General features: G+C 38.4%; 1 long non-coding RNA gene across 1 annotated transcript; it reads right to left on the bottom strand.

Moving 5' to 3' along the window:
* Positions 1 to 6,621: 6,621 nt before the first annotated feature.
* LOC125689103 (uncharacterized) lies at positions 6,622 to 43,606 on the bottom strand. Its single transcript, XR_007375043.1, has 3 exons — positions 43,527 to 43,606; positions 13,137 to 13,207; positions 6,622 to 6,728 (listed from the first exon to the last, which is right to left on the bottom strand). It is a non-coding gene; the product is annotated as an uncharacterized LOC125689103 (long non-coding RNA).
* Between the last annotated feature and the right edge of the window lie 28,483 nt (positions 43,607 to 72,089).

Consider the following 72,089-nt stretch of genomic DNA (forward strand, 5'->3'; position numbering starts at 1 on the left):
ACTGGAGCCAAAGGATGGCAAAAGTTGAGAAATTGAAAAGTATATTCAGAATTTATTTTAAGCATAACATTAAATTAGTCAAACTAATGAACAGTATTTGCTATTTGAAAGTATTAAGCTGCTTATGTTGTCCAGATGGTGTTTGCTATGTAAATTGTTTGTAGACAGCCAATATTTGCTTTTCAAACTATCACTGGTTGGACTGACTGCCTGGCACTATTCCTTTTTCTTGATCAGATGTGTGAGTAATAGTTCCAGTGAATATTTTTGCAGTTTAGGGTTCCACAAATACTTACATATGTGTTCTTCAAATCCGATGTCTCTGAATATTTGTTCCAGCAAAATTGATGGAAATATTGGCTAAAAGATATTAATTAATGAAAAAATCAAAAGGATATTTCTATTCAAAACAAACTGCACAGTTTTCCCCAGAGTACCACAGATACCCACTTTCTGGTGACAGACAATGCAGATACTTGAAATAAATATACATAAATGAAACAATTGGATTTTATTTCCTGCTTTCAAACTGTGTGGGTGGCAGTTTATTCTCTTCTCGTATTCCAACTGAGTCAGATTCAAGTTGGACTTGAACATATTTGCATCATGCCCTTATTCTTGTGAAACTGGGGAATTACAGAAAGGGGTCTTTTGGCAGGAGGAGGTACAGCTTTTAGAATAAGAGTCTGCAGCAGTGGAAGAGCTTGGATTACTGCACTCACATGTTAGTTAGGTGGTGTTTGGTTGCTCATCTCATGGCAGCAAATTAGAAGAGAAATGTCTTACTTTGTTTTATTTCCAGACACAGATCAATGAATGCCTTGCAAGGGTCAAATAAATAGCTAACAGCACCTGTTAGCAAAAATCGTGATCATGCTGAAGGGTTTAAAGTCAAATCTGAATATTTCAGAATTTCTTTAGTCAATATCCACATCCAGGACTTCGTTCCAAAACACAGTTTGAAAATAAGAGATAAAATACTTTAATATCAATGGAATTTTCACTACAAGCTTTTATATTTATTGATATACACACACATATATATTCATATATTCTATATCCATATATTCATATGCTCATCTATATTATATGTAAATAAGAAACATTCTACTTTAATTTTTATTTGTATTCTGTAGCCACAATGTCTGTGAAGGCTGGCTGGAATATGAGTTACATTTTGCATATGTGCATTTATTGCTTTACCCTACTGTAAATAACAGACTAGAGGTTTGAGTTCCAGAGAATCTAGCATTAATGTCTTGGATAGATCAGAACAGCAACATATATAATTTGAAGGTTACATCTGAACTGTTTGTAGCTGATAGAGCAAGTAGGTCTTTAGATAACATGATTCTGAAGCTACATCTGAGCCAGCATTTAAAGAGGATCAGGGATTGCTCTATTACTGTGAAGCCAACTGGAACTTACGAATATATGGTTAAAACAAACCATTAAAACTTCTACTGTGACAACGTCTTAACTCATATGTTATTAAAGAAATTGCAGTGTTAGGGATGCAATTGTTTCAACTGTTTGTGATGTTTGAATGGACGGTATACCTCAGAAAGTTAATCATCCTGACTTTCACAGCCTTGTGCAAAAAATAAGCCTAGAGGAAGCTTCTTTTTGAGTCTCATCTCTAGCAATATGGCAAGGTTGTGGGAATAGGCCAATGAAGTACCATGGAGTAGAGGCTTCCAAAGTTGATGGGATACAAGAAAAAAGGGAACGTCTTCTTAGAATATAAAACATAGAACAAGAAATGTATGCCATTGTCTCAAAGAACAAGTTACTCACAAGACAATATCTGGAAAAGTCTTTGTCTCACTCTATTAAGCAGAGGCTCCTTCTACTGCTCCTAATTGCTAGAAGAACTGGTTTAGAAGAAACTTAGCTTTCTTCTTTCCAGGCAGATTTGCTGTCTTGCATTCAACAGTTTTCTTTTATATAGACTTGGACTCTAATGTTACTTATCCAGTTATTCTTTTTTTTTCTTTCTTTTTTTTCCCCCTCTACCAAGGAGCTAGATGCCATAAATCTGTCCATCTGAATACTTGTTTGAAAGCCTGTTTTGGGATTTCCCAGTTTCCTCAGAAGTATGGTTAAAGGGGTTGAACAAATGAAGTCTGAAGCTTTTGAGGAACTGTGATGTGTTACATCACCACTGAAGTCTGTCCGAAACCTGGAACTTTGCTCTACGCCCTGAGTCTGAATGCATTATTGCTAAGTGAATAGCTGAGAAGCAGGAGAGGAATCTCTTGTTTCTATATAGTAAGAAATAATTGAAACATGGTTCCCTCCTCTTTCAGGCTGTTAAGACATGGCTGAGCCCAGATTTAATAACTTTTGCAGAATTTATCCTTAGTGTGTTTTACCCAGTGTGGGAGAGAGAGACCTCCTTCCTAGAAAGACATCACACACCACTGTAATTGGCAACATGTGCATTACACGCACAACTTAAAATTAAATTGACATGCCTGAGGGATTCCATTTGTGTCATATCTAACCTACCACAAAGTGAGCAGCAGAGCTAGGCCATGCAGTGCTTCACTCACTCCCATAAAGCTGCAATATGGGAAAGTGGGAGTCGGTGCACAGGATTTGTTCCCATAATTCTGTTAACTATACTGAAGAAATTTATGGTCATCAAGATGAGTAATAATGGCCAAAAACTAGAAGTGTAATGATTTCTTTCCATTCTTTACATCTTCTGATGTATCCAGTGCTACTTGTTGCTGAAGGAGGTTACTGGGCAACCGATTCAGCAGCTGACCTGGCTCACCATCCAAATTGCTTCTAAGAAAGGGCTTGACAACAAAATTAAATAAATGGATTATTAATGAGAATTGAAAAGACAACTGGCGTCTAAAGAAATGTACAAACCCATAAGCTAACACAGTGATTTCTAAAGCAACTATGACATAGAGTCTGATCTTGTAGATGTTTTTATGCACAGGGATTACAAACCAAAAGAATCTTGTTGGCCTCAGTCATTGCTCCTTTATGGTCACAATGACGTGTAGCAGTGGGCATCATGTTGCACAGCTTGATCTTCATATTGCCATGCACTGCCAAAAAGAAAAAATCTGCATGCATACACACTGCAATAATTATTTTAAAGGGAACAGGAGTGGGCATTTGCAGTTCGTCTGTCAGTAACTGACAGAAAACATTTTCTTGCCTTAGAAGATACTTATATTTAAAATATTTTTAGCTGGAATAGTAATCCCCAACTATTTTAGAAAAAACAAACTAATTGGAAAGAACTGTTTATCACAGCCCAGCATTCCCAGAAGGGGAATCAATTTATATAAACATGTTAAAACTGACCTTTTTATGAAATGTTATGGAGAACTGAGAAGAGAACCACAACAGATCTTTATCTTATGTTCACTATTTTAAAAGATCAATGGTAGGGTGAAGACTGAGGCTAGTTATTGCATATGTTTTAGATGTGAATGCTAAGGTCATCTAAAATCCACTGCCAAAGCTGCTGTTACTGCTAGCAAAATATAAACTGATGTTCCATGGCCCTCATTATATGCTCAGTATGAATATGCTTCCCTTTCCACATAAATCACTATGAATGCATCTATCAATTTATCCACTGAAAGTCATTGATCACAAATGTAGATGAAATGATGAAAACTGTAAAGAAACCATTGCAAATTGGTGATGTAGCCCCTAAGGGGGAAAAGCAAACAAACAAACATCAAAATAAAGATATATTTTGAATTTACTATATGGAAATTCTCTGTTGAAAAGTAACATTAATATGCATGTGCGCAGATTTGTATTTAATGCAGTTTAATCTAGTAAATGAACATGCAGAAAAATAAGTTAAAAGACAAATTATTATCTGCAACCTCTATTTTGCTGTTAAAAAAAACTTGTCACTTTTAAAGAACCTTCCTCTGCATTCATCTTAACCAAAGAGGACAATCTTGGCAATGTTGAGGTCAGTGGCAAAATTGCCATTGAAATCAGCAAAGGTGCAATCTCACTCAGCCTTACTGTTCTCAGGCAGAGATTCCCTTGAGTAAGTACTACAGTATTTTTTTTCCCTCACTAAATGAAAGGCTATTATGCATGGCCATACACACATAAGAAAGATTGAAACTTCCTCCATCTGTCATGACCTTTGTGTACAAAGTTGCAAATTCTGTTTATATTGTTTTTTCATCTCCTTTATGTCCGCACTCTCAAAGATCCAAGAGCTGTATTCAACAGTGTATTCCACAGCCTTCCAGTATCATTCAGGAGCTCAAGGTCTGTCTGACCTGATGTTCTTGATATTGATACAGATGTTTCTTCAGAGCACCCAGTTTCTGCAGAAAGGTTTCAGTTTTTCTAAAGCACTTTCTGTCTGCTAGAGATCTCAGCTTTCAGGCTGAAGTTCTAAAGTTTCCCTATAGCCAATGTAAAAGCAAGGCAAATCTTTAAGCAGCATCATTATTACTAACACACATAAATTGGAATAGATGGGATGTAGCAAAAGAATTTTCCAAAAGAGTGAAGCACGTGAAAATTTTGGAAAGCGCAAGATAGAGATTATCTAACCATGTCCTAGAAAGTGTTTTATTTATAAGGTTGCCCAGTAGCATTGCTCTAAACTAAGATAATCACTGTATAAACAAGATTTTTGTAAAGAGTGAGCTTTCTTTACTGAGGAATTGAGTGAGAGAGGAAAGGTAGAACTAGCAAGGAAGAAGGGATAGGAAAAGGCTGACAGAAAAAAATAAGGAGAGTGCCAAAGCAAGGGAGATAGTGTTTGTGTTTAAAAGAACTTGAGGCTATGCCAAATCAGAATTTTCTTTTGCAACTTGAGAAATGAAATAACTCTTCATGAGCACATATCATGGACAGAGGGAGACACTGCAAGTTCACCATAACAGTGCTATTACAAGGTTGGAAAAAGAAGGCAGAGAAAAGAAATAAATGGCTATTGGCTGTAATGAACGGAGAAAGGTTCACTGAAGAGACTGTGAACCTTAGCAATTCCTCTAGTGAGACTGGATCAGGCAGATGGTTATTAACAAAACCTAGTAGCAGGAAAAGGATTTCATAACGCTTCTATTCTAGCACAAGTAAATAAATCAATGAAACATACATAAATAAATACATAAACATGATATCCAGCTGGTGTGTTTTATTAAGCTCTGAGTTTGTAGTAGGAGGTTTCTGGAAGTCAAAATTCTTTGAAGCTTAGACATGTAAATGGCTGAACTAAAGGGGTGTACTGAGACTGAACAAGTTCATAAGTTCTTAGAATGGCACAAATGCAGTTTGCATGGATTTACATGGGAGTTGAGTTCAGCCCAAGTTGTTCAGAGCTTTTAGTTTCAGCGTGCTGAAGTCAGGTCTGCAGGAGAAAATTGCTGTGGAAATACAGTAAATGTGGGAGAATATTTTTCAAACTTTTATCTCCAGTGAGATTAAATCTGGATACTGCATGTGTAGACTGTAATTACATTAGTCAAATCACAAAAATCTATTTGATTTGGTGCCATAAACTACTAGAAATTTAATAAATTACTTATGTAGGTCTTAAATATGGTATCTGTTTGTGGGCTTCATATGTTAAGGAATAGCCCTCCTCCAGTGCTTATTCCAATTTCTAACCTAAGACTACCCTCCCCCTGTTAGAAAAAAAGAGATCCATAGCCTCAGAGCCTTCATCCATCAATAAATATCAATGGAATCATTTCTTTTCCACATGGAGGAATTCAGTGACACACCTTTTCTCCGTACGCACTTCCATGTCAGATGCCATTCTGTCAGACTGCCCCTCTGCTGCCATCTGTTGCATAGCAGCAAAATATAATGAAACGTTGCCAGGAAGGTTCAACCACTACTGCCATACTATTAACATCTGCCTCTGACATCATGGGCCAACATAATAAAATAGGAGTCACTACTTTTGGAGCAGTCCTCATAATTTGTGTATTGTGATTTCCTGAGGTCTGATGTGACTCCTTCTTCCTTCAGTGTCACCAAGGTATTCTTTTTGTCTGTCTTAGAAAGGAAGAGTGTATTATTCCTATTTCCCTTGCAGCAATCTTTTATATGCTATGTATTTCATCCTTCTTCCAAATCTTTTATTTTGTGATTACTAACTAGTTCCTCCATTCCATTTTTAGTAAAAGAAAATGTCTTGTGAAAGTGATGGAAAAAATCTATATTAAAAGTGATAACACCAGTGGGGACTTATGGGTGTGCAGTACTTTGTTAGCAGTGCAACAGGAATAACCTTTATTATTCTACAGTTCTCTTAAACACTTCACCAATTATTTGGCAGATGTCATGGTCACTTGGAAGCGACTAACTACCACCCATTCATGTTGCCTCAAAATAACAAAGAGTTCTTACTAACAAACTCTACAACCACTATTTTTTTTCTGTAGAGACATTGATCTCCACGAGAGTATGTGTATCTAAAATTCAGGACACTCAGACCCAGTTAAATAAATGAAGAATTTATATTAAATGAGCAGCTTCTTCTTCTTCTTCTTCTTCTTCTTCTTCTTTTTTTTTTTTTTCTTTGAAGTATAGAAAGTCTAATATAATTACAAATACTTACATCTTGATCTGTGAAAGTGACTTTCAAAATAATTCACAGAGGCCTCCATAAGTTGCTTCACTGGATATTTGTTTACTCTTAGGAATACTGAAGATTTAAAACAGTATGACTCTGTCCCATGTCCCTGATTACTGATTCAGCAGAAGCACTGTAAAAAAAAAATAATAAAAGAAATGAAAACAAGTGGTATGACACAGTAGACTAGCAATGTTGCAGCTCATGCTGGAAAAGAAGTCTCCAGTTTCATTTGTTTTGATGTACTGTATAAATATTTAAAGAATGCGTGCTGCAATTTTATCCAGCCTTTACTGAATTTCAGAGTGTAATGTCTTGGTGGGGCTCTTAATGCTGATACTAATTAGTGTTAAAATTGCTGGTTCAGCAGACCACTGAGGGATGTGCATGAATCCATTTCTTCTCAGAAAAACACACAGCTATAAATTTCACTTGAAGCAATGGTCTGAATATCATTGAAATGCCAAGGAAGTTGGTGAGCCTTATATGTTATGAAGTTCAGTGCCTTCATGATGTACTTCATATAATCTTATTTTGCATGAGCATTTATTGCACTTGAGGGCATTTTGTTGTAGAAAGTGAACAGTGGGCCCCTCACTGCAAGAAAGACATTGAGGCCCTGGAACGTGTTCAAAGGAGGGCAACAAAGCTGGTGAGGGGTCTGGAACACAGGCCATATGAGGAGAGGCTGAAGGAGCTGGGAATGTTCAGCCTGGAAAAGAGGAGACTCAGGGGAGACGTCATTGCTCTCTATAACTTCCTGAAGGGAGGTTGCAGTGAGCTGGGGGTCGGCCTCTTCCCTTGTGTCATTAGTGATAGGACCAGAGGGAATGGCTTCAAGCTACGGCAGGGGAGATTCAGACTGGACATTAGGAAGTATTACTTTTCAGAAAGGGTGGTCAGGCACTGGAATGGACTGCCCAGGGAGGTGGTGGAATCACTGACCCTGGGGGTGTTCAAGGAAAGGCTGGATGTTGTGTTGAGGGACATGGTTTAGTGGGAGCTACTGGGAATAGGTGAACGGTTGGACTGGATGATCTTTTAGGTCATTTCCAACCTTGGTGATTCTATGATTCTATGATTCTAACTTTCATATGCTATAAAGTTATTAATAACTGAGTAATTTTAAATTGCATAATAATTTCAGGCAAGGGACACTATAATGAAATTAAGTTTTATTATCATTATATGTGCACATGAATATGAATATCTCACAACCTGTTTGTCGAGAAATTGGAACCTTAAAAGACTAAAGAACTGAGTAACTCAATCTCATCAATTAACAGCGGTATAAGATCAGCAATTGAAGATTAAGATATTAATGTGGCAGCTGCCATGTTGCTTGACACGCTGGATTACAATGAGAAACTCCAGAACTGAAAATATGAATAGAAGAGCCGAGAATTTCTAGCATGGGTTAATAATAGACTCACATCCACAAATAAAATATGTACCACAGAGACATGTAGTCTATCTTGGAGAATAAAAGACTGCCACCTGAAAATCTATCAAAATCTCACAGGCAAATTCTTTGTAGTTGCGACTGGAAAACTGGGGGGAAACCATAAGATACAATTTGTCATTTGGCTGTCAATTCAGCACACTTCTAAAGTATGTGCTTCCTGAGGAATCTGTTCAAAGTCTGAACAGAAGGCTGTACGAAGTGGGAGGATATTCCTCTGAGGTCAATCATTTAACCGCTATGACTACATCCATACTCTTCAAGAAAACAAGCCAGGGCTGCTTTTCTGGCCCTGAGGCTAAGAGGCAGAGCACAGTTCCCATCTACGTGGCCATATTGGTTTCTCCCCCAAAATAGTGCCTGTGTCTGGACTGATTGGTTAGGAGTGCTGTCTTCTGTGTGCTGCTTCCAAGTTGACACTGTGGGTCATCACACACAAGGCTGTGCACTGGAGAATCCTAGCAATTCCATGACAGAAGCAATTGCAGGGCAGCAAAAGGCTACTGTACCTGACCCTGTTTTATTAGTGACACAGATAAAGCAGATGGACAAGGGCTTCAGTCTATCTAGCCCACATACTTGTAGAGGAGAGGGGAGGTTGAGCATGCAACTTGTTTCTAGCTGACTCGGAAATCAACTAACCTAGCTCACAAAACAAGGTCCAGGAATAAGGAAGGAAAGACTCAGTTCTGATGAATTTCATCACCCTGCATGATTCATCTAGAATCTCCCAGACTGATATGTGCAAATCTCTAATCTCTCAATGAAGTCTTGTGAGAAAAGTGGTCCTTTTAAAAGACTATTTCATTAAATAGACTAAAATACCATTAAATGTTGCTGAGGTATTTTGAGGAGGTTAGGAGTCTCATGTCTTTATTTTCCTCCAGCTGCCAGATTATTCATGAAGACATTATTATTTAAAAACACAGCAGCAAGAGATTTCTGTACAGCATCACCACACCACAATGAGAAAGGAAATAACGAAATAATGAAAAATGGAACCTAGTTCTAGAGCCTGAGGAAGAGGAAATCATCAGAACTGTGGGTTTTTGAGTACCTCAAAATCATTACAGAGGCACTTTCCCTTCTGGAATTTTATTTTCTTTCTGACTAATTGATTTCCATTGAAAAATCTTTTTTTTTTTTTTTTTTGAATTACCATTCTCCAAGATAAATCCTTCCCACAAATATTTTCCTGTTCATATCAGAGAGAGCATACTTTACATGATCTCCTTCCTCAAAAAACCAAACATTGTGCTATGTTTGAACAGAAATACAGAAATACTGGGAATGTGCCTATCTCTATTTCTTCATATCAAGACAAATGTAGAACTGAACTGAATTGCTAATCTGATTTCTAAGCAAAGTTATCTTTTCTCCACATCACAGAATGGTCTTTTCTGTAACTGGCAAAAATACATTGTTTTATGCTCTGTGTCTAACTGCCTTTAAAGTTAGGGAACACTTTACGGAGAATCCTCATTCTACTTCATAGAACTTGAAATTTGGCTCATGAGAGATATGTAGCTCTAAAACTCTTCTGTCTTTGTTATCTCTGAACTGCTTTTAACTGAATTACTCTGTTAGAGGAGACTTCTGTTTTCAAACTCAGGCCTCCATTTTGTCTTTGGTATAATGAAGTCTTGCAAAGAAAACATACAATGTTCTTGCTTCAGTGTTCATTTTCATATTTTCATACTTTGCAATTTCTTGCTAAATTTTTCCATACCTTAAAATCTTGAATCCAGAAATTTCAGATTAACAAAGAGAAATTTCAGAGTGGAGAAGAGTAGAAGAAAGTTCCTGATGAGCAAGATAAATAAGGTTCCAATGGCCAATATTACAAAAGATCTGCAACACACATCCAGTCACAAAAGAACAGTTGGAAATATGTTTAAAAACTGTGAAAGATCCATAGTAACATTTGCATTAAATCATTGCTTAGAAGCTTATTCACAGAAGATAGTTTATGAATTTGCTCTGGGATTCTTCTGGTTGAAAGGCAGTCTATAAGTATATAAATATAACATCATTCCCATGCAACACTGTGCACTGCAGATTAAATGACTTCAGAAATTAAAAATATCATTAAGATAGACCACAGAGCATGCTGTTAAATAGATATTAATGAATAATTGATACATTTAGCACATGGTGATGTAGAATTTGCATTATAAAACAAATGACTGCTTGGAGGCAACCTAGGTTTGTGACTTTAAAAGCAGAATCTTAAAGCAAGTACTGATTCACTCATTTTCTTGTACCCAAGTCCATTAATTTCTGCTTTCCACAGCAGTAAGGGAGGAACCTAAGATTAGTTTTCAGAGTGTTACATAAATGAGTAAAATTAATGTGATATCTCTATCTAGAAAGTGCATTTTTATATGTGAGGATAAATTATTTTTGTGCCACTTTCAAATCTTAAATAACCTCTGTCAAGAGAACAAAATATCCATTAAAAAGATATTTTTAATGCTTATCAGAGGGTTTGTGTGCCAAATACACACAATTCTGTGAAGTGCAGTGGTGTGCTGGTACTCCTTTGATCTCAATATCCTTCTTCCTGGTCTGCTGCCAAGGATCGTTCACTCTCTGCACACATCAGTTGGGACAGGAAAAAAATGAATGAAACAACTCTTCAGCTGAATTCATTTCTCACTTCCCCTGTTTCTCCATCTGTCTGACTCAGACGTCTTCAGGGAAAATATTCCTCATTTTTTCTGCTATGGGCAAGACCATCTACAGCTGTGCCCTCAGCACAAAGAGATGGCACCTTTCTTGCTAAGTTGAATAAAAGATGAAGTATCCTGCTTTAAGTTTGTAGCTGGCAATGTTATGATGACTTTTCTCAGGAAGGGCATACTACAAAGCGTAATACAGTTACTGAACTAACTCTGCCCGCTTCAGTATGTGATCACCTCAGCATGGCACTGTTAGTTCAGGTGCCAACATTATTAGTTCAGGTGCAGCAAAGTGCTAACATGGCTCTGCCGCTTCCAACATCCACATAGATTTTCCTGCCATGCCTTTCTTGGCTCTGCTTTGTGTGATAGTACATAGACCTATAGAGGTGTCCTGTCTACATCATGCCTTCTCAAGATACCCATATTCATATTACATCAAAATCTTTATTGGATTTAGCCTTCACACTCCTGAAGGGTGAGGAAAGCACCGGAACAGGTTGCCCAGAGATGTCACAGAATCACAGAATGGCCAGGGTTGGAAGGGACCTCAAGGATCATGAATCCCCAACCTCCCTGCCACATGCAGGGCCACCAACCTCCCCATTTAATACCAGACCAGGCTGCCCAGGGCCCCATCCAGTCTGGCCTTGAACACCTCCAGGCACAGGGCATCCACAACCTCTCTGGGCAGCCTGTTCCAGTACCTCACCACTCTCTCTGTAAAGAATTTTCCCCTGACATCCAACCTAAATCTTCCCTCCCTCAACTTAAAACCATTTCCCCTTGTCCTGCCGTTATCAACCCTTTCAAAGAGTTGATTCCCCTCCTGTTTATAGGCTCCCTTTAGGTATTCAAATGCTGCAGTGCGGTCAGCCCGCAGCCTTCTTTTCTCCAGGCTGAACAAGCTTAGCTCCCTCAGCCTGTCTTCGTAGGGGAGGTGCTCCAGTCCCCTGATCATCTTTGTGGCTCTCCTCTGGACTCTCTCCAACAGCTCCATGTCTTTTTTGTGCTGGGGGCTCCACACTTGGACGCAGTACTCCAGATGGGACCTCACAAGAGCAGAGTAGAGGGGGACAATCACCTCCCTGTCCCTGCTGGCCACTCGTCTTCTGATGGAGCCCAGAATACCATTTGCCTTCCAAGCCGCAAGGGCACAACTGCTGGCTCATGTTAAGTTTTTCATCCATCAGGACCCCCAGGTCCTTCTCTGCAGGGCTGCTCTCAAGGACCGCTCCTTCCAGTCTGTATGGATGCCTGGGATTCTTCCAGCCCAAGTGCAAAATTCTGCACTTTGCCATGTTGAACCTCATCAGGTTCACCTGGGCCCACCTTTCTAGCCTGTTAAGGTCCCTCTGAATGGCATCCCTTCCTTCTACTGTGTCAACTGCATCACTCAGCTTGGTGTCATCAGCAAACTTGCTGAGGGTGCACACAATTTTGTCATAGATGTCTTTGATAAAGAAGTCAGAGAGCACTGGTCCCAAGACAGACCCCTGGGGGGCGTCGCTCGTTACCGGCCTCCACCTGGATGCAGAGCCATTGATCACCACCCTCTGACTGCGGCCTTTCAATCAGTTTCTTATTGAGTGGTCCACCCATCAAATCCACATCCCTCCAATTTGGAGATGAGGATGTGGTGGGGGGCCATGTCAGAGGCCTTGCTCAAGTCAAGGTAAATGACATCGGTCGCCTTTCCCTTGTCCACCAATGTTGACACTCCATCACAGAAGGCCACCAGATTGGTCAAACATGACCTTCCCCTGGTGAAGCTGTGCTGGCTGTCTTGGATCACACACCCATTCCTCATGTGATCAAGCATGTCATCCAGGAGGATCTGTTCCATGATCTTCCCAGGCACAGAGGTGAGACTCACCAGCCTGTAGTTCCCGGGGTCCTCCTTGCTCACTTTCTTGTAAATGTCACTCCCATGACCCTTCCTCCAGTCATCTGGGACCTCACCTGACAGCCACGACTTTTCAAATATGATGGAGAGTGGCTCAGTATCCACCTCAGCTAGCTCCTTCAGAACCCTGGGATGCATGCCATCTGGTCCCATAGACTTACACACATTCAGTCCCATGAGGCGGTCTCAGATCTGCTCTGTTCTCACAGATGTGTTGGGTGCTCTGTCCCTGGAATCATTCAAGGTCAGATTGGTTGGGACTCTGAGCACCTGATGGAGCTGTAGGACCTGTTCATTGCAGGGGGGTTGGACTAGATGATCTTTAAAGGTCTAACTCAAGAGAATCAATGATTCAATAATTATATGAAATATTCGTATCTACATTATTATGAGACAAAGCAATGTGTCACATCCAGAGACTGTAGGAAGTAAAGGCTTGCTTGCTCTCAGGCATGCCTAGAACAGGGACTACTAACCTGATCACTGACCCACCTTCATTCCTTAGCTCAGTGTTTGGGCACTTGTTTCCTTCTTGTGAGTTGGTGAATGCGGCAGGAATTTCACTGTGAATGGAAACACAAATTTGGTCTTATGCTCTGCCTACTGATACTGGGTTTCAAACACTCAAACTAGTTAGCCAGTGAATGAGCATCTAGTAAAAACCTCTGTCTTGAAGAGTTCATTATCCTAAGAGACTCAGAAAAATAGAAGTTTGTCTAAAGCAACAGATTAACATGTTATAACCTGGGCTTTGATCCTGTACTGCATTACCCTGGGTAGCCCATTCCAGCACATGACAACTGCCTCAGAGAAGAGAGAACATCCAACCTTCATTTCCCCTGACATAACTTGAGGCCATTCCCTCTAGTCCTATTGCTAGTTAAATGGGAGAAGAAGCCAACTCCCACTTCACCACAATCTCCTTTCAGGTAATTGTAGAGAGCAATAAGGTCACCCTGGAGCTTCCTCTTCTCCAGACTGAACAATCCCAGCTCCTTCAGCCTCTCCTCATAAGGCCAGTGCTCCATACCCCTCACAGCTTCATTACTCTTCTCTGAACATACTCCAGGGCCTCGATGCCTTTCATAAAGTGAGGGGCCCAAAACTGAACACAATACTCAAGATGCATCCTCACCAGTGCTGAGTACAGAGGGATGATATCATATATCAAAGAATCGTAGAATCATTAATGTTGGAAAAGGCCACTAAGATTACCAAGTTCAACCATTAACCCATCCCCACCATACCCACAAACCTATATCACTCAGTGAGATATCTACCCTTTTCTTAAGCACCTCCAGAGGTGGTGACTCCACCAACAACCTAAGCAACCCATTCCATCATAAAGTCTCAGATCAGTTTTTAAGTAAATGTGTGATATTTCTTCAGACCAGATTTTTTTTTTTCCTACCCCCTCTCTCCCCTCCCCCCTCCCCCCTACTCCTCTGCTTTTCTTCTATTTGTCCTCATTCCTGATACCATGCTTTTAAGGTGGTTTTAGAAATTCTTTACGAGTTTGGATCTGGCCATATATATACTCTACAATATATTCTATTGATTTATAATTTTTCTACACTATTTCTCTCTCTCTATTTCTCTGTATTTCAGTACTACTGTAACTTGATACGGTGAAGCTGTAATTCTGTACTTTGCCCTGAAGTGTAGCCATCAAAGAAAAGACAACAGTTCAGTAAGTGCTTTGCACATGTAACTCCTGACAGCCTAAACTTTCATTTTTGCACTTATGCATCATAAACATGCCATGAGTGAGATTGATTAGGATTACTTATATCTATCATAAGCCATTTTTATACTGCATGTGTGGTGGAAGAGCTGTAACTGCACGTTAAAATGAGGTCTTTTCTGTCCAAATTGCTTTGAATCACTGCACTCATTTAGTAACGGCTCTGTGCTCTCCTGATACGTTGCAAATGTTCCATGCCTGCAACACCTACAACAAGACTCACAGTTGTAATCTTTGCAGAGCCAGGTATAGTGGTGAATGCCAAAAATTCTTCTGGTATTTTTTTCAAAGGCTAAGTGTATTTGTGCATAAGTGTCTACGTGTGTCAGTCTTCAGAATTGAAACAGACCTCAAGACACACGATGCTCATGTGCCTGGCTCATGCTTATGCCTGTGAACAGTCAGAACATCACCTCTTCTTGCAGGAATAGAGGTTACATGGAGCTACAATAAAGTGACCATAGTAGATCTGCAGCTATCAATGAGAAGCATGCTCGTCTTAAGCCACCCACTGCAGATACCAGATGTGAATGACCATCAGCTGCTTTTTGGGATGTCATTTTTTTTTTCCTTTTCCTTTTGAAATGTTTCTTCCAAAAATCCTTAGTCTGTTTTGAGTTTCTTTCGTGATCTTTTTCATCCTCACGCAAAATGAATAAATTTGGAATACCTTTTCATTTACGTACTAGTATCTGATAAGGGGAAGCATTTCTGATGTACAACATAAGAAAATAACACAAGACAAATGTTCAGCTTCTGCATAAAGAGAGTCTAATTTTCAAGTGTGCTGTACATCAAGGTGGTTATTGGGCAAATATTAAGGAATGTATCACTATAATAGATGATGGAAAGGAACATCTTACATGAATACAGTCTTATATGACTTGGTATATCTAGAATGTCCTTAAAGAAAAATGAAAAAAAAAAGTAATTTCAAGCCTTTTACTTTGCCAGACAGTAAGTGGAGTAAAATCCTTGAGTTCTGAGCTTGTGTTGCACAGATGTAGATTACACCAGGGCTGTGTGAGCAGAGGCAGCACATGCTGATATTTGGGCATGAGAAGCTTGGCATTTGCTCATGTATCTTTGGTGGGTACAGCCTGAAAGCTGTGCAAAACTTTTGCCTTTTCAAACTGACAGGTTAGAAGGCATTGAACAAGGATGCTCAGGAGAGGTAGTGTGAACTAACTCTTAAAGTGGATTAGGTAAAGATAATTAAAAAGCTTCAAAAATGCATTCAAAAGAAAAGGATTCCAATTATGTATATCTATCTTTGCTTTCCAAAAGAACACAGGATACCAAACTTACAGATTATGCATGGGCTTAAGACAATGCAAATGTGAAATAAGATTTATTAGTTGAAACCTGTAACCAAGAATGGAGTTTTATAGATTTTACATCACACGCCCAGGAGTATAAAGAATCCACAGTCATTATCTTGTCTTGGCTGATGGGCAGAGTGACTTGATGTGGTGCACTGTGAATTGGAACCATGAAAATGCATTCCACTGCCAATGACCTGCATTCTTATGGTTAATTTTAAATTTTATTAAAAAAAAAAAAAAAGAAGAATAAATGGAAACAAAACAGAAGTTAAAACAATGTCCCACTGAATGAAAACTGGAACAGACCAATTGCTGAAAAGCGATTCCTACATATATGCTATTTCATGACACATCTAAGGAAAAATGCAGTGGAAAAAAATCTCTGTGAAGCTCTATATGTGTTCGGTTATGTGAGGTGTGTTACTTTCCACCTGTATTTCTGAAATAAGGTGTAATTTGAAGAGAGGCAGGGTTGCTTTTGGAAGGTGAGATAGCTCACTTTGTTGTGTAAGTCAAGTGCAATGGCAGCACACCACAGATGTATGCCACATGTTGCACACATTTTAATAGTCAGTAGCAAAGGTTCTTATTGTATGAGAGCATACAATATAAGAATAACGTTCATTTCATGAAAGCAGGTGAAATAAATCCCATTGAGATGTATGTCATATGGAATGCATAATGGATGATAGTCCAGATGAATCCAAAAAAGAAACGTGCTATGCGTGCAGCTGAGATAGGGAAGCCTGTGGTAAATTCTGCCCTCTGTCTATGAGGCTTTGGCTCAGGACAGGGATTCTTGTCATGCATTTCTGCCAAATATGTTAGCATTTAACCCATACGTATTACCATATATGGGTATCTACTTAAGCACTTTTGTGTTTACCATGTGTGTATTTTTTTTTTCATTCTCATTCTGTCAGAACTGCTTAGTTAAAAACTGAGTGGGCCTAATGATTGTTGGGTTTTCATTTACTCTAGAAAAAACACACACTTTTGCCTTAGAATAAGCAGAATGCATGAAAGAAAGGAAAAAAAAATAAAAATAAAATTCTCAATTAGAGAGCATTGCAAGGAAATTCTGTCCTCAAAAATATCCTAGCTACTACAGCCATTGTGAGGTACACCATGTAGGTAACTGTAGAAGTTGGACTTTCATCCAGTGAGTGATAGGGTTCCATTTTACAATGGCCATTTCAGGTGGAAACTGTTGTCCAAGACAAAAAAGCAACATCAACTGTTGCCAGTTTGTCCACTTCTGACTTTTCCTGGGATCTTATTCCAGTAATTGTCATAGTGGTAGTTATATCAGATAGTAAATAGAAAGCTCCCTTATAAGATGGCATTTCAATTATTAATAATTTTGACTAAATTCAGATGACAGAGGTCCAGAAATAAAACATAGCCTTTTACCAGAATGTTAATGCAGAAAATCAGGCTGCTTATTTGGGTCGCTAAATATGGATTTACTGCCTAATGTTTGTGTTTTACATTAGATTTGCTTGAGTAACATTGGAAATCTTACATTCTTGGCCTGAACAAGTGAGTAGTGTGTCTTTAAAGAAAAAAAAAAAAAAAAGCCGAAAAAACGAAAAACCCCAGAGCCTTCATTAGGTTTTGTGCTAACCAACATTCCTATGTTTTATATTGAAACTAACATGAAACAATCTTTCCAGATGGAAGAAAATATAACTTCTAGGGTCAGGAAAGGGGTACATAAAATTCTGGCAAATTAGAAGGAGAAGTCTACAGGGGCTAAAAAGCTCATTAATATATGCTTTAATCCCCTTGTGGATCATTGTGGTTTGGACCTGCAGAAAGTGAAATGAGAAAATGCTACCACAAGCTGACCAGTTTTAGTGCTGAAAGGCAATATCCACAGTGTTCCTCAGGCTTCCTGGGAATGAAAGGCCTTCGATGGATATGTCTATACATTCTATCAGACAGCTGACTGAGCAGATGCCTGCCCTAAATGAACACATCTCAGACTATGGCGTGAACTCCAATAGAAAGCATGCACCTAGACAGGAGTCACTATTGTTCAGAAAGTACACTTCAGATGCACTGTACTTTTAAAGCTGTTTTTGTTGAAAAATACAAACAAACAAACAAAAGCCCAACAACTGTTGGATATTCCAGTTTTGTTTTCAAGACAGAATATCAAGAACCTTCAGCTTATTCCATGATTTAGTGAATCTACCTAGATACAGCATCTGTAACTCCTTTAAGTGGTATTTAGTATTTTGATAAGAAGATTTTACTGTTTTTCTGTCATTAAACTTTACTAGACTATGCTAGTAGATTGAATTTTGAAAGTACAGCTTCTTCTGCATATAAATTTGGCTTGATAATATCAGTGAACAGGTCTCAGTTCCTTTTATTGTCCTCCTTTTCTACTCTAGGTTTTGTTGTTTCAAGCTTCTTAATTTTCCAGAGTTCACAGCAAAGGGCACAAAGTCAAAGAATGAGAACGAGTGTTTTTTAACCATTTCAGCTACAACACCTGACTCTTGGCACCTCTTGTACAGGGCTGGAAGTGAAATTTATTTTGTATAAGTAATGATATGAATGAGACTAAAAGGCAAGAGCTGAAGTTTCAGGAAGAAGCAGGAAAGTTGAGAACATTAAGGTAGTACTGTATGAATTTCACCAGTCGTTTGTCCATTAGCAAAGTGAATGTCCCTGGACTTGCAGGCATTTGAGGATGCTCTTTGAGACGCAGCCCATACATTTCATACCTGACAAAGGAAAACGTGATTTACAACTGGGCCAAATGGGCTTCTCAGATCCAAGCATCCTACTGGAGGAAGTTCCTGCACACAAACTAGCTTCTATGTCCCTTCAGCTCTTTCTCTGTCTCTCATGCATATGCAACATTTGTGTGTGTTACTCATATAGTACAAGTAACTGTTGATTACTTCAAGGCATTGGATCAACAGAAGCTCAGCAGTGAAGCAGTTCTTTCAGCCAGGAACCTGAAATATTTCTGCAATGTTTCCTAAACATTAACAGGAACCAGGAGGTATTTTGATAGACTTGTAAATTTAAACTCATTTATAACAAATACTGAACTTATTGGTTTATTATGCCAGCAGGAATTACATATTGTATTATAAAATCAAAGGCCAACATAGTTCAGATATCTTCAGCTATAATTAAGACTTCCACGTATTTTACAAGATTCAAGAGAGAAGTACTATAAAATCCATAGACTTTATTCATTAAAAAAGCTGCTTATGTAATCAATCCACATTTTTTCAGCGTGTTTTATGGGAATCTTGGAATACCTATACTAAATACATATTGTACAATTTCAGTTATATTTATAGTATTTATGACTGTGGATCTACGAATATAGACAAGGAATGGCTGCTAGTCAGTGTTTTTTTCTTTTTTTTTTAAAATATTTATCATTTACAGTACCATGCAACTGTATGCACAGATAATGTCACTTGTGATCAGACCCCATGCTGGCAGCATGATTGCTACTACATTTGTAGCTGAGAGTGTGCAGGATTGGAGCTCTGATCTGCACATAGTGGTGGGATACCTTCAGAGGAATTGTGTTATAATGAGAGCTTCTCAAACTAAGTTTGTTTGAAGAATGCCCTCAGAAGAAGCATAGGAGCAGCTCCTGGTCGCATGCCTTCTGACTTCCATGTCTGTTTAAGTTTCCCAGACCAGGATTCCAGTCCCATGCTTTCACCTGGTTGATCATTCTGTTAATTTAAGGGTCTAGTCCACATGGTTCAGTGGACATGGTGGGGATTTTGATGCTTACAGTAGATGATCTTAGTGGTCTTATTGAACCTTAATGACTCCAACACCTGTGTTGCCATCCCTGTCCCATGCATCTTGCTGTATCCTGAAACACAGCTGTGCAAATGTTGCTCTGAGTATAGTTCTGCTCACATGCTTCAAAATAGTGCATCATTGCTGGTAGCTACAGAGTCAGCTCCAGTTGTGTTTATATGCAAGGCAGTGGCAGTCACAGGTCCTGGTGTGGCAGGGGTACAGTCTCCTGGGATTGGTGAGGTATTTATCCCACTATACTTGTAAGATACTGTGCATGAGCAAGACTGGATGCTAGCACTGGCAACAATTTGAAAAGTCCACATATAATTTACAATGTTCTAGTGCAGGCGGTTTGCTTATAACTGACATCATTACTGCTATTGAAGTAAATAGTCTCTGAGGTGCAAAATTTCTGTGTCGCTAGCAATCCAAACTCGTTTGATACTCCAATGACATTGGACATTTGCTAAAAAGGCATCTGAAGTCAGAGACGGGGAAGTATTCTCAGAAAGCTACCTACCTAATGTCCATGCAAGCTTAGAGATTTCCTAATCCACTTAATGGTTTTCTAGCTTTGAATTAAGAAGTGTCACCTCCACAGCTTGAGAGCTCTATTCAGTTAAGAGGGTGGCCTCCAGTTATGCTTGGGAAGTGCTTGTGAATTTGCTGGCTGTATCTGCAATTAATTTGTTCTGGAGAAATGTCTTAAAATAACTTGTAGACATTCCCACAGGAACCTCAACTTGAAAATACAAGAAGAATCAGGCAGGATCAGATTCAAAGTGATGCATTGTTCACATCTGTGATCAGCATTTTGATGCAGAATACTGCACTGTATGGTTTTGCTACAGACATTTTCTCTAATAATCAACCTTAGTACAAAACATCTGAAGTAGGATGATGCAAAGAGCAAACTACTACATAATTCACTACAATATGGCAAGATTTATTTATCCAAAGAGATTTCAAATGGACGTTTAGATACTGCCACTGTGGCAGATGAATTAGCATGGGAAACTGCTGCTGATTCTACTTTCCAGTAGATTTAGTACATTACCAGAACACCATGGGCTGGAAAAAATTATAATCTACAAATGGAAAATTGAAATATACTGAAATCTAACCAGGGAGTCAGAGGAACATGTCTCCTGGAATGGCTCCTGTGTTGGCAGAAGTGACTGGGCAGTGATCCCAGAGTGTATTAATCTACAGTCGTGGAGCTAGCACAGGAAGGTCATTTAGTTATTATGAAAATAAAATAGATTTTATAAACTGAAGTTTGGTGATCACGAAAGGATTATTCTCCTACTAGTTTTATTCAAGAGTGTCTACTGGTTAGGCTAGGGCAGCAAGACTAGCTGCTGCAGGGTTAGAGATTGTCCCCAGCCTGGGACAGCATGGCTTCCACCCACACAGCTTGGATTCTTGTCTTCTTCCAAACAAGATAGCTATATCCATGCTGCTTGTTGGGCACAGTCCCCAAACTGTACTGAGATTTATGACTGAGAATGGTATCTGGCAGGAACTACAGCTGTGACAGAGAGGGTGTTAACAGTTAAGGAGCACAGGCAATTGTCATTCACTGTTTTAGCCAGCACTTTCTCCTCATTTTATTCACTTATACAGACAGCCTGTGTGTCTTACAACAGCTGTCTGCACAAAATATCCTGTGGCTGTCCATTGGCCTCCAGGAGCAGCTTAGGATGCAGTTGTGAGAGGGGAAATTTTGAATCCTAGAAGGCAAAGAGAACAGGACACAAGACTGAGATACTTCCGACCAAATTTTAGTGTTCTAGATGTTAGATGACTAGGTTTAAATTACTCACCTTAGATTGCATTTACAGATTGAAACAAGAATTTACACAGGGCAAGCCAGGTCAACCTAAGCTGAAGCTTTGATTCAGGTTAGATGAATAGCACGTTAGAGGCAATTGCTTCTCTCCCTTGACTAAGAGGAGCCTACAATGATTTACACAACCGAGTTTCTGATCATAGGATCATTAGGGCAATTTCATTTCGTGTTTTTAAAATGTCTGAGGATGGATACTGCACAACATCTTTGGGTAGTCTGTTCCCAAACCTAACTGTCCTATAAGTGAAAAGATTTTTCCCTATATAGAGTCAGAACCCCTTTTCTTTATAAAAAGTTAGAAACTCTTCTGTTTCATTTTTGTCATTTATCAGTATGGCCTCCTTGTGTCATGTGCCACCATGGACAGCCTGACTCTGTCTTTCTGGCAATTTCTTTGTAGGCCCTGTTCAGCTATTGTTAAGTCCTTCTGAAGGAAGTCAGCTCCCTCAGTGTTTTATAAGGCAATCAACCAATCCAATCAACCACTTCCAATCAACCTTTGGTTGCTTTTTGCAGAACTGATTTGTGTATTGGTATCTTTCTTGTACTGGGGAGAGCAACATTATATTTAAAGGATTTTCACCACACTCCTGACAGCAAATGTATAGGGAGCAGCTGTCAGAGAAAGTTCTGAGTGAGAAAAGGAGATAAAGGAATATTCTGAAAGATTACAATGAGATTTAAGATATAGGCTTGTAACATTTCCAAACTAACCAACTTAAGCAAATCCCATGTCAAATGTGTTGTTTAGGATTTCTCTGTTCCATGTTAATTCCAGCTGGAGCCCAGGTATCATATAAGATAGGAAATTAAAGCTTTCCATTACTCCTCCATTACTCCTGATGATAGCATCAATATTTGTTTGCTCTAGATGTACATAGAATCATTGCATCAATTTTCACATGAAACTGAAGCTTGCAGATGACCTTGCCAACATATATGTTGCCTAGAGAAGTTCAAAACCTGGACTTCTGAATGTCTGAAATTCTCTTTAGTGCTTTTGTATGGATTGCCTACAATCTCCTATATTACCTGCACAAGTAGCAAGAACTACTTGGATCAGACCTGTGATATGTATTTGGCTGGGAAGATAAAAACGAGGATAATTGAAAATATACGAAGACATTTATGCTCCAGTGCTTGAGGAAGCACAGGAAGGTACCCCACCCATCATAGCAAAACCATATCCTAGAGTGACTCAAAGTGAGGAAACCTTAAGAACTAGGAACAACCAATGGATGCTCTAGAACAAAACTCTGGGAGTTGCAGAGTCAGCATCAAAATCTGTGCTACTATTCACTAAAGTGGGGAACAGTCTTTTACACAAACACTCAGTTGTGTACTGGCTCTTCAGAACTGGCTCCCTCTAACAGTCTGCTTGAGCTCCCAGGGCATTGTACTTGACCCTGGAGCTCCTCCAGATATTTTGTATAATCTGTATAGCCTTATGACACAGTTATGATTGTGTGTATTTTTGTTTTCTTCTAGTTCAGACTGCTTGAAACAATTTCTCGAGCCATACTGCAGTCCATCAGCAGGGTTCTTTTGTGGCATCCAAATAAAATTATGTGCTGCTGCAGGGGCTAATGTTTGGGGACACCACTGGACAATTCCAGAGAGTGGGAGCCAAGTCCCATGCAGTGTTGTTCTCGGTGCCAGGTTGAGAAGATTCTAAGTACAAACTAATTTCTGAATTATCCCTAGGCATTCTCTGGGGAGGGTGAGTTGTCAGCTGCCCTGCTGCCCCAAACTTCATTAACTGCCTTCTCCATTGAGGAGTGTAGACATCTGGTAATACGTCTAAATTAACTAAATGAGCACTGATATACAACACTGTTAAACTGTTGGAAACATTCAGTGCTTTTGGCTTGGATCAGTACTGTACTTATTCTGAACGTCACCCTGAACTTACCATGCTGGACCCAAAAGCTCAGATAGAGTCATCATCTGAGAAAGGACTGCTGGCTCTTCCCTACCTAAATACACATCAGACAGAGAGCTGAAAAAAAGAAATGAAGAAAGAAACAAAGTACTGTTTACACTACATCCATGTTTTCATTTGCTTTATGTTTTATCAGCCATCAGGCAAAAGGGCAAGAGAGAAAGCTAAAAATTCACTGCCAAAGGCAGAGAAAAGAAATAAACAGCAACAACAATGAGAGGGAAAAAAAAAAAAAGCCAAAAGGTAATTTTGAGATAAATCCTCAACTTCTAAGCTGGAGAGCCAGAGTTGGGTATTGTTAATGAATCATTAGCCCTGCCTTAATCACAACATCTCTTTCTTTGTTCTCACACCCCACTGCTTTTTCGCAGCCGGAGACACTTGGGCTTTCAGAAGTGACAGTGCTCCTCACGAGCACGGCTCACGCTGGTTGTAATGGACACATCTGTGCTTGCAGTGTTTGTCTGTCATCTCCACTGTTTGCTTTTAGCAGCACGAGCAGGAGAGTGGGATGGCACGTGTGTATATGTGTGTGTGAGCTGCAGTGAGAATGCAGAGACCACTTAAAACCCCGCTAAGCCTCTCTGTTTCTCAGTGCTGTATTTATTGCATTTCACTTTGTAGTCAGAGGAATGGGGTATTTTTTAAAAAAAGAAATTTTACTCCCAATTGTTTTTACTACAACATAAATTTGCTGACTCTTTATTAGTCAGTAAGAACTTAGGCAACCCTTGGTGAGACTTGATTTTCTATTGAAATATGTGCAGCTTTGCCCTGGAAGCAGGCTTTTAAGCTGAGTAACAAAAGCTTACAGACAAAATGTCCTCTTTGCAGAGGCAGCACTGCTTTATTTTGCACAAGTTTTCCTCCACCACTGCTCCCCAGATCAGCTCCCCACTGTGGTGTCAGTGCTGGTGAATGAAAAGGGGATGTGGTATGGGCTGGGACCCTCGCAGGCAATTCATGTTAAGCCCTTAAACTGGTCTGAAGCACTGATGTGGCCCTGGGCAGCAAGCAGTCTCCTGCACAATGTCTGGAGAGGTTTGGGAACCATCTGGACCTGTTTCTGATGCAGTGGGAGTGCAGCTGTGTGGCTGTGATCATGCTATGTCCCTCATCCAGAGACCTAGTCCTGGCTTGCTTTATTTGAAGTGACAAGAACTCAGTATCTGCTTTCTTTCTTTATTTTTTTTTCCTTTCCTAGAAGCATCTTACATAACTATTTTCTTAGGCTCTGGTTTTATGATGAAGGTGGCATGAATGATTATCTCTGTGGTTTCATTTCTTATCAGTGTGAGATGAGGTTTTTACCCCACACCAATGCTACTGGCTCTTTTCTTACACTGAAGAAAATGAGGGAGAACTCTACTGCTACTCTTAATCAGTGAAACAGCTTGTTTTCCTTGCAACTGTAGAAGAAATAGCCACAAAATTCCACTTGGGAAGGACTGAGAAGACCTGGTTTTGATATCCTTTCTCTTTCACTAACTAAGATTTTATTTTTAATTTTTTGCTTCCATATTTCTTAAATAATTTTGCAGTTGTCATACTTTGTACTGAAAGTGCATTTCATAGGGATATTTTTTCTTCATGTGAATCCTATAAATTAGTATGTCATGTAGAAGTTTATGAAAATTAGGCCTAAAGCACAGTTAGACTTCATTTGTCTTCTTGTGCATCTTCTTACCATCATTCATTCAATCAATTATGTCAGCTTTTGTATATTGTGTCCTAATAATTCCTTTAGAACATTTTTCAGAATGTGAAAATGGATACTGTGAAGCCAATGACTCTGAATATCCAATTAATTTCCCCATTGATTGGATATTCTTGGATTAGTAATATGTTGGTTTAGAATAACAAATGTTTCGAACACATTTTCTTACGTATTTACCTTCTTTTCCATTGAGCAAAACAAAAATAGTGTGAAAGAATGATACAAGTTAATGTTAAAAGGATTCATAATTTGCTTTTCTTTTGATAGGCAGAAGAGCAATGTCAAATATAATTAAGGTTGCATAACTCTTCCATTCTATCCTCTTTAATTTGCTCAGCTTTCATAACTGGTCACTATCCATTGTCAAAGTTTGTACTCGTAGTTCTCATCTGAAAGTGATTGGCAGAAATCGATGTAAAAAAATGTGCCACAGTTCTTGAGAATGAAAAAAACTACAAAACAAAACAAAACTCACAACAATCCCACAAAACTATTATTTTCTCCATTAAAAATAACTGAAATATTCAAACACAGCTCATTAAATTATCTTCAAGAAGAAGGTAAGGCACCAAATTTTTTGTTAGTATAAATGGGACAGATGGACTGGTGGTCATTTTTGTGCACAGGACATTTGGTGCATTTGGCTAATATGTTTGCCTTTTGACTAAAATGTGAACATTTGTACATTTTGTGAAATGTGTAAATTTGTAAACTAAACTCTGTTCAAAGCAGCAGATTTCTTGCACGTAGCAATGAGCTGTCATTCTGAACCAAACAGATGATTTAGCCATGCAATGAATGAAAAATATTCTTGGAAATTTGTATGGGTTAAACCAAAACTCATAAAGTAAGAAAGGCTTTCAGACCCAGGGCACCTAATAACACTAAAACTCTTCTCTGAAAAGATTTGATAGCTGCATCTCAGTGAGTTACATTTTAGTACTTCTTTCAAAGTTTGACTGTTACACAGTTTTTAAATTAACACTCAACTAGGAAAGAAATTTAGCTTCAATCTTGATATATTTTTTTCTTTCATGATAACAGTTGGAAATTATCATAATATTAGTTTGGTATCTCTCTTAATCTCAAACACTACTTTTAATGCAAGACCTACATGAAATCTCAGATTTCCTTTGGCTGATAGCTTTCTCTGTAAGGTTATAATGCATTTTACTTAACAGAACTAGTAGAATTTTCCACCGCTACCTTTTTCTGCTTTGCTCAACATCTGGGCATTTATTGACATCTGGGTTCAATTTGAGTGAATGTATAATTGTACGTACAGTGCAAATAAGCAGATCCCCTTTTTGAAAGGAATGTAGCCAGGCAAGCCAAATGGTTTGATTCTGCCCCAGATATACCCTCAGCATCACTTATCTTACAAAAGCTGTTCCTGTCTTCATGCTTATATCATTGTGCAGAATTACACTGAATGGCTGTAAAAGGAAAAGGGCAGAGCTAATCCCTAACGTAGACTGTAGGTTTTACTAATTGCCTGTCAGCTAAGGACTAGCATATTAAAGAAGAGATTTGTTTTGAAGCACAGCTGGTGCAGTGCCTCAAAGAAGCCTGTCACTGCTATGAATTCTGGCCCATCAACATTATTGATGGTGAAATCCTTTACACCTGACTTAAACCATTCCAAAATTATACATCTAGTTTAAACTAGTTACCGAGGTTCATTCTGTAGTTAGTGGAGCAATACCAGTCCTTTTGGATAGTTATGTATGCTTTCAAATGATGATGATGACTATGAGACAGGAATAACTGTCCTCTGGAAGTACTTTTCTCATTCCATGGGAACCTCTTACTCAAAGTTTTTTAAATGATCTTTTTTCAGTGACAACAAAAGCAGGGCTAGCCTACGCTATTTACTCAAAGCATTCCTAAGATGGGAGAGGTGATGAGAGAGGAAGCTTCATCCTCCTAGGAGCTGCTTCAGTGAATACAGAGTCTCAGAGAAACTTTCTTCTTTGCTCTGCCTCTTGCCAAGTGGAAATTGCTGAAGCCTGGGATGTCCTGCTAGTGCTATTTTTTATATAGCCAAAAGTGCCTACCTGGCACAGTCTTGTTCTTTTGCTATTCCTGGATAGGAGTGACAAAGAGGGAACCCCTCTTTGAGTTGAGAAAGAAGGAAATACATGATCTCTGGAAGCAAGGTCAGGCAGGCTTCACAGGGAGATTACAGTGCAGCAGTTCATTTGTAGGAAGAAAACGAGAAACACCAAAGCTCAACTTCAGTTGACACTGACCAGGGTGGTGTAAGACAACAAAGAAGGGTTTTTAAAGTGTGTAAAGAGAAAGAGGAGGTCTAAGAAAACATTGGACTGATACTTGATGAAGATGGTCTCCTAAGCAGCAGGGATGAGGAAGGTTGCTTGGAAAGCCAACCTTGATATTGTACCAGAACTGGTCAGCAACAACCAGAACACCGGTGTGGCATCAATGAGTTTCTAGATACAAGTGCAGAGCAGATCACTACATACGGGCTGCTGAGAGAAAGTAACTCCATCTCAGCCAGAACTAGTACAATGGATCCTGACTGGATTCACCCCAGAATACTGAGGGAGTAGGTATTATAGCTGGACCCTTAAGAATTTACCAAATGTCTGGGGAGTTCCAAATGACTGAAAACTAGCCAATGTTATATCCGTCTAAAAAAGGGCAGAGAGAAGACATGGTCCCTGCAATAGTTATGTAGATTATCCTGGGGGACACTGAAAGGCAGTTAAAGAACAAAGCTGTTATAAGGCATAACATGGATTCATGGGTTCACAAAAGGAAAATCCCGTCTTTATTTGATATTCTTCTACAATACAGTCAGGTGGCTAGTGGATGAAAGGAAGGAAATAGATGTAATCTTTCTGGATTTTAGCAAGGCCTTAGATACCATCCCTTACAGTGTCCTTCTGGACAAATTTTCCAAATATGAGTTGAACAGGTCAGTGCAATGTTGGGTGATGAACTAATTGAATAGTAGAGCTCAAAGAGTCCTATTGAATGGGGGACAACAACTGACTGGCAACCAGTTACTAGCAGTGTTCCCAAAGGCTCAATTCTAGGGCTTCTTTTCAACATATTGATCAATATCTATCTTCCTTTTCAACATATTTATCAATGATCTGGATGCAGGAGTGGAATGCATCTTCAGCAAGTTTGCGATGATAAGAAACTGGGAGTTGCTGCTGACTCCCTTGGATGAGAGATAAGAGGCCTCGCAGAGGGATCTAGATACACTGGGCAAACAGCAACAGCATAAAATTCAAGAAAGCTAAATGCCAGATTCTGCACTGGGGATGCAGTAATGCGAGAAAGAAATAGGAAAAGATGGCAAGATGAGTGGCTGGAGAGCAGCTCAGCAGAAGGGAATCTTGAGGTACTGGTGACAGCAGCTCAGTATGAGCCAGCAGTGTGTGCCTGCCAACCAAAAGAACAAACTGTATTTTGGGGTGAATTAAACACAGGACAGCCAGAAGGTCAAAAGAGGCATTTATCTCACTACATTTAGTGTTTGTGTACCCTCACCTTGAACATTGTGTGCAGTTCTGCACTTTACAATATGAAAAGGTCCTTGAAATAGTCCAGAGGAGGGCAACAGAGCTGTAACAGGGCTGGAAGACATGTCTTGTGAGGAGAGGTTGAGGACATTGGGCTGTTGGCCTGGGAGAGAAGAGACTAAGATGTGACCTCACCGCTCTCTGCAGCTCCTAGAGGAGGGGAAGTAGAGTGTGGTGCTGAGCTCTGCTCCTGGGAACTGATGGCAGGACATGTGGGAACGGCACATATCTTCACAAGAGGAAGGTCAAACTGCATATTAGGAAAATTTCTTTACTGTGAGGGTAGTCAAACACTTGTAGATGCTTCTGGTGAGGTGGTTGGTGCTCCATGCCTGTCAGCGTTCAAGAGGCACTTGGGCAATTCCCTCAATTATGTGCTTTAAGTTTTGGTTAGCACTGAATTGTAGACAATAATAGACAATTTCTACTTTTATTTGAATATATATTATGTTATATGTGAAAATGGGAAATTCTGAATCAGTAAAGACACAAATAAAATGAAGGTGTAAAAAAGAAACCATTTCATGGCTCTGAAACCAGTGATTGTAATATGCAACACAAGACCACCCTACAAGAAGTAAGAAATCAGAAATGTTGAGGGCTGTTGGACACCATATTTTCACAGCAGATCAGCACGAAATTACTTAGCACAGATGTTTCTGTAATTGTGATACACTGGGAAAATTCTCAGTATTCAAACTTCAATGGCTCCCAGACTCACACTTCCACCTGTGTTTGGTGGTCTACTCTTAATATACTGGTCTGTAATGTGAACCATGTGGTAACATGCGTCTGGCATAAAAATCTGTCAAAACCCCTCACCCAGTATTCTCCTCACATCTTTAGGCTTTTTTCACTCATTTCTATTTTCATTTTTAAAGCATTTAAAATTTTGTGAAAAGATAGACTCCAAGAAACTCATGAGATTGGAGATGTGGGAGGAAGCTAGCTCTTGTACTTTCAGTTTGACAGTCATCAAAGGTTGTTAGCTTCTCTCTGCAATGCATGCAGCAGTCTTCGAAATATAACATTGTAGTGTTTGCTACAGCTAGTCAAAGTATCTATAGGAAAACGAAGTTATTTTATGCAGTGTTTCATTTCTGTGGGTTATGACACTCATTTTAAAAATGTTTGTCTAGCAAATACAGGTTTTTTTTTTGATGGTGAACTTTTCTTTTCTTCTTTTGACCAACATATTATGATGCTTACTAATCTTCACATAATACTTTGCATAAGTAGATTGCAAGAGTGTTTCCTAAGACTGCTTGTTAAATTTGCTGTCAAAGGTTTGCTGTCAAAGTCATGATTGCATGTATGTGTTTATCTGTGAGGGTAGAAGAGTCTTAACCTCATAACGTGGGAAACGTGAACAAGTGTTTTAGTAATAATTCCCAAAACATACAGCAGCCTGCCAGTTTCAGAAATGCCTCAGAAAATTTACTAAAAAAAGAGTTGTGTGTAAAAATGTTAGTAGACAGCAGCATAAACTACATTATTCCAGCAAATACTTTCTTGAAAACTATAAGCAAAATATTTTTCCCCTGAAAGTCCTGTTTAAAGAAATGCATATTAATTGTGTATTGCTAGGGTTTATACTTACACTCTTCCAGACTTGCTCTTTGGTTCCCACCAGGTATTCATTCTGTTACTTTTAAATAAAGTATTGCATTCTTATTTTCTTACCTGATTTTTTATGTTTTTGTGTTCTTTGAAAGACACATTTATTTGCTCTAGAATATGATTTTCCATGGAACTTAATTTCATAGGAAGTTAATTTTAGGGTTCCTTTCCCTCTTTTAGTAAAAAGTAAATCTTATTCCTGAACACATTCAATTACAATATCTATGATATTGATATTTAATAATGGAGAAAAATAGATAAATACTTTGAGCTATTCAGGCAGTTTTGTGCAATATCCAATATCTGTCAATAAAATTACAGAATTTTACTATGGAAAAGCCAAAAGGCCAATAGAAAGCACTTCAGAAGAAGTACCTTTAAATACGCTGAATCATGTCTTCCTAGAGAGGTTCTGTTTTACAATATTAGGAATGCACAGTTAGACTTTATGTAAGTTAGAAACAGTCTGCTAATGTGTCATCTACAGCATCACTGGGTCATCTGGAAAGAAACATTGAGTGGATAGACCTTAAAAGAGCAGATTTACAAAAATGTGTGAACAAAATCTATCTCATCAGGTTATTGAAAAATCATTCAGGATTTTGGACTAGTGCTTCTGGTGATATGGAAAAATCTGACTCAAATATTGAAGGCAGTCCCTAAAGACTGAAGCAAGAACTTTTTCTTAGCTGTTGGTAACATTAAAATAACACTGAGGTAGAGATGGAAATCCTTCAATTTCTGTTCCAAAGGAGTAGCATTGCCTCTTTGCACAGTCCACTGAAAATAGCTGAGCTTTTGACAGCACTCCTGGTCCTCACTGACCTTGGTCTAACACCTCACCGTGGGGTCACCAAACAATAGATTGATCATCCTGAAAGTGCGAGTTTCTCAAGGGTTACACAAACAACCTCAAGTCGTTAAAGCTAACTATAGAAAAAGTCCAATTCTTCCTCTTTCCTTCTCTTTCTTTTTTGTGCATCTGAGCCACAATTTGAGAACAGAAAAGGGAAAAAGTCTACTAACTTCTCTTAGTAAATAATTTGTTTACTTCTAGTTATTAGACACAGATGGAAATTATGAATATCCTCTATTTTTAGCTGTTGAAATTATTTTCTTTCACATTCAAATGAAAGCATACTCATACTAGCATTGCAGAATAAAGAAAATTGTTCCTACTTGTGATATACTTATGCTTGTTTTATTCTAAGATTAATAAAGTTGTTCCATGGCTCATGGAATGAACTTGCCTGTAATTGAAAAAGAATGAACTGTTTTCTGGTTCAAGAAGGTGAAGATCAAAGCTGGCTGAAATAACAATGTTTTATATGAATTATTTCCAATTCACACTGCCTTTTATTTAGGTTTTATTTTTAATTTCTCACAAATGTCAGAACTCCTAATAGTTTTGAAAATTTTTGGACAAAAGTAAAGGTAATGTTTTTATGGACAGACTATGAAAACACAGACTTTAAACTAAAAAGAAAAATCTGGAATATTTTAATTCAAAAAACAAAATCTTTTTCCACTGAAATTTTCTACTTTGACAAAAATAAGCAGATTAAAATTTAAAACATTCTGGCAAGAATTTAACTTTTGGTGATTGTTAATGTACATCTTTTGTGATAACTAGGAATGCAACCAAAATACATAGGTCAGACTGGAAGTAATGTCTCCTAATTATTTCCATAGAAACTACAACAGACACAAAGAGCATAACAAAACTATTTATAAATTCTCAGCTGCAAAATGCTGTTTTTCAACATACTTACCACCATTAGCACTGCATTTTTACCAGCAATGAACAAGACCCTGCATGCCACTCTCATAAAAATCTGCACCAGTGGATGGGGCACATTGTCGCTGTCACCACTGCTGAAACACACCACACACAGCTTCACTGTGCTCACATTCACTGTTTGGTTTCTGTAAATGTTCAGAAACCATCAGTAAATGTCACTAGGTGCCAATTTTTTTCTGTGTGGAGGAATTGACACACCTTTGCTTTATCTCCACCTCCATGCCAGACGCCATTTACTTCCCCTCTGCTGCCATCTGTCAAATGGCAACAGAGTGTAACAGAATATTGTTGGTAGGTTCGACCTCTACTGTCATGCCACCAACATCCACATCTGACATTGTGGGCCAACATAAAATAGGAGGCATTACTTTTGGAGCAGCCCTCATGATGATAGAAGAAACAGAAGTTTCTATCTCCTTTCAAAATGCAAAACTTCAGGTAGGTGTACAAAGCTTGCAGAAGACTGTTCATGTGTGGTGGAAAGACCCTCTCTTATAAACAATGTGCCTGATCTTCAAAGATTCTGGTCTTTCATGTTCTTTTAAGTGACACCTGTGTTGTGGTAGATAGTCATGGAGTACGGTGCTGGCTTTTTTTGAGCCTTTTGAAATACCTGGCTGCTCCTTAAAAAATACTATACTAGTATAAAATGTTACCTTTTCATTTCTAGCCCTTCTGTTTTGCTAGAAGTATTTGATAGGGAATGATAGAACGATTTTAAATCAAAGGATAGATTTAGATTACATTTTAGGAGGAAGTTTTTCACTAAAGGTGATGAGGCACTGGCACAGGTTGCCTTGAGAAGCTGTGTGTGCCTCAACTGTGGTGGTGTTCAAGGCCAGGTTGGATGTGGCCCTGGGCAGCCTGAGCTGATGGGAGGCAACTGGGCCATGGCAGAGGGGTTGGGACTGGATGATAGTCTTGAAGGTCCCCTCCAGTCTAAGCTACTCTATGATTCTATTAAATATGCTTTAATGCAATTAAACAGATTTCAGAGTGTGCATCTGAAGTGGCATCACGCCAGCTACACAGGCGTGAAATGCAGACCACAGCTTTAGAGACACTCATTTCTGTGACAAGGATCAAAAATTTATACCTTCAAGGTCACAAGGGATAATGAGATGTATTTGCTCAGTTTCCTGTAGTGTTACAATCCAGGATGTGTCTCTCTTGCTTGGTGTTAAAAATTCTCTTGTACCAGGAAAAAATGCATCATTCAAAGTTTATAATAACTACAGATGTACTTCATTTTAATGATCTGTTCTTAATGTAGGCTTTTACTGCAAACTACAAAGATGCAAAATCTCATCCTGATTTAGCATTTAAGTTTTTTGGACTTAATGATTCATTACTGCTTACAGACAATGCTGATACAAATCTTGAGTTTCTGTCTGACTTTTAATAAGTGCTACATCCATTAAGAAGGCCAAATAAACTCTCCAATTTCTATGAAGCAGCATTTCTTACAAGAAGCAGTAAGCTTACTGCAGCACTTAAGTTCTTAGGTTAGAATTCATATGCTCCATCTTTGAAATTTAGATTCTCTCTGAGGTCTTGGAGAGGACTCTCGGGAGCTCAAATAAACAGTTTTGAAGAAAATGCTTTGCTTTAATGATGTTTGTGTTTTCTTTGTAAACTGCAGTGGAACCTGGTAACTCATAGAGGACCAATGTTTTCATCTATAGCAGAGGCAGAGTAGGTAGCACTGAATTCAAGAGGTAGTTTGTGACTGATGCTTTAACATACAACTTGAAACTCATAAAAAGAGTTAAAGGCTCTTCCTTCCCTCACCCCACAGATCTAGTGATGGAAACTGTCTGCTAAAGAGGCATCTAAAGAGAAACACAAGGTCTTCAGCAAACGTCAGAGTGATCAGCAGATCACTCAGACCTTGATAAATTGGGACTGGGTGAAAATAACATCAAAACCTCATTCTTACAAGAAATTTTATATCAGTTTATACAAAGCTGAAAAGAAGGAGCAAGGAGAGCAGGGTAGGGAGTTGAGTAACAGTAGATTAGCATGCACAGCCTGGTGACATTTGTGAAAAAAAAAAAAACAACAAACCAGTATCATTTGCAGACTCATCATTTATGCAGCTAAACCTTTCAAGAATGTGAGATCCCTGAAGAGGAGATACTTTCACAGAGTAAACTGATGTGTCTGCAGATCAGACATACTAGATAGCTCTTTTCCTTGTTTGTGTACATCACTTTCTTACTATGCTGCCTACTTTTCCAGGATCAAGAAAACTGAAATCTTATTCTCACTGGAAATTCAGAAGCCAGTTCTTCAGGAGAAAAAAAAAAACAAAAACGTTGGGTCCAAACACCTTGGGTTTATCTGCCTTTGCTGACAGTTGCTGCTCCTTCACTGACTAATTTTCACAATCTCCTTCAATCCTTATAAAAGTACCGTCTCCTTCAGATCTGACCTGCAGCAGCTCTTCCTGCTGCCAACTTGCAGTAAAATTTATCGCCCTGTTTCATCAGATGACAAGAAACAATGCCAGCAATTTCTCCAGTGCTATCTATATGTGATCAAACAGCACCAAACTTACCCACACACTGAACAAAGATATGCTGGTTTCTCTTGTATATCTTTAACCTGTAAAGTCTACTAGAAGCATGCTTGTTTAACAAGAAGTAAATAGCAGATCTTTAGGCCGGAAGCTTGTCAAAAAGTGTACTTAAACAGGACAACATTCAGAAAAATGCTGGGAAAAGGAATCTTATTTTATACTGCAGAAATCTGAGTGCCATTTACATTTAAAGGTCAGTCCCCTAAAGTTATTTATTGTTCAAAAGGTGTTTTTAATCAATTTGAGAAATATGGCTTCTCTCCAAGAATGCCTCCCTTCTCCACAAGCACCAGTAGTCAGGATTAAAGGAGTTTAAATAACAACAAACCAGGCTTTGTGTTTGTGCCTAGTGTCAACTTGCACTATGTCAGGAAAAGGAAAGATCAGTTTTACTTTGTTACAGTGTGCTGAGCAATAGCTAAAAAGAATCATTGTACTGTAATTATGAATACCCCAAATAATTATCCACACCCTCTCTTTCACAGGATCTTATACCTAAAATCAGATATTAATCATTCTGTAATCTGAAGTACATGTTAACATTTGCAGTGGAGTGGGACAGATACGCGTATGCTCATGGAAATGGAAGTCAGTAAAGTCTCTCTGTGCATCAGCATCCTGCTGAAACATTGTCAGGAATCCAAAGAGAGGACAGCCATTTTTGTGCCTTGCTGTGACTAAACCCCTTTGAAGCTGTTTGAGATCTTTTGCTCTTGATGCAGCTCTGTGTGGATGAAGTGATCTGTTCTGCATACCAGCAGTCATGACAGTGAATTGCACTCTTCCACCCATACAAGTACTTGCAATAAGCCACCACTTTCTAACTATGATTCCTGAAAACTTCAGGTACTTTGCTGCATTTTATTAACCTGACTTTCTCTTTTGGCAGGGAATGCGATCAATCTAATTTACAAATGAATAATGGAGGCACTTAAAGGTTAAGCAACTTGTCCACAGAGAGTGTCCATGGCAAGATGTAGCCACCTTATGTAATATGAAACATCAAACTCAAACCATCTGAGTTGCCCATCCCCTTCAAGTGGCTTAGAGAACACCGATGCCTAAATAATTTAAATAGCATCCTAGTCTGAATTAATTTCTTCAAATACATCGCCACATCTTCAGGTTAACACTCCATTTCCATAATATCTGCTAAGTTACACAAGTGTGTCATACAGATGACAATATACAGATCAAATCCTGTACTTTGTGAAAACATGAGTGAACTGTGAACTGCTACAAGTAGGATACTACTTGTGGGACTGTAATACTTGGCAGGGTTCTACATAAACTCAAAGCTTAATTGTCAACTCTTGACTGAATCTTCATGTTAGGATTGCCAGCAATTGCATGAAGTTCAACAAGGGAAAATGTCATATTTTGCACCTGGAGTGCAAAAGTAAAAAGGGGGAAGTAACACTGGACACAGGCACAGACTGAGAGATGTTTGACTGGAGAACATCTCGGTTCTCCCGTCAGGAAAGGGATCTGTGGGTGCTGTTCAACAGCAAGGCTTAGCACAAGCCAGCAGTGTGTCCTGGCAGACAAAAGGACAAACTGTATTTTGGGGTGTATTAAACACACAGCATAGCCAGCTGGTCAAAAGGTGCATTTCTCTTACTATATTTAGCATTGGTACAGCTCCAATCTTTTGATCATCCTCATGGCCTCCTCTAGACCTGCTCCATCAGGTCCTTCTTATGCTGTTGGTTCCAGGGCTGAACACAGTACTCCAAATAGGGTCTCATCAGAGTGGAGTAGAGGGGGAAAAGAAGCTCAGAATATAGTTGGCTTCCTAGGCCACAAATACATATGACTGGCTCATGTTCAATTTTTCATCCACTGACACACCTAAGTCCTTCTCAGGGCTATTCTCAATCCACTCATCATCCAGCCTGTGTTTGTACTTGGGATTGTCCTCACCCACATGCAGAACCTTGACACTTAGCTTTGTTGATATGCCAACCTCTTAATCCTATAAATGTCCTTCTGGCTGGAATCTCCTCCCTTCAGCATGTCAACTGCAACATTCCAGCTTGGTGTCATCTGCAAACTTGCACGCAGTCCTACTGTTTGTGTCATCAGCAGAGATATCAAATAATAAGAGGCTAAATACAGACCTTTCAGGGACTCCACTTGCCACCGGTCTCCATCTGGACATCAAGCCATTGACTACAAATCTTTGAATTCAACCATCTAGCCAATTCCTCATCCTCCATGTGGTCTATCTATCAAACTATGTCACCTCAATTTCGAGGCAAGTGAAGGAGAGTATCGAGCGCTCTGCACAAGTCCAGTTAGATGAAGTCAGTTGCTCTTTCCTCCTCCACCAAATGCTGTTTCTCCTTTTCTAGTCAGTGGGAAATTCACCAGAATGGCACAACTTTTCAAAATGATGGACAGCAACTGATGGATGGCTTAGTAACTTCATCTGCAAGTTCCCTCAGAAGCCTCAGGCACATTTTATCATGTACCATGGATCTGTGTGCATTCAGATTCCTTAGGCGGTCTCAGACCTGATCTCCTACAATGGATGATTCTTCAATCTCTCAGGCCATACCTTTGGATTCTGTGAGTTGAGTGATGTGCCTAGAGCACTTGTCACTGAAGGCTGAGGCAAAAAAGTCATGACAGCAAGCAGTATAAAAGGAAAAATTAAAGATAAAAGGAATTACAGGTTAGCTTCTGTAATCTACGTCAGTGAGAGCTTACACATGAAGAGAAAAATTCCAGACCTGCTAGTCAATGGAAATTTTGCTTGTTACTTCAGTGGGGCCAGCATTTCATACACAGACTTTCCATGCATCGTTTTTGTTTTCCACAAGTCTACTCTGCTTATTTTTAACTGAGTGGTAGAAAGTATGCTCTAAAATCTAATTGCAAATCATAGTGCAGTGATTTAGATATATCCTCTTCATTCTCATAACTTGGTTTGCTATGTTTAATTTTCGCTAAGTTCTTTCAATCTTTCTTCCTTTTTTTTTCTTTCTTTTCTATAGTGGCTTTAGCTACTAGTGCAGAGTTCTATGCATTTACCTTTTTTCATAACATTATTTGGAAACATGCTTTTCTAATTAAAAATTCTTCCTTCTATACAAAAGTTAACAGTTAAGTAAAAGCCAAACTATTAAGTAGCATTTATTTAACTGTGATTTTCTCCAGTTATTTATGAGGATTCATTTGGCTATTATTATTTAAATATGCTTAGAGTGTCCTGACTATTCATTGTTCAGAATTACATCAAATTTGCACCTATGGTATTAGACAAGTATATCAGTGTTTTTGATCTGTTTTGTTTTTTTTTTTTTTAATTTTTTTTTTTTTTTTTTTTCGATGAAGATGTGGACAAGTGCCTGGAAAAAGCCCAGCTTCATAAATAATATTCTACCTTGAAAGACCCTGTCTTATTTAGTAAAGCCATTGGATGAATCATGACTGAAAATCATGCCTCTAACATTGCATGAGCATTATTCTTCTGTCTTCTGTCCTTTTAAATTCATAAAATTTGACATTCACCAATGGGAAAAACATCATTATAAACTTCAAAAGTGAGACTGGAATTCAGTTCACACCTGCCTAAGACAGAAAAGGCTTGGAAGTACTCTTACAGTGAGTATTCATATCTACTAACTGGCTGTGTGGGAAGAGAGCACCTTTTATAGTGTTAATTTTGGTCCGTGGAATAGAGATTGCTCTGAGCTTTGGGTCTGGTTCCCATGCTGCACCAAACAGAAGAACTGAGATGGTTTATAGGAGTGGAAATAACTTGTGCCAGGCACAAGAGTCATGTCAATCAGTGCAGGGGGACCGGGGACTGCTTTACAACTGAGTCACAGTCTAGAAGTCTGCCTTTGGGTCAGTGAAATCCTGGCTGATTTGATTTATAAATTAGTTGGCACTGCTCCAAAAGTAATGCCTCCTATTTTATTGTGTTGTCCCATGATGTCAGAGGCAGATGGCAGTGGTACAGCAGTAGAGGTTGAACCTTCCCACCAGTATTCCATTATATTTTGTTGCTGTGTGTCAGATGGCAGCAGAGAGGGGCAGTCTGACAGAATGGAGTCTGGAATGGAAGTGCAGATGAAGCAAAGGTGTGTCACTGAATTCCTTCTTGTGGAAAAAATGGCACCCATTGACATTTACTGAATGTTTGTGGAGACCAAACAGCGGATGTAAGCAGAGTGAGGTAGTGAGTGGTGTGTTTCAGTAGCGGCGACAGTGATAGTGGGTCACCTTCTACTGATGCAGATTTTTATAAGCCTGGCATGTGGGTTCTTGTTCATTGATGGCTAAAATGCATAGCTAATAGTGGTGACTGTTGAAAAATAGTATTTTGTAGCTGAGCGTTTGCTTCATCAAATAGTGTTATTGTGCTCAGTGTTGCAGTTTTCATGGAAATAAATAGGAGGTATTACTTTTGGAATGATCCACATAGTTCTTCATGACATGCTACATGACTTACTGCTCTTGCTCCATGTGAAAGAAAAGACCTAGGGAACTCACTAACCTGATTGGGTTGTTGAATCTTCCGTATTGGCTACAATGAAAACCTGTAGATGGAGAAACTGCCTCTACTGGAATATAAAAATTGTTCTAGCTTAATGAAAACAGAAAAGTGATTTCACTTGTGTCAGTATGACTTTGTTGAAGAGCTTTATTAAAAAAGGGGAGAGGGGGAGGAAAAGAAGTGGGGATGAACTGTGCTGTTAATGGCTTGGTGAATTCTTGTTTCCACGTGAAGGAAGATGGATGTGTGAAGAGTCACCCAAGTTCCAGGGAGAAACTGAGCAAGACAGATTAGTCCCACCTCAGTCTGACACCTGGGGCACATCCTTATCTAAGGGGGTAAATGGATCAGAATGTTACTGCCCGTTTATTTTTTCTCCTTCTGTTTGGAGACTTTCCCTGATTAATTACCCTCTAGTAATTGCTGTTGTTAACTAATGTCAAACCTAATTAACCTGGAGTCCCTTCGTCCAGTACCTCCACCACCCTTTGCAAAGACGAGAAGGTCATCAGCAAGGAGGTTCTGAGGATGGCCACACTTTACCCATTCGTTTATTTGCTTTGGGCCTTGTTTGCTATTCCTGCTGCAATGCCTGGCGACAGCTTTCTAGAATTCCCATCAAGTCTAATTGGCCTGCTGAAGCAGCAGTGAACACAAGATTTAAGAAATGTTTTCTTTAAAAACTTCTGGTCCTACAGACACTTTGAGATCAAGTTTCACTCTGCTGAAATCACACACGATTCCCTGTGATTTTCATGAGAAATATTGTAAGAAAGTATTAAAAGAGAAACATGTCTCAGTGGTTTGGAGGGACTGATGGCCAGGGGGGTTGATGAGTGGGTGGTGGTAACATAGCAAGGCATCTACAGAATCTTTAAAGTTTGCCAAAATTAACACATACAAGGTATTCAGTATCAAAGTTTTCAATATTTGGCTCCATAAACACAATACTGGTTGCAAAAACAAAGCTAAGGATTTCATGCTGATTACTTAAATAAAAACTGTTTAATTATGAACATTTGGGAAATGAAGTTATGAAGAACTGACCAATATTGCTACAGCTTCCTAGTGTTCATACCAGACTCTGAGCACTGTGCCAGCACCTTACTGCTTATCGTATTGTAGATCCAACTATGGTAAACAGTTCTGAGCTTATCATTCAGGCAGATAGCTTAGTGTAGAAGGAGGTCTAACTCATCACTAAGGCCTCTTGACTTTAGTTTCATTGAAATGTGAACATTATTGTTCAATAAAAGCTGCCAGCATCCTCTGTGCAGGTTCTGATCAAAAAGGTCAGGTTTCTATCTTCCATTCTTGTTTTTACCTACCTTTAGGCATTTCCATACAAAAAATAGAAGATTTATTGCAAAAGTAGAAATAAATCTTGTTAGCATTCAGATTAGTTGTAAAAATCAGATTTTTCTGTCTGTCTCTTCGTAAGAGCTCTGTTTTTTTAAATAATATTTTATCTTGACACAGTCATTTTTACTATTAAAATTTTATCTTAGTAGTGCTATATTGAGGCAAGATGCAGTTATGATATAGCAGACCTTACTCTTCTATGGTTACCATTGAAAATATGTACCTATTGACAAATTCCTATCTAGATTTCTCCTGTGTCTCTGTCTTTCTTTCCTTTCCCATCTCTCCTGCCCACCTTTCTGTTTGGATGAACCTCACTGTTCTAAGTCTTGCCATTTGAAAGTCTCATGGACAGAAAGCTTTCATTTAAGACTTTGAATGCATAAATGAAAGGAATGACTACAGTATTAGAGTAATGAATTACGCTTTCTCATGAAGATGAACTTGATCCATCCCTTAATTTTGTTAAAGATAACAAAAAATGTTTTTACAAACACATTTACAACAAAAGGAGGGCCAAAAGAAATCTCCATCCTTTATTGGATGCAATGGAGAGCACTGTCATGAAGGACTATGAAAAGGCTGAGGTACTCAATGCCCTCTGTTCCTCTGTCTTTAATAGTCAGAACAGTTATTCTCTGAATACTCAACCCCCTGAGCTGGAAGAGTGGAATGGGGAGCAGAGTAACCCCCTCACCTCCACACAACTTCCTTTCAGATAGTTGTAGAGAACAATAAGGTCTCCCCTGAGCCTTCTCTTCTCCAGTCTGAGCAATTCCAGTTCCATCAGCACTCAACTTCCATTGCCCTTCTTTGGACACAGGTCAGCCGCTTCTCCTACGTAACAGTGATAGGACAAGAGGTGATGGCCTCAAGGTGTGACAGGGTAGATTCAGGTCGGATATTAGGAAAAATTTATTATCTGAAAGAATGGCCAACCACTGGAACAGGCTGCCCATGGAAGTGATGGTGTCACCATCCCTGAAGATTTTGAAGAAATGTGGAGATGTGGCACTGAGCAACATGGTTCAATGGGTATGGGGGTGGTGGGTTGACAAATTGCCTAGATGATCTTAGAGGTCTTTTCCAATCTGTATGATTCTATGATTACTGTGATTATTTCATGAAGATTCATGCAGCATTTCTGAAAACATTACTGAACTATAGATACCAGTACTGAGTCAAAGTGCTGACAATCAATGACATAAATGTAGCTCAGAATAGAAATACTCTCTACTTATTAGTCCTTTTGAATTATTGGTGCTTTATAAATAGGTCACATCTATGGTTACAGATGACAGGAGTCAGACGCGGTGAATTTTATTTTGCTTTTTAGACTCCCAGCTGCAGTTACAATGACCAACCCCTCAATTTGCTTTAAGTAAGCTCACTAGTGTGTTTTTACAATTAATCTATAACAGGAAAACTCTTTATGTTAAAAGACAAGAGCTAATGTTCATGCATTTGGAGTAAAGAGAAAATCTCCTTGTTAGAAATCAGTAGCTTCTTAGACTTAGTCTCAAAGTATGTAAGAGGGGATTTGCCAGAATAGTTTAACATTAAAAATCCTGAACAATGAGTTTTATTGTAATGAAGACAGAATGTAGTCACAGCCTTCTTAAGTCTTTGTTTGTACTTCCTAGGTGCCTTAGGCAGCTGCCTTTATGTGAAGCAAGTTACAGCGGGGTTATCCATGTAGACAAATGTGCCTATTTTTCTTTCTTTCTTTTTTTTTTTCATTTTTCTTTTTTTTCTAGAGGAAGGTTTTGCATTTCTCCTTCACATGATAAATCTATCTCCACAACTGCTGACAGTTTAGGTCTTCAGAATATCTTTAATCTCCAAAGACGAAGACATGTTAGAACTAGTATGTATTGCACAGGACTTCTACTTTTGCAGTATAAAAGCTCTACTGATTGCATTCATTTAGCTACTTTAGTTGGGAATGCTACAGCATAATAATGTAAATACTGTATAATGGATAACTGACTTGCTTAGCAAAAGCACAGCCTACAAATTAGTTAGGATAAGAATTAGAAGAATGAAGAATTAGAACTAGGAGACAGGTCTCACAATTGCAGTGTAAATGCACTCCAGATGAAACCAGTTTTATGACAGAGAGCAAAAAGGAGGCAGAAAGGGAGGACTGGAAACAAGATATGGATTTATAGCTAAGATTCAGCTACAAAACTCTTGGGAACTCACAGCCTAGCAGAATTGTGATGTGTAACCTTGGGTATTTCTTCAGCTCTGGACAGATGCAAAGTCAGAGGGAGTTGTGGCTACTCACTGAGTGTTTGAATGCTGCATCTTGCTATCTTTCTATCTATCTATCTGATTTCTAGTTCCTTTCTGAAATGTAAGATGGGGATACTAATGTTTAGGGTTTGTTTTTCAGGCCTAAAGATCTATAAAATCAGTCTTGCGCAGTAGAAGCAACTGGTTTACCTGATTAGTCCACAGAATGCACTCAAAAAAGGACATTTTGTTTTAATAAGGCTCCCTGAACTTTGTTGGGGTGTGCTAGCTTATTAATCATAATATTGCCAAAAATTCTGAAAAACAATTTAAAATAGCAGAACCTAACTTTTGATTTAACTAGTTTGTAAACAGAAACTATTTTACTACAGGAAAGACCTTTTTGTCCAGGAATGTACAGAACAATCAAAAAAGAAAAAGAAAAAAAAAAAGTGTAGGAATACAAGAAAAACTGTTCAGAGCAGAAGCTGTGGAACAAGATAAACAGCAGAAAAGCAAGTAAAAAATAAAAATAAAAAGAATCTTCTGATTTGATTTAATCTTCAGAAAAGATCAACCAAAATAAATTAGTGAAGCATGGGAAATCATATTGTAGCTTCCTTTAACTTCTTACTAGGCAAAACAGTGTGTTAAGAATTCTGCCAGTTGGAAAAGCTCTCCTCCATGTGTGGAGTGGATCACATGCTGCATCTCATTGCACTATTTTACCAATGACACCATTCCTAATCTTGTTGGTAGAGAATTGTGAATCAGAAGCCACATAGGCAAATGAAGCCATAAATAAGACACATGACTTAACAATGAAAGCATATAAACTTACATATAAATTTCACCAGTTCTCCATCTCTGAGATTCTTTCCATCAGAGCCAGGTGGCTATGAGAGAATGACTAACACATACAGAATCTGTCAAAAAAAAGTAACACAGGGTCAAAGCTCTGTAGCCTTAAAAAGTATAGATCTTACTATTGGCAAAAGAAGTCAAAATATGCCTTATCAGTCAAGAGCAGTTCAGGAGTGGGATTCAGAAACAGAAATCATCAACATTACTTTGCATTTACATGGATGATTTGGAATCATACAAAGTTGCAGAACTACTTGTAAAATGCAGTTGAACTTAGTTTGTAGATGTATGTCATTGAATTTCATGAAATGCTCTACATTTGTAAGGGTTAGAGCAAAACCCAGCAAGTCAGTAAACTTTACAATATCTAATGAAGAAACCAATCAGCCAAACAACTCTTAAAATGTTTGGCATTACAGAGTAGCATATGGTGTTACATCTTCAGCACTGCATGACTTGATCAGAATTTCTTCCTGCTTTGGCCTGCTTTTTTCACTCAGATTTCTTAAGATATATTGTCCATGCAGAATTTGGATATTTCTGCTCTTAGTGAGGGGAATCTCAGCTGGATTCTCTTCCCTTTCTTGTAACATTCTTTTGCCCTAATTTATATCTATATTTTCTCTCCACGCAGTTCACGATCCATTTATGATGCTTTTAGAGCTATTTCAGAGAGGTTTTTCAAAAGCTTCTGCAATAGCTTTAAGATAATTGTCTGAGGAAATGCAAACAAACTTCTTTTTTTACAAAATTCCACACATTACATAAGAGAGAAACAAATTGGATGCTATTCAGCCCTCGTTCTTGTAGTTAGTAAATTTGTTATTTCTTTCAAAAGGTTTATTCATAATTTGATCTATATGTTACCCAGTTCTGTAAAGTGATTCTGTCTTCATTCATGTGAGCCAGTAAATTTGACAGGCAATCCATTGCTAGGCAATCCTATGCAGTTCCCGAACAATTTTGCTGTGTGTCACAGCTGGAAGCAAATACACCCAATCAATTCTTCTTCATATAGACAGAGTAATTTTCAATTTCTCCCTGGTAGATCTTTTTTTTCAGGGTTGACGATTTTCTTCACTTTCAATTTATTAGCAAAAATTTAGTCATCTTTATCCAGTGGTCCCAGCCAGCTGCAAGTGGAGCCTGAGATATCTAAATAAGACATCACTGTTTTTGCTGACATCTCAGCCAACATCTACTCTTGCTCAGCCTTCTACTGCCAGCTACAAAAGGCCAAAAAAATCCAGTTACAAGTTCCCACCCCTGTTCTTAGAATGATCTGGTATTTTCTAGATTACTCAGAAGCCAAAGATAGTTATCAAAGAGTGGTATTAGTTATTATGTTTTCTGAGCTATATAATCAATCTGTGCAAACACAGCTCCGATGCAGTTTCAATCTTGGCTCCAGTTTCTGTGTCAGTGGTAAGGAATAGTTTCACAGTTAAACACACTCGCCATCTGTACTGTACAGTAAATCAGTGATCCCATTGTTCAAAATGTCTCCTGCGAAGATCCCTTTAAATACCTTTGAAGTCATTTCGTTTCTTTTTTTTTAATTATTATTATTATTTTTTTTTTAAACTCTGTCTTCTTTTTGATATGCCCACATCCCTTTTCTGATGGCATTTCCAAATGTTCCCACTGGTTGCCATTTTTGCATATGTCTAACAAAGAAATAACGTCTGACATTAACTGGGCTTGAGAGACGTTTTTAAATTTACCATCCCTCTCCCTAAAAGACAATGTATTGGGATTCCTATTACTTCATCCATCTCTTTCTCTTCCCCCTGGGTGGCTAAGAAGGACCATCCCATCTTGGCTCTGACCCTCCACTCCTGCTACTGTTGTTGATATTGCTGCTGACTCGCTGTTGTCATGATTGATGTCTTGCTGACAGGCACATAAATCATGTCTGCTCATAATGGTTAATGTCAGTATTTGCATGTATTAGGCATGTTTTTGCTCTAAAACACTTAGCACCATGTGCAATGCATTCATTCTGCTACATCAGAGTTTTGGAGGGAGGAGAAGGGAGTTTGCTGTTTATAGATATTTTTATTTGGACAGTGAGGAGAGCAGAGACCACTGTTAAAAATCCATTCAGATGAAAAGAGATGAACTTTGCAGCTGCAGCGCAATCCACTCAGACTACAAGACCCTACAGGATATATTATCTGGCCAACAGCATATCGGCAGCTGCAGAGATGTATCCATAGCATCACTGAATTTTGAAGGATACACTGGGATATGAGTGAGAAAGAAAGATGTTCCTTAGCCTCAAAAGCTTTGATTTTTCTTTTTTTTCATGCAGCCTTTTGTGGACACCTGACCTTTTACTGATGGTTTTTGGAGGTGCAATTCAGATTTCATTCATTTTACCAGTATAGTCTCATTTTTCCCCTATTGGCCTGAAACAACCAAGAAACTGTTCTTATGTTCTTATTGTTTCATAATATAATTATCAATCATGGCTCCTCTGTTTCTGTCCTATCCAAAAGTTCTCTGAAGGGAACAATTTGTCCCAGAATTTGGCAGCCTGGACAGCCTGCAGTTTATATGAATCCTCCTGGTGGGAATGAAATTTTGGCAGCTAATGGAGTCACAGAGGTATGTGAAAGTCAAGACTGAAGAAAATCCAGGCTCCAACCTCCAAATCTGCAGAGAGATTGTCCCTTTGGGGGTCTCTAGTTCTTTGATAGCCCAGGTCATGGAGGCAGCCTGTGACTCTCCCTGTGCAGTCGTAGAAAAGAAAGTTAATGTCATGAATCGTATTCTTTGTAGACAAGGCTGTTTTCTTTGCAAAACTAGAACTGGAGAACAGATGTCCTTCCTGGCATTATCCATTTGTGATGATAATCATTGGCCTTGCTTTTTAATATTAAATTGTTACCACAGTCCCTGGCATAGTTCTAGCCCAGTCCAGTTTGCACTACTTCAAAGATACTCAGCTTGCAATTTACCACAGGACAGATAGGGTCCTTAAATGATCGTTTTGCATGATGCAATTTTTTTTCAGTTCCCTTCAGCCAGCATTAAAGGCTCATATATGATCTTATTCTTCCAGCAACCATCTTAGTATTAAAAGAAAAAAATATATATTGTAATGCAATAAAATGGCTGCAGAATGGACCCCACTGTGGTCTAAATAGACATCTTTCAGACTTTACAGCAGAAACTGTAATACAAGTCCAGAAGAGATGCATATGTTCTAAAATATGGAAAATCGTTTTGTGAATCTTAGCATTCAGTAAATATTAAAAAAAAAAAAAAGTTTGCTTTTTTTTTTGAGGCAATTTGTAATCATATTCATTGCTCTATAGAAGTTTTCCATTAAGTAAGGGGCTACATCACAGAAAAACAGTGGCCTTCAAAAGCCTTTACAATGAAATAAATTCATATTCTTTACCCTTGGGAAATGAACTCCTGTCTTTTTGTATAGCAGATAGCAGTGATTCCTGTAAATATCAATGCTAAATAATTAAGTGCCTTGCTCAAAGTATCTGTTGAAGCAAATCCATCATTTATTTCAGGATATCTTTTTGATCAAAATGAAATACTCAGAGTTCACGTAGATAAATCGAGCACCAAATTGAGAGAATAACAGCTCCTGAAATAACGAAGGATCATTCTCCAAAGTAATCTTTTCCAGACCAAAATGTCGTATGAACCACACTTCTCAGTTTAAGACTGTCTATGGATTCTTGGCTAGGCTCTTCCTAAATACATCACTGCTTCCCAGAAGTTCCTTAGGTTTGAGACATCAGCCCAAAGGCTGAGCTTTAAGATTATGTGGATTGCAAAAGCAAAGTGTTCAGCTACAGAAATAGTATTGTATTGTTCTATCTTGCTATCTTCTCCTGTCCATTTTCAGGGCTTTCACAGATGACCAATAGTGTTTTGCTAGTGAAAAAGACAGTCTTTGCATAAAATGACAATGAATGAATGAGAGTTCCTGGACAGGTGAACAAAAGAAGTAGGAAAGTTAGAGTGTGAATTCTTATTTAACAGATCATTGGTAGACACTCTAAGGTTGTTGTTGATGGTGGGTTTTTTTGTCTTTTTTTTTTCCTCTTTTTTTAAACAAAAAGACAAAGGGAGTACGAAAATGAAATAATATTATGAAATTATCCAAGTATACACACAATCACATGACCCTTAAAATCATGCTGTTGTTTTGATTGCAGAAGCGAAAGGTATGCTAATGAGTATTCAAATTATGAAAAGGTCTTGTGTTCTGAGTTTTATAAAGACCCCAAAGAGTAAATTTTCTGCGTGCATTCCTCTGACCAAATACAACATGAAACAGCATTGACTTTGGTCCTCCATCAGGGTGAGACCTCCTGACCTTTTTGTTTTAAAAAAAAATTATTTAAATTGACTTCTATATCCCTGAAAGCATCTGGATACTTGTCCTTACATGAAACATTAACACAGAGGTGTGGAATATTTTAAGACACCTCAGAAACATTCTTCCCTATAGCATAAGGATTCCGCAGATGGCAGGATGTGGCCACTTCAAGACAGCCAAGAATTTGGGTCTCCACCCCTCCACCCTCCTTTCTGAGCATGTGTAACCAAGCTGTCTGTCTGTCAGACAGTGGGAGAGAGACCAGTGTGGGAACTGCGTGTACGTTGGAAAGCTTTTTAATGAGTATCACTGTCATAATTAAGAAATTATCTTTATGCATTTAAAGAGAAGACTCACTTATGTGCTGTATGGAATTCTTAATCTGCTTCTCTGGAAATCATAGAATATTTCTTTGCTTTGGCTTAGAAACCCACAATTTAGCACATGCATTATGGTAAATATGAAAGGATTTTTTTTATGATCCATTAAGATTAAGAAGTACACGCACCCATTGCCAACAAGCACACCATCTAATCAATCTTGCATTCCATTATTCTGTTTCATGGTATTTTGATGGGAAAATTCCACTGGGTGGGCCACCATCCCTTTTATAAATTAAGGAATAAAATAAACAAACAAATAACCCACCCGCAACTGAGATTCATTCTAAAACTCAGAAGGTTCTCATATATTAAATGACTGCATCCCAAAGTAACATCTATTTTGTATTTGAGTTCAAGAGATTTCAAAGAAAATTAATGGCAGTTGTGCACATTTGGGAAAGGAAAGATAGACCCTGAAATACAACACTATTACTTGTCTGTGATGAATTTGGAATGCTTGCAAGTCAACTTTCTGTCAGGGGAGAAATCAGTGATACAGAATATCTAAGAATCATTTATCTATACTGTGTACAGTAGGTACTGAATATAGGTGGCCGTAGACTACATGCAGGCAAAACCTTATTTAGAAGTCTTATCCCAAAGCCACTTTCCAGTTCTCAGGAAATAATTCTCACCAAGAATTGAATTTAATCAAAGAGCATAAGATAGGCTGAACTCTCTGGTGTTTGCAAAAGCTGCCTCATAAACCTGAATCACCAAAAACTAACAGTGCAGCATTCCTTGAGAGTGCATGTATTCCTTATAGACTAAAAAGGAATGTGTAAGATTATATTTAACCCAACCACCTGGTGATTCCTACCATAACAAAAGAAAGTTAATATTTTCAAAGGTGCTTAAGACTCTCTGACTTTAATGGAAGTCAAGTTTTATGTTCCATAGAGGTTTAAATACCCAAGTACATACACAAGTAGGATTCTAAAAGTGTCTGGCTTGTAGTCCCCAGGTGCAGTACTATTTCGGTGAATATTCTCTAGATGCAGAGCTGAGGTTCATCTGTCCAAATACAGTCATCTGAACTGTGGAAATCCATATGAGCTCACTGCACTCCCTTTTTTTATTCCACAGAGGGAAAGTCGCATCTGGGGTGGCAGTCATCTTGTCCTGAAGTGTATGTATAAACTAGGTCAGATTAAACTTTACTTGCATAAAAGGGTCTGGAAGGAGACTGGCTGAGGCATCAATTTAGACACTGAAGAGGTCTATGTATGGCTAAGTTGAATATTACTGCTTGTGTTTTGATTGTTCTTACAAAGAGAACTAGCCCAGTTTTGGCAGTGCTACATGTCTTAGAGCCAAGTAAGCTTGTGGTGCAGAACCACAAGCAAGGTGGTTCTGTTCTTATGTCCTTTGCCAAGAACATAGGCAAAAGGCTTTACAGAGCACACCAGCATGCTCCAACAAGTGAAAGATAATGTTGAAATGTTGCTATGGCTTCCTTCTTTCAGAACTCCAACAAAGAGCCTCTACCATGTTTACAATTGATTATGTTCCTCTGACAGAGGGGGGCTTGGATTTCACTTCATACTGTGTGCTTCTACAGTGTCATCTCTCACATTCTTTAGGAGTATCCTCTGCCTGGTTGAAGGCTCTCTCTCTCTTGTTGAAGTTTTTTGTTATTAGAAAATAATTAGTGAACCAGAAAGATCAAATGGTACTCTGAAATGTGAATGTTATTAAGGACTTCATGCATAGGTGAAAGGAGAACTGGGTGATCTGGGATATAGCCAGTACTCTGAGAACAGTTTTACTGTTTGACATGAGATATATCTTAGATAAAATGTATTAAATGCAAAAAGAAGAAAAGATATGTATCACAGATGTAAAAATATTTCACTTTAGTAAAGAAAATCAGAGGTAGTATCATAGTTCCTTAGTGCATATCATTTTTAGTATGATATGCACGAGTTGTTTTTTTGTGTACTACAAATGCTAAACAAAGCAGTAGACTCTCAAAGTGTAAACCTGGAGTATATCAGTGACAAATAGGCTCAAAATGATTTAGACATTTAAAAGGCTCTACGTTTATGCTGCAAGTATGAGATTACCATGAACATAGCCTACATAGATGTGAATTCTTTACTTGTGTCCTTTGAATTGCGAGAGTAGAAAGTGGGAGTCAAGTTTATTAAAGCTGATAAGAGAGGTGGTGGATTTTACAGAAGTATGCTTGAGCTCACTCACCTCTCCCAGACGTCCTTCTGCTAACTTTCCTGTGTATGTAAAAATCCCGGAGGCTCTGGGCTCAATCTGTAGCTGTAATAGAGTATTTAAGCAAATATTTTAATAGCTTTTCAACTCTTGTTCAAACACATGCATTGCTCAGCAGCAGTTCAAGGGTTAATAAAAACTCAACAATATAATTTACTATAATTTTATCCTTAATTTATAGAATGAAGACTTATTCAGTAACACTGTAGCCATTTCTCAGTTCATATAATGTAGGAAAGATCAGTTTAGGTGGCATATAAATTACAAAAACATTGATTTTCTCTAGGGCTTTACAACTGAAGATCTCAATTCCCTTTATGTCATGGAGATCAACATTCTGAGAAGTGTCCCTTCATGCTTATTTAACTCCATACCTGGAGACTGCACAGCTCTGATTTTCACAGCAAGGGAGAGTGCTATACTTTTATGTTATTTCTCTGAGAAAAGAAGGAAGAGATTCTTACGCATCCTAAGATTGGATATCCAGAAATGATAGTGTTCAAAATCAATGGAAAATTCACATTACTCTTGTATTAGTTACAGATCAGTAAAACCCTCATGGCTGTTCCACCAGTCTCAGCAAGTGCTGAAATGCTTCAAAGCAGTTTCTGGAAAGAATTTTAAAAACATGTTTTATGGAAATGCAGCTGCTTAGGGAATGAAGACAAGGTACAGCATAATGGCCCAAGTTAGAATTTGGTCTGGACAGAATGGTAAGTACTACAAATTCAGCTTGGGTGCTTTAATGGCTTTTCACCATCTACCTTCATGATACAAGTGACTTTATTAATATCCTACTGCATATGATTACTGAAGTTAAAGGAAGTATTCTACAAATGTTGGAGAACTAGGAAGACCTCAAAAGCACAAAGGCTCATGTGAATTAGTCAAATGCATTTGCTTTCTACCCTTACATTGGAAAGAAACACACAAGCAGACACTCCTGAAACACATCAGAAACTCTGCTTTCAGCTTCTCTTCTGGCAATGCTGGAACTTCCGAATAGGTTCTGTTTTGAATTTAAGACTCTATACGAAAGTTCTGAAGTGTCTCTTTTTCATTCAATTTGTCTTGGCCACCTCTTTCATTTAAGTGGGTGTTTATTGTTCATTTTGTATTAGCTGGTGGCATTGATCGTAACTCACAACTCACATCCTCGTTTGTTATTTCTCACTAATGGACATATTCCCAAGCTAGGAGGCAGATGCAATTTTGATGTAGTTTTAATCTGCACAGCTCTCATTATTTAGTCTCAATGGATTAAACACAAAACTCCAGGTTAGAAAACTCTTTAAGCCTGGAATAAGTGTAGGCAGTAGTTCAGACTCACTTCTAGTCACTTTTAAATCACTGATTACATTTTTAAGTTACAATTTAAAAGATCCAGTGGTTTCTTATTTCATGTGAATGAAAGCTGCTGCATTATAACATCTTAAGTACATGTCGTACCTTATTCAGACATATCCCTTAAGTGGTTTATATTTACTCTGAAAAGTTTATCCCATATAGATTGTTTATATTCACCTCTGTTAATGACAGAAAGTTTACCAATAAAGACCTGTGCTCTCAGATAGTTTAAGGCAAGGATTTTTAAACATAACTCCAATTTATAAATTCTCATACTTCTAGAGGAATTTAGGTGGCTAAACTTAGGCAAGTAAAAATCATGTCATGTTTCTGTTTAATTTCTTTGGCACTAGACATGAAACTTCTAGACTGAAATGATATTGTATGACATCTGAAGCAACAGTCTGGCTAAACAGTCTTTTCCTTCACTTTTGTCTGTCTGGATCAATTCTTTGGTGAGTTTGCTAACAAAGGGAAAGACTGATTGTAATCTAGAATCATAGTATTGCAGAATGTCCTGAGCTGGAAGGGACCCACAAGGTTCGCAAGTCCAACTCCATCTCCGCCATGCTAATTTTACATGAATGTAATTACACTGACCTTGATTACTTTATTCCTCATTTACACCAGTATAAGCTAGATTACTTAAAATCTGAGGACCTCAGTCCTTGCTGGTGTAAACAGATGTGTACTAAATGAGAGGAACATGGTCAAGTACCTGTAAACAAAGAGAGAAATAAAATCTTATTCTGATCACTTCTAATCCCAGAGTTACTGTTTACACTACCTAAATAAGTAATTTAAAATATAATTTTAACACAGTGTTCCGGATCTTTTGCCAGGGGGAGTATACATAGTGAAAGGAAGGAATGTAGATATCCACCTGTAAAATTATTTGTCTCTATAAGCAGCAACAGGCATATGTTATACATCACATTTGGGCCAAGTCTGTGGCCCAGAACCAAAGTAAACACATTTTTTTTTCTGATGTAATTGTTGATTCTACTTGAATTAGCGCAATGCAATCATAGCTGTGAGAAGCATTTTATTTGGACCAGCTCTCAAGTGAAGCTCAGAGAGGTTGCCTACCTGGCAAATCAGCAACAGTAGCTTGTTTTCACTAAGTTTCCAAGTTTTGTACTCAGAGGGATGTATAAAAGCATTTTAAAGTATGGACTGTGGTTCTCCTCTAACTGATGCTTATGTACATCAGAACTAACTACAAAGAAGTCAAAGGCAGCCCTCTTAGTGTACATAAAGTGGGCTTTATGTTCCACTCCCTGGTTGTTTACTATTTGGGGACAAGCACTGTGTTTTTTCCCCCTTCTCCCTTCATTCCCCCAATGCAAGTAGTGGCCACCAGACCAACATGCAGCAGCAGTAGCAGTAACTTGAGCTCACTATCTGAATGCTTTGTCAAAAACACCGACATTGCACAACTGCCCATGTGAAATTATCCCAATATATGCACTGATTCACATGCCTAAAAAGGGAGGGAAAGTAAGAGAGGAATGTACAACTTTTTCACCTGGCACAGCAATAGAAAGAATTGTATCCAAGAGACATTTCTGAAGGGAAAAAGAATAGAGTTACGATAATAAGACTTTTTTCCCCAAAGTTTTAAAAACCATGCATTCGTTTATAGATCTACTAAGGTCAACAGAGATTTCCCTTTTGACTTCACAAGGCTTTGGATATCATTAAATTTTAGAAGGGATTGAAACCCACATTCCTCTGAAGATATGTGTATTAAGTAATAAGTAAGTCACAGGTAAACAACTGAGGTCTGGGAGATCCAGGAGTAAATACACAAAAATGGTGACTGACTAAAACTACCTGCAAAATCAAGGTGCTAATTTGAGCATAATTTCAGATATGAAAGGGCTTACACATTTGATTCACGTTTCTTAAGTTACATCTCTATTTTTTTTATTATTTTATTGATATTTAATATCTATTATGTTGAGGGGACATACAAAAGTCAAATAAAAGTTTTCTAAACTAGTTTTTAAAGTCAGATTCGTGGAAAGTTTTCATGTTTTGTTGTTCTAAAATGAATTATTCTTATCATTTCTATAGCTTCCTAATTATTCATAGAGAGCCTCTGATGCCTGCCTAATTCTTATGAAGCAATCAGGAGACAATTCAGATTGGACTTACTACCAGCAACGGAAGGGAAGAACTAGAGAGAAACAGAAGGTGGAAAGGAAACAACAGAAAGTAAGGGAGTGGTTGTAAACTTAAGTTCGGGAATGTGTTTTTGCTATTTTCTAACAGTGATCCAACAGAGTGCTAGAACAAGAGCGTTTAATGACAGGAGTTTCCAGTGGTAGGAGCAGAATGATTGCCTGAAGACGGAATTTAAGTATTCACCACAGGTCTGTTTGAACACTCTCACAGACGTTGTGTGCACACAGGGAGAGGAAATGATACAGCATATCTCTACTCACTATTCCGAAACAATTCCCAGAAAATTATCCAGTTACTAAGAAATAAATGGACTTTTTTCCCTCTCTTTTTTTCTTTTGTACATATACAATTATATAATGCTTTAAGCTATATTTCTTCTGTTTCCTATAGCACTGCACAGGTGGTTCATTCATTGAAAACACTCTGCTGTTCCAGATAGTTCGTCGTATAAACAAACAATGGAAATCTCTGCCTGGAAACTTAAAAAAATAAAATAAATTCCAAACATAGAATTTGTAAGATTTCTCTAGCTTTACTCACTCTCTTCAATCAAATCCTTCTGTGAATCAAAAAGAATTAAACTTAAACCATTTAAAACAAAAGATGTACATCTGGAAAGAGATTACCTAAGCACAAATGTTTAACAGAAATTTGGGAGTCACAAAATGATAATATCTGCGTTCTCGAAAGTCTTCAGCCAAAATGCTTGGCTTGCATTGTATGTTTTCTCATTGGGCCTCCTCCACCTATATTCTGTCATGAAATTAACTAATTCCTCACCTGAAGGCAAATCTAGCTTTAGATGCTGGAGCTAGCTGGATTTAGCTGATAGTACTCACACTGTGAGCCATGCTGATGTTCCCTAGTAGACGTATCATTAGCCGGTATCGAATCAGTCTCTTATTTCTATAAAGAGTGCAGGGCAGTGAGAAGTACTTCAGCATGCTATTCAAAATAGATAAGAGCTAAGACTGGAATAGCACTAGTGTCAGCTCAGACTGGAAATCAGAGTCTTTGATTTTCCATAAGCCAACTGTACAAATTTTACAGAAGGGCAAATGAGCTTCAGCCCAGTTGAAGAGCTTCAGCCAAAGCCAAAGGAATGAAATCAAGACTTTGCCTCTCATTTCACTTCCTTATGAAGGTCCCAAAAGATCTTTAAAAGGAGTTAGAAGGTGTTCAGAAGGGTGTATACAGTAACATCTACCTCCACTCAGGCTCTGCTGTACCATGCAACTATTTGAGTTGCCTCAGTGAGGAAAAGCACATGCAGAAAGATGGTAAAACAATCAAACTCTAACTTGTGCAATAAAATGACGTTTTAACTCTACAGGGACATTCTGCCATTGCTCTTCACAGTTCTAAATCTGTCAGATAGCTTGTTCCTAAATTCAAGCCAGTTTATACGACTTTCATACCACAGGAAAAAGAAGATCTTAACCTAGGAACTCTGCTTAACTAAGCCCAGAATGTTTAGAAGATTCAGGATCAGATATTCAACTTTTACTTCTACAGTAGAATGAAGTGTACCTGTTACCAGAAACAGATTCTTCTCAATTCACTTCCCTATATTTGGAAGAATTGATTGACTCTGTATTTATCATTTATAGTAAGAACACCTACATGTTAGAAAATCAATACTTCAAATACTCTAAGGATGGGTTTTTGTTTTAGTTTTTATTTCTATAATGAAAACGCGTAGATAAATATGCTTGTTGGATTAGTTGAAGGGATTTACCATAGTATTTCCTGATTTTTTTTTTTTTTCCAAGTAGCCTTGGTTCCTTGAAACTAGTCATCTTCCTTCAAGTATCTGAGACAACTTATGATACATGTGAATGTGCAGATAGATTGTTTTAAAATGCATTCACTTGAATTTCATTATGTGTATACCAGGTGGAGAACTGCTTTTAAGAAAATACTTTTGCAGTTGTGTGGGTCTTTTTTTCTTTCTTTCTTTTTTTTTTTTTTTTGAGGTGGTGGTGGGGGATTGTTTTCCTTGTGGATTTATATTCCACATACCAATATTTATTAATGTAAAGAGAAAAATGCAAAGATGTAAAGATCCTGCCTTTTCCTTTGTGCTCGTTTAGGAGCTGTATCAGGGGTACTCTGAACAGCCTTGTTTCAACCCATGAACTTATGAACTGATGAAATTTTATGAAATCCAACTCTTACTGTTATTACAATATAATCTTCATTAGCTTCGTCACCCAATATTTTTTTCTGCAAAGTCAGATTTCACTTTCTTTTCTTCTAGGGAAATATGGATATCCATTCCTACTTCCATCCACTGTATGCTGTGGCAAGCACCAGTGAAGTTACCAAAACCTAACAGTGACATTGGTGGCTGAATGTGAGAAGACTGGAACCCACGGAAGTGGGTTCATGATCTAGGGTCACAGTGTGCTTCGTCTTCTCATCTGCTTCCTGAGATTTGTCTTTTGGGATTGCTCCTTACTTCCCATGTTCAAAAGTGAACTGGGCAGCCACGTGCAGTTCTTTTCCTGAACCCAGAGTAAAGATAAGCTGTTAATTTATTATGGGCTTCTTCATGAAATGAATACATTTCTTTCAGCTGTTTCTTTCACTAGTTTAGAATTAATATATTGCCAACACTATCTTCCTGCAGAAAAATGCACTGAAAGGAATGGTACAAAATCCATAGCAGAGATAGATCCAGCAGCCAACTGCCTTCATTTGTTTAGAACCACTGTAGAACTCAGTGTAATTAAATCTGCTCCCAGTTCAGTAAGATTGATGGAGGAAAGAAACCTAGGAAACTTCAGGCAGGAAGAGAGGTTGCAAACATCACCAGATGGCGCTGGTAGATGCGACGTGCCAGAACAACACAGGCTGTGAGCACTTCTCTGCCTCTGGACCAAGGCAACTTTATGGATGGATTGCATTGCATGATCAGAACATATGGTGCTATGCATTGGTGGTTTTCATTTGGTGGTCTCCCCAGACATATTGCACACATTATGTGTTGTACATTTTCAGAATTAAGAAATGAAGTAAAATTCAGAAATAGAGAATGCACACAGTTACACATACTCCTCGGGTCCAAAAGCAGTTTAGAAATGTAGAGAGCTGTGGTTTAACCTCGACAGGCAACTAAGCATCACACAGCTTCTTGTTCACTCCTCCCAGGTGGGATGGGGGAGGGAACTGGAAAAGTAAAAGTGTGAGTACTCATGTGTTTGAGACAGACATTTTACCAGGTAAAGTGAAGGCTGCATGCAAGCAAGCAAAGCAAGGAATTCATTCAGTACTTCCCATTGGAGGGCTGCTGTTCATCCAGTTCGAACAAAGCAGGGCTTATCACGGAATCATATAATCATAGAATGGCCTGGTTTGAAAGGGACCACAATGATCATCTAGTTTCAAACTCCTGCTATGTGCAGGGTCACCAACCACTCACGCTTCATTTTTTACTGGGAAGAAAAATGCCATGCTATCGCTCTGAATATCTTCCCTTTCTCTCTCTTTACCTCATCTTTTATTGCTGATCATGATTCCATACAGTATGGAATATCCCTTTAGCTAGTTTAGATTAGCTGTCCTGGTTCTGCCCCCTCCCAGCTCATTTGTGCAGCCCTCGCTGCACTTGAAATATCCTTGGGTCTGTGTAGCATTGCTCAACAGCTAAATCATTGGTATGCTATCACCACTGTTTTCATCAAAAATCCAAAACATGTAATACAAGCTTCTATGAAGAAAATTAACTTTATTCCAGATAAACCACATAATGGGACTATCACTAGCATTGGAATGACTTTTTTTCTTCCTCCATATAAATACATGAGGACGTTCTTCATGTTTGGTTTTAAATAAAAATGTAAGGGTTTTCAATATATTTTTGGTTAGAAACAGAATTTTGGAAAAGATCATGCAGAAATTGAAAGAATCCTCTTTTTCTTCTGTTTAAGAAAACTGAAAACATTTATTGATTTTTGACTTTTGGTAGCACATCTTAACTTTTTAAAAATTATTTTAATATACAGATAATATATAACCATATTTATATGGTTAGCTATAGCAATTACCTTATAACAGAATTCTTCCAGAACGTTAAAATATGCCCTTTCTTTTTTTTTTTCCCCATTCTTTAACAGTCTGGGTTCTTTTCTAATCACAACTGGTTGGGGAATCTGACTTCCTTTTCCAAATCAGTGCACTGAGAAAAAATGCTGCCCCTTATATTGTTACAGTCTCTGATTCTTATGTGACCCAACTTACTCCAATTTAGTTTGCAGAATTTGAGAGGATCACAGCTCAAAGGGCAATGCTAAGCGGACTGTCTAATTTTAACTCTTTGAGGACCTCAGGGATGTTTCTTTAGTAGACCAATACACACATACCCATCAGAGGTAGCATCAGTAAGGTGCAGAACAACATGGCTCTGCTCCAGCAAATCACTTAACCGGTCATTCAGCACGGAGCCCCAGGGCTCAAGTGAAGAGGGAGGTAGTGTGACATGACTTGCACCGTGAACTGCATTTAGATTTATGGCTAGTGTTGATCTGAAAATCAGGACAGTTAATCCAAACATAGTGTTTATTTTGCACTGAAAAGAGGTATTCACAAAGTTTAACCTAACCTAATAGAGTCACTCCCAAAGGCTCTCTGGGGAAGCCCATCTTGCCACGCTCATTGTAGAGGATGTTTAGAGAGATTAATCTTGTGACGATAAAGTGAGCCTTTGTGAAAACCCTTCCAAATGTCATGCACATAATATTTTTCTGACCTGCTACATCTCTTGGACTCTGTGTAATATTTCTAAAATGCTCTAAAGCATTCCAGCATTTTGGAAAGTGTTACCTCTCTGCTCAATCCTCAGGGGGATGGTGTAATATCTGAAACTGTGTTTACAGCTGAACCTTGCTTTCAATGCTGGTGTTAACCACAGCTTTATCCTTGCAAGTTTTCAGTCGTTCCCCTGGTTTATTGACCGAGGTGTATCACTGACACATCTGTGGATCATATTATGTTGATTCTTTCAGTGACAGCTTCTGCAAAAGTGATACACTTTTCCAAGTTGTTCTAGTAGCTTTATGGTTTTCAACTCCTCTGCTTCACCTCAGTCAAATGCAGGAACAAAGTCTGTGTTGAACAAGTGAAGACTAAGATATTAATATGGACATTAAGAGTACAAAAAATGTGCAATCTGGATGATATTATAGGCTAAAAAGGATGATACATTGATACATAACCCTAGGATATTTTGTAATATAAATCCATGCAGGACTATGTAGGAGACTGTCCTTTCAAACTGTCTTTGTGTTCTTGATTTTAAGGCTTTTTAAGGCCTTCAAAATGTATTTAATCTTTTTTTTGTGTGTAACTAAACACAGGGTTAATCTTTTGGGGTCACTAGCAGTTATAATCCTATGACACGAATAACAGAAAAGGATAAGGCAACATCCAAGGGGCTGGATAGGGCTGAAGATGATTGACAGCAATTTTCTTGGCCCTGGAGAGTGTCCAGAGAAGGGCAATAAAGCTGGTGAGGAGTCTGAGTACAGGTCTTGGCTGAGGGAATGGGATTGTTTAATCTGATGAGGAGGATGCTCAGGGGAGACCTTATGGGTTTCTACAGCTACCTGAAGGGAGTTTATAGCGAGATAAGGGTTGGCCTCTTTTCTTCTGTAACTAGTGATAGGATGAGATGGAGTGGCTTCAAGGTTGCAGAGGTTCAGGTTGGATGTTATGAAAAATTTCTTCTCTGAAAAAGTGCTCAGGCTCTGCAATGGGCTGCCCAGGGAAGTGGTTGAGTTGCCACCCCTGGAGGTGATCAAGAAAAGTTAAGATGTTTTACTGAAGGACATGGTTTAGTGTGGCAATATAAGTGGGAGGTGGACAGTTGGATTAGATGATCTTGGAGGTCTTTTCCAACCTTAGTGATTCTATGATTATATCAGACATGATAGATGAATGTGCTGTGGTAAATAAAGGAGATCAAAGAAAGAAGACAAAGCCTAGGAGGTTATAAGCACTGCCCTGTCCTATGCATGGATTGTGATAACTTGTTCTGGATGGATCTGTTCAAGACAGTTTTCCAGTGCTTTGTCTGCACAGTTCATTCTGCATATAAGGTGTAATTCCTTCTGTCAGCAGATAACTCTGCATTTGAGTGTTGCTACAAATAAATTATTTCCTTAGCAAACTCAGCCCTTTAAAGAATAAGGATTATGCAGTGTTCTTTATCCTACCTGATATACTCTCATATAAGTTCAGACAGAAACTTCAAATTCATTTCCATCTGCCTGAGCCACACTCAAAGCAAAGAGAAAAAGATCTGTGATCAAAGTAATGATTTTCTTCTTCTGTATGAAATAGCAAACTATTTCCTTTCATATGCTGAAACAAAAAAAAAAAACAAACACATCTTACTTATTTTGTCTTGATCTTACAATCAATTCACAATTTTATGCAAATGATATGCAAACACAGAAACCAACGTTCCACTAACAATAAACTGATTTCTTTTTTCTATATATTTTACATATTAACAATGCATTACAAAAGCATCTAATTTTTTATCATGCTTAGTTCATTATTGACTCTGTGGAGGCAGGGCCTTGGGCAGCATCTGTGGCATTTGGATTGCACTGTTGTGGAAGTTACTTGCTATCCAGAGGGAAAGTTTTGATTGACCATCATAGAATGGGAACTATTTCCCAGAAGGAAAGAGTCCATTTATATAAAGTTTACGCACTCCGGTATATCTGCTGGTCATGCAACATAAAAAATAAAATAAAATAAAATAAATGTAAAATAAAAATAATAAATGTACATATATCCTGTAAAGGAAGATCCTTACAAAACATTTTGTGGATGAGCAATTTGCATGATGGTGGTGAAAATGAATGGAGTAGGATGTCGTCTGTTCTCCAGCTCATTCACATCTGTCATCATCTTCCAAATACAGCATCAGTCTAAAGTAGGAGTCCTGGTTTGATTCATAATCAAGATCTGCATTTTAGGAATGTGAATGATAGAGAAGTTTTGTTACTGTTTGAAAAGAGTCAAGGCTGAAAAAAAAGCATGTGAAAAAATATTCTGAGACTGTAAAGGTTTTGAGCTGGAGTAACTCCTGAAGGATGCTAGCTCCAATGGGAATTAAACATCCAGACCCACTTCCCAGTAGCAACCTTCCTCTCCCATGCACGCAGCAAATGTGTTCACTCCCTGTCCCTTTGCACACTGGGCTGACCTTCCCCTGAAATGTCAGCTCAGCGAAAGACCAGCATATGGACCCTTTGGGTCTTTCTTTGTCCAAAAAGTTGTGTAATTTTTAAGCTGCATAGGATCCCCAGTAGGATTGACCTTCTATGTCTTGAAATAAGTATCAAGACTCTCACTGGCTTCTGTGGAAAGTGGACTGCGCATTGAGCTTGCCTCTGGAAAAACGAATAAAAAATACAATAGATAATAGAAGAGGTAAGTTGTATGGTCTCAAGCTGCGCTCAGGGATGTTCAGGTTGGATAATAGGACAATTTTTTTCTTAAAAAGAGTGGTGAGGTGTTAGTACTGGCTGCCCAGGAAGGTAGTGGAATCACTGTCCCTGCAAGTATTTAGGAAAAGGGCAGATGTAGTACTTAGAGACATGGTTTAGTGGGCAATATTGGTGGTAAGTGGATGGTTGGGCTAGATGATCTTAGAGGTCTTTTCCAACCTTCATGATTCTATGATTCTATCTATTTAGATTCCAGAAAGTTCATAATATAGGTGTTACTCATTCAAATCCAATATTTAGACTATTTTAAATGCATGTATCTTGGAACACACATAGTGATATTTTGTATTTTCTTAATAAAGTGCAAAGTCAATGATGATGTGGAAGCAACATAATGAAATGAATATCAGTTCCAATATCAGCAGAATGACAGAGGATATGGAAAGATTGAAGCAAAGCATAGTATAATGTGATATTCAGCTTTCATTCTTGGTCTCTTGGAATTTCTATTGGATCATGAACATCTTGGGAAACATTTTGCCGTGCATTTTTTTCGTGGAAGAAAAAACACTGCAAGTGTTCTGAATGCTTAGGAAATAATGGTTTATAAATAGTTTTCTAACTTCTGTAGCGCTGCATCAATCCTAAAGTACTTGAGTTTAATTTCAAGGACATAGTTTCTGCTTTCAGTTCTGTTCATGGACAAATACAGACTTTGGTTAACCCTTCCATGCTACTCCCCTAAAAATGACATGAGAATCTTGAACTCCTCTTGTAAAAGAGAAATAAAAAGGTTTATAAAATGCTATATAACACCTGAAGAAGTTCTTAAGGAAGAAATACGCAAACCTAGAACTAGCTACACTGGGTTCCAGCCTTTTGACCTTCCTGAGCTATACCGAGTGAAGTATCTCAGGACACATGTGAAATGTGTAATATAGGTAATATGTATATATAGCCAAACTTAATTTTTTAAAAATATGTTTTACTAAAACATAAAAAAAGCAAAACCACATAAAACTAGATGGATATTTGACCACGTTTCTTTGGAAATTGTGCCAATCTCTGATTTAATGGCAGTGGATGCAGTCAGTGAGTTCTCAAGGTGTTCCTCAGAGTTTTTTGAGGAAATTTGCTTCCTCTATACTTTTTCCTTGAAAAGAGTTGTTCACAACTGTATGTACTGCCAAACAGTAACGACATGAATCAGGCTAATTATGAAGTGAAGGATACCTTTCTCTTGAAGTGAAGGATAGATTTCTCTGGTAAAAAAGGACTTATAAAAGTTTAGTAAAGAGGCATGATCCAGTTTCTGAGTTGAATATCCGATTGAAACTCTATACATTCTACTTGAAAATTCACAAGTCATGAATTTATGTCAACTTAAAATGGAGTTGCGAATATACAAAAAAGCTGATGACCTTTCAGCACTTTTGAAACCTATTCTCAAATTCCTTTTTTGAAACAGAAAACATGGATGCATATTTTTCTTTGTTCACAGGTCTGTGTTCAGCCAAAATTATTTGCCATCGCTTGAGTTAGCACTGCACAGCACAGTCCCCTTGCCCTGGTTTCAGCCCATACAGTGCCCATGGCACACCACTGTTGGCTGTTGCTGAGAGATAGGTGTGTGTCTGGGGCTGTGCTAGGATACAAGGCTGCATGCAACTCGTTGGTTGGGGGGTGGACATGACTGGCCTTCATTGTGGTGGCTGGAAGTAGAGACGTACAACTGTAGAACTTAAACTATGTACGTGCTTCTCTATGATATATACTGAGGGAGGAGTTTGGTCATTCCCCTTGTAAATTCACGTACCATTTCTATGTATTAGCTATGTGTGAACAGCAATGGTGGATTAGTCAGGCAATCAGCACAAGTTTTACAAGTGTCTGGCCCTTACTAGGAGTTACACAGAAGATGGTGCAACAATATAACGTCAACGGAGCAGCTAAAGTAAAAAATCTTTGTTTTGAACATTCTTGTTCATGCAAAGGTTATTGGGCAAAGCCAAACTTAAGGCAAAACAGATTCATTCCCATGTTTATGTATCACTTTATGTGCTCTCTACAAATCAGGCTGTGTAATGATGGGACTGACCTCTAAATGAGGGAGTGCAAATAGGCATAACAGATCAGCTTCATTCTGCGAGAAAGCTTCTCCTGGAAACAGACAAGCCAGGCAGTATGCATTTTAATTAAAATCACATCCTGGGCATTTAAGTTTTCAAAAATTATTACTATGACAGAGGTTACATTTTCTTGTGACTACTATTATTATTGTCAGACTGCCTGCTTCAAGTGGGGGGCTGGAGGTTACATATGGGATGGGGGAATGTAAAGTTAGTTGGAAGGGGTTAGTACACAGGGCTGTAGCCTTGGAATGCTCTTTGTTGGCTAGCAGTCTCTTGCTGTCTTGTCTACAGCTGTGCAAAAGACCCCTTAGGACATTATGTATAGCCCTGAGCAGTGACTGCAGTGCTATAAACTGCAGGTGACTCTGGTCAAATCCAATTTCTCTTCCCAAATGGAGCACATACTATCACTGCTGCATAGTCCTTGCCAAAGTAAACAGGGATAACAATTTAAAGGATTATTATAGAGACTTTCTTTCAAATTTATGCTAGGAATTGTTGCGTTTTTAAAATAATTTTTCTTTATTTGCATTCCTGCACTTGTAATTGAAACTAATGGAACAGGATGGAGTAACATGACATTAAGATGCATGCAGATAGTCTTACAGGGAAAAGATGAGCTGTTTAGTTTAGTAAACGGCTACACTTGTCTCTCATGTAGAAACCTAGAATTACAAAGAGGCTTTTTATGAAAGTCTTAATGTTTTTTATTACTCACACTGACATTCCTGTAACTCTTGAATGTGCATTTTACAAAAAAATCTGTGGCACAAAGGCATGAAATGAGCTACCCAAGGCTGTGCAAACTTGTGCTGCAGTCAGCAGCTAATTCATTCTCTTAAATCTATTTCATTCTATTATATTATTCTTTGGAACTTAACTAATAATTGGGTCATGAAAAGTCTTCCTTTTTGGAAACGACTTTTGTTTCAACTCTGCAGAGAATAGCATGTTTAAAGACAGAGGAGGAAAAAAGGACAACTTTAGATGCAAGTATTAAAAAAAAAAAATTAAAAAAAATAATTCATAGTTTTAAATTCTACTTTGAAGTGCATTTTGGTGATTATTAGATAAATCCCTAAGAATGGAATTGGAATGACACTATATACATATATGCTTGAAGCAGCTCTCTCTTTAATGGATTTTTTGGAACTTGCCTAAGCTGCCACGAGAAGCTTGTTTTTATCATGCCATACGATAAATATTTTAGACCTGAAACCAGCTTTTAATAAAATTAACTACACGTTCAAAATGTTTAATGGACTCCATGGCAGTAAAATTAAGAAGAATGTCATTTTGTCTTCTTAATGTGCCCCTAACATTCTTGCAATGAATTAGAATGTTGATTGTTATTTTTCAGCTCAGGACTTGGCAGGTGTGTAACACGACTCCTGATAGCAGGACAGCAGATTACATTCTCCTATAAAACCATTTCTAAGAGACTTGGCACAAAAACTGTTATTGCATGTCTGCAGGTGTTTAGTAATTGGATTAATGCAAAGCAGAAGGAATGTCTGACGCCCCAGCACTAAGAAACACTGAGGAAAGACACATTCATTTCTGAGAGTAACCTGGAATGTATGATGACAGCCTGTTCACACACATAGAGCCAGATCTAAGCCTGCAAGTTTAAAATTAACTGCTGTGAGCAATCACCTTCCAGAGAAAAGTTTATCCAAACCTAAATACAATAACAGGAGCTCTGTAAGTAAGGAGGTAGGGAGCTTTGGACTATGTTTTGATCCTATTCCAAAAGCAACTTGCATAACCTTAGTAAAATTCCTTATATCATGCATATCACGGATCCCTAAAATCCTAGGTGTCTAATAAAAATGTCCTTGATAAACATATAGACTCTTGAAATTCTGTAAAGGTATGGAGACTATAACATAATCTCAGATCAAGGGCTTTCAAGGCAAATTGATGTTCTTTTAAATATCTTGATCATGAATTAGTAAGGCTTTTGTAATGGCCAGGGACCAAAACCATAAATCTTTCTATACTGATGAAAATATTAAACTAAGAAGTCCATTTCAACTATTAAACACTAGAAACATTTTTTTTTAAGGAGTCTCAGCTTAGACCCTGTCACTGCTCAGGAAAGCATTTGCATGTAATTTTTGGGTTCACATGTGCAGCTGACAGGTATTCCTTGAGAGCTCACTTGCACATGCGTACTGTTTAGAAGGCGTCTTTTGCACATGTGGTTTATAGATTAACAGCAGAGGGATTTAAAGATAGAAACAGTTCTTTGTATTAACCTGTGCTGGGGAGCCACAACTTTTGAGGAAGAGCTCTGCAGCTCATGCTTCTGGGACAAGAGTGGTGCATGTACAGAGACACATTAGGAAGTACTATCTTTTTTTACCTCTTGGTATTTCTCTCCAGTCTATCTTGTGAGGAAAAAAAGGTATTGAGATGACTGGGCAATGTGCTTTTTGGCTGCCTGACTCCTTTACAAGATGTACTTGTTAGACACAAGCAGAAGACACCAGTGCCCTGTAATCAGAATGCCCTGTAATCAGACTGTTATAATGCAAGAGCAACCAAGTCTGGATGATGTTCATGCCTCACACTTAGTGGGGTTTCCTCAGTGCTTCTTCTGTCCCAGATGAGGATCTGTTTTTTCAGTCCATCTCTCTGGCCTTATGAGTAGGGTGTGCAACTCCATTTTCTTATGGTGATTGGTTAGAGCTATGATTTACTGAAATGAGTTATCAGTTAATATCAAGATAAAGTAAATTTTGTAGCTCTTTATATCTTCCTATGTAGTTACCAGTAAATAAGAATACTAAGGGAGAATTAAGATCAATGTAGATACATAGCATTTTCATTAAAACACATTTTCTAAATAAAATAAATACTTTCCTTGGGGAAATTTAATCTAAATACCATTTGCCTTTTGGGAATACTACTGAAAATTTTTACTAGCATTTCAAAATCTTCATCCTAAGCATGAATGATTTTTCACTGGGGATCACAGTTTTAATTCTCTAAATGACCACTGTGTAAATGGTAGCCTTGTGGAGGTCGCTGGGAATAGTGCGCTGACTTCCAGACACAACACTCACAAGTCACTCCCACTGCTAAAGGTGTTAGACATACTCCACTATACCTTTGATTTTAACAGGCACATAATTTCACCCAGCTTGATCTTTATCAGCAAATCTACTGCTGAAGGTACAGGCAATAGAGTTTTGACTGAATATACAGATCATATTGTGCAGATAAATACATATGAATATATCCACTTCTTTAGATGTTCTTTAGGATGAAAAATTCAGATACCGAAGGCTAGAGAATGCCATATCAACATCATGAGGTAGTTCTGCCTTATTTTAGGTCATTTCTGTGCATTGCATGAGGCAGACCCTGGCTTGGAGGGTCCATTTCATGTGGTGTGCTGAATGCTTAATTTGTATTTTTCCATCTTTCAGATGTTTGACATCAGAGCTTTAGTACTCCTTGTTTGTCAGATTTTATGTATTTTTTTTTCCCCAGAAGAGAAAGATTAAAGGAAAAAATTGTGGTGAATCCACAGGTTTGGGGCCTTACATTCCTGTGGCACATAACTGCTGTGCAGAGTAATGATGTTGACCATCTAGACTGACTGTAGGCAGTTCTAACAAGGAAATGAATGTTTGAATGAATCAGCTATCAGTTCTACATCTAATCATCTCCTGAAGAAATGCAGAATTTAAGAATAAATAATATGGCTCTTCTTTAATTGTATATCTTCTTTTTATGAGGAAATATGGGTGAAATGGATTTTCTGCATATAATATTAAGTTGCTGCCTCTGTTTTTAAAGAAGCACTAACTGTGTTTACAAATATACCTTTATATTCTTTTAAGACCAAAATTCTTACTATGTCATTGCTTTCTTTGGTTTCTTTTCTTTATTTTCGTATTTAAAATAAATGAAGAAAATCAAAAGATATGGCAGCCAGAGATAGACATGCTCAGACCTGTAACCTTACAGCTCTAGGAAAACTTCAAAGTTGAAACTGGTAGGATCTGGTTACAGTTCATCACAGAGGATAAATTTATGCCTCTAAGCCATAACCTTCGGTCAGCCTCCTCTATTTCTTCTCACTGGCTAAGAAATATACTTGTGTTATTCATCTGTCATGTGGTCACATTGAGTAAAATTCCCTCTTTTCTTTCTGTTCTTTCTTTTTTTTTTTCCCCATTTGTATTGGCTACTTACATATTCAGCAAACATGGGAGCTATCCAAATTTTGTGCTTATCTACATTAAAATACAAAATATCTTTCCTGATATTTGCTGTGCTAAGGAAGGTGATTGCCAGGGGTGCTGTAATAACTGAAAGGTAAAAGACATGTTGTTCACAAAGCAAGTGAATCTAGAGAGCAGATATTCCATTATTGCCAACACTGTGTTTGTGCAGCCACAACACAAAAATCATAGGGGCTACATTTATACCTGTAAGTACAATGGCCCAGGGATATCCCCTTTGGCTCTGTGCTGCGTTGACATGAGCGAGCTTAGGATCAGACAGCCGAACTGATTCACTCTTTGAAACTGCCTCCAAACAGGCTGTTGCTCCTTGGGTTAGCAAAGACCTCAAAACTCAAAGAAACTTACTTTGGAACATAACTGTGTCAGGAGGTGTGCTAATAAATTAATATCACGATCTGGATACTTTTAATGTGCTAACATAGAAGTAGACAGAAATGCAAGATGCTACAAAGAGTCAGAAGCCAGTGTGCTGCTACTGGGATCGTGATATGAGCAGCAACACCAAGAAGACAACCATCTTATGTAACCCCGGGTTCTGCAAAGTTTTACATCATTTTTCTTCATTCCTTGCAGAGTGAATAAAAACAGGTTGAGTTTCTTTGAAAAACTGGGAAAAGATGTATGGTCTTGCTGCTATTCTTAAAAGTCTGGGAAGGGGAATTTACTTTCTGTCATTTAAAAATGTTCCTTTCATCAATAGAAATGCAGCATGTGAACAATATATTGCAAGTTTGTCATGAAAATCCAGCTTCACGAAACCAAAACAATATGAAGCATTCTCTTCTCCCCTAATTAGGTGAGTTTCAAATTTCAGCTTAAATTAATAGTTCTGTTCCCCACCCAGACATGTTTCTTGGACAACTCCTGGAAACCTGATACATGAACACACTTCTTTATGGGAGGAGTTCTGATTTTCTGTACCAGTCTACACCTGTGTTCTATTGAATGGGCTAAACTGAAATGCATGGCTGCTCGTAGTTGGAACTGTGAAGATATGCAGATGTGTTTTGTTTGCGTTTATTGTACAGTTTTGTTTGGATAATGGTGTGTTGAATGCAAGTCAGCTGCTTTCGTGGTGAAGGAACTAAAGCTCACTTTCCTATTTCACAGAATCACAGGACTGTAGGAGCTGGAATGGACTTCTGGAGATCATTGAGTCTAACACCCTGCTAAAATTGTCCAGGCAGAATCTGGATTTTGGCATAACTCCAGAGAAAGACAGTCCACAACCTCTGTAACCCTCAAAGTAAAGAATGCTTTTCTCATGATCATATTGAACTTTCTGTGATCTATTTTGTGCCTTGTCTGCCGCTGGGTACTACCAAAAAAAACCTGACCCCATCCACTCGACACCTGCCCTTTAGAAGTTTATAGAATCATAGAATCTTTTGAGCTGGAAGGGGCTGTTAAGGGTCATCTAGTACAACTCCCCTGCAATGAACAGGACACATGCAACTAGATCAGGTGTTCAGAGCTCCATCTAGCCTGACCTTGAGTGTCTTCAGGGATGAAGCATCCATGCCCTCTCTCCAGTGTTTCGCTGTCCTTATCATAAAGAACCTGTTTCCTATATCCAACCACTGAAACTACTTCCTCTTATCCGAGACTCTGTTGAAAAGTCTGTCCCCTTCTGTCTTATAGCTCCCCCTTCAGATACTGAAAAGCCGTTCTCAGTTCTCCCTGAAGCCTTCTCTTCTTCAGTCTGAACAGCCCCAGCTCTTTCAGCCTGTCCACATAGGAGAGGTGTTCCATCCTTTGGATCATTTCTGTAGCCCTTCTCTGGACATGCTCGAACAGGTCTGTGTCTCTCATGTACTGAGGACTCCACATCTAGATGCAGTAGTCCAAGTGAGGTCTCACAGCACAGAGCAGAGGGGCAGGATCATCCCCCTCACCCTGATTGCCATGCTTCTTTTGATGCAGCCCAGGATATGGTTGGCTTTCTGGACTATGAGGTCACACTGCTGGATCATGTCTATGACAACCCTATTGAAAAGGCTTTTTTGTTAGGGCTGTGCTCTACCCTTACATTTCCCCAGCTTGTACTGATAGTGGGGGTTGCTATAACCCAGCTGCAAGACCTTGTGCTTGGATTTATTGAACCTCAAGAGGTTCTCCTGGGCCCATTGCTTGAGCCTGTCTGGGTCTTTCTGAATGGCATCCCATCCCTCAGGCATATTGACTGCACTACTCAGCTTGGTGTCGCCTGCAAGCTTGCTGAGAGTGCACTCAACCCCCCTATTGATGTCACTGATGAAGATGTTAAAGAGCACTGGTCCCAGTACTGATCCATGAGGAACACCAGTCATCACCTGTCTCCGTTCAGACAGTGAGCCATTGACCATCATTCTCTGGATATGATGTCACATCCAGTTGCCCATCCATCCAATAGTCCACCAGTCAAATTCATATCTATACCACTGATCACAGCTCTAGGCACTTTTCCAGTCAGGCAGTTCTCAGTTCACCTCACAGTTCACTCATCTATCCCACACTTCTTAAACTTACGTACAAGGATGCTGTGGGAGACAATGTGAAATGCTTTGGTGAAATCAAGATACGCAACATTCACTGCTTACCCCTCATGAGCCCAGCCAGCCATTGGTGTCATCATAGAATGCTACCAGACTGATAATGCATGATTTCTCATTGGTGACTCCATGTTGACTACTCCTGATAACCTTCTTCTCTTCCATTTGTTTGGAGGTGACATCCAGAACAAGTTGTTCTACCAGGCTTGCAGGATGGAGGTGAGGCTGACTGGGCTGTTGTTCACCTGGGTCCACCTTCTTGTCTTTTTTTAACACTCTACTCCTCAGACACATTTTGATTCTGTTTGTAAATGAGTGTAACCCTAGGAAAGGCTGGGTAACTTGGTTACAAATTTATCTATTTATGTATCTTGTGGCTGGCTAAGCTAATCTAGCCACAGAGATGTCAGTGCTGATTACTTGCATTAATTCTACAACCAAGACAACTGCTTCAGATTTGATTTTAGGAATCAATTATTGACTTTGAGAATGAAAAAAAATGGTGCTGGGTTTTTGAAGTTCTATTAGTGAAATACAGGATATTGCTACTGAAATTATTAGGTATAGTGCTCCCTTGCTTGAAGGGATCTCACTTCTAGGTTATGATACTTATTCAAGGTAATATTAAAACTTCCTCACATTTGAAGATATGTGGTGTGCCATCATGATTGAAAGAAACCTGATGTTGAAAGTACTGCTGTCTTGCCATACACAGTTTAAAGAGAAGCAAGGCACAGCTGGTGTCAAAAAGGCTGCCCCCCATTTCTGCATAACACAGGCTGCAGCCCATGGAGAAGGCACTAGAAGACTTCATCTTGGGAAGATATATAAGCTTGTAAAAGTTCAACACTAGATTGAAACAAGTACAATTAGCTGTTTGAAGTGGAGACATGATTCTTCATTCCTGCCCTCTAATTGTTGCTGTGAAATCTTAAACAATACCTGTGTTTCATGCAAGGAAGTTTGCATTTCAGAGTCTTGTGAAATGGTTCACATGTAGGGCAAGATCCAAAAGTGGGAGTGACATTGGTCTGCCTCAGGTGGGCCAAGACAACCTGAAAAACCAGAAATGGTGGGGAAAGATAGCTTATTTGGCAACCATAAAGCCAGTAGCATGCTTTGAGTAGCATATTTATTCAGCTGATTTCAATCCTTTTGCCTCACATAAGATTCATACCCAGTGTACTAAAACATGATCAAGGAATCCTCTTTGACCACTTTTTTTTTTTTTTTTTTTTTTTTTTTTTTTTTTGTGAGATCAAAACTAATATAAGGATGTGTTTCCCCTTTCTTTTCCCTACTATTCTCTATTCAGTATCTTTTTCCCCCTCACTATAGAAGTCTCCTTCATTCTTTTCCATCTTTCAGCCATGCTCTTTCAATAATACTCTTTTCTTCTGGTGTTGTCTTTGCTGCCTACTAGTAATTTCCAGATGCACTGAACTTTCTTTTCATGGATCCAGACATCTTTAAGTCCCAGCAGGACTTGTCCTTGGCAAGGATTACTACCTATGGAGGCAGGCTGGAAATCATCTCCATCTAATTCACTGAATAACAGGTAATAAGAAACAGCTAGATCTATGGAAAAGTTGTCCTCTTTCTTTTGGTGGTAGTTCACGCTGCAGATTTTGGCAACTTCGGAACTTGATATT

The sequence above is a fragment of the Lagopus muta genome, chromosome 2 (genome assembly GCF_023343835.1).
Source record: "Lagopus muta isolate bLagMut1 chromosome 2, bLagMut1 primary, whole genome shotgun sequence".
Lineage (NCBI taxonomy): Eukaryota > Metazoa > Chordata > Aves > Galliformes > Phasianidae > Lagopus > Lagopus muta.